At 35.9% G+C, this 72,089-nt stretch overlaps 1 long non-coding RNA gene across 3 annotated transcripts; it reads left to right on the top strand.

Moving 5' to 3' along the window:
- Window positions 1–14,002: 14,002 nt before the first annotated feature.
- LOC105217061 (uncharacterized) lies at window positions 14,003–59,084 on the top strand. Of its 3 annotated transcripts, XR_008470505.1 has the most exons (4): window positions 14,010–14,206; window positions 22,243–22,346; window positions 53,133–53,419; window positions 57,564–59,084. It is a non-coding gene; the product is annotated as an uncharacterized LOC105217061 (long non-coding RNA). The 3 variants fall into 3 exon arrangements; XR_008470506.1 differs by lacking the exons at window positions 53,133–53,419; window positions 57,564–59,084 and adding an exon at window positions 39,069–39,474 and having other exon boundaries at window positions 14,003–14,087; XR_851966.3 differs by lacking the exons at window positions 53,133–53,419; window positions 57,564–59,084 and adding an exon at window positions 39,069–39,474.
- The last annotated feature ends 13,005 nt before the right edge of the window (window positions 59,085–72,089 follow it).

The raw sequence follows: 72,089 nt of genomic DNA, 5'->3' as shown, positions 1-72,089 counted from the left end.
ATAAGAGGGCATTCAACTTTGGAAAGTATGGGAATACAATTTAGTGAACAGCAGAAAACATAATTCATTCTCAAAGTTGGTACACATGTCCCTTGGGACCGTGACAGGGTTGCTATTGAAAATGGCAATCGTAATCGGACCACTGTCAGGGCCACAAAATGATGCAAACCGAAAACACATAAAGTGTCATAACTAAGCCATTAAAAATTTATAACAGAAAAAAAAATATTGTATGAAATACCGCAATAAGAATGGGCAAATTGGTACAATCGAATAATAACCACGCCCACCTTCCGAACAAAGGTTAGGTTGAAAATTACTAAAAGAGCGTTAACTCACTAATGAAAAACATCAGAAACACTAAATTTTACAAAATAAATGGCAGAAAGAAGCTGCCCTAGCTCCCATATAACTTATATTCGGATTATCAAACTGGCTTTATAACACATATATAGGCTAATATGTGAGATATCTTGGCAACATTTAGTGAAAATATAGTTTTGGTTATAGTGTACTTTGGTGTTGAAAAGGAGTGAAATCGATTCAGGGATTATTTTATTTTCATTATTCCGAATATATGGGTCACACTGTATGTTATCTTAATAAAACTATATCTATAAATTGATAGAGTATATAATGTTCGGTTGCTCCCGAACTTAGTCTTTCCTTACTTGTTATAATGATGAGGATATTCGTTATCCTAATGGGCTTTATGCCGAATATTATGTGTGATCTCAATAAAATTCCGTAAAACCGGAGTTTGAGAACAGGAAACATTTTTTAAATCATCGGTTGCGCTTGAACTTAGCTCTTCCTTACTAGTTATTGTTTCTTAAAGTGCTGAACACAAAGACGTCGCTTTGAAGCCAGCGTCTTGAACATTTTGAAGACGGCAGCGAAATATCAAACAGCAATTTCATTGTTGCCGTACTAACATCTTTCATTTCAATAAAATTTACATATTTAGTTTAAAGTGAAATTATTTACGCAAAAAATGTAAAAATAGGTGGATTTATTTGTTTTAAATAATCGATTGTTATTATAAATAATATATCAAAGCTATTTTACGTTTCTACTGGCAAACTTTGAATAATTTTACATTTCACATGTTAGTGGCAGCTCTACAGCGGCCATTGTCGTCGACAAAATTAGAAACATTTCTAATTTGGCGACAACGACAACTACAAGCCTGTTGTCGCGTAGTCGTGCTGTTGTCAAAAAATCTGTGCCTGTAAGAAAGCGTGTATTTTAATATTTGGCAGATGTCGCTTGTCGCTTGTCGTCTTCTATGTGTTCAGCACATAAGTCCGTATCTGTTTGCGTGCAATTGGTTGTTATTGCCGCAAAACTATTTTTCATTAACGTTATTTAGTAATAGCGACCACTTCATTGGGGTTGCATGCCTATCTCTGCTATTTTATCTGACACTGCGCATTTATCATGAAACTTAATTGTCGCGAAACATTAATTTAAGTTTTCCTCTTCGGCAGCATCTGCGGACGTACATCGGTACTTACGAGAACGACAATACTCACTGTTTAACATACGCTTCAACACTTTCATTTCCTAGCGAATTTCATACTTCGTTTCATGTTGTGCTGTGCCTCGGGGTTGTCATTGTGAATGGAATGTTGTCGTTGAGGATGTTATTACAGTGTTTGAAGCTGCGAGTAGGTGGATAGGACCGCGGCCAAACCAAATATTACGCGCGGTAGGTTCTTCTAAAAATTGTTGGATTGCTATCTTATTTGGAGGAACGCGAAGATCGTATGATAATTGATAAATTTTAAATTCACTACAGAATAAAATAATAAATATAATATAAATAAATAGTATTACAGCAACGGACGTTTCAATTCGTGAAGCGGACAGTATTAATTAGTTGGGTTTAGAGCAAATTATACATAGCCCATTATTCCTTCTATATATAATTTTATTTCATTTGTTATACCGTAGCTCTATGGACATTTATGAGTTCTTGTCTGTTTGGAATGTCGGCAATCTATTTTTCGGTTAAAAAGCACCAGCAAAAAAGTAAAAAAAAAAGGGTGTTAAGTATTAAAAGTGCACAAGATGGATGAGACAGAGCCACAAAAGAACACGCAGATATGATCGTGCATGAAATATTGAACATTACAAAAACCACTGACCCAATTGGCAAAAAAGGGATAGAAGAGCCCTTGAGAACGCACCTTCATTATTACCATGATCATATTGGTAGAATTAGAAATCTACATCCTTCAATAACTTTCGTTCCTCTTCGGTAGGCTAAGCACTTATGGGATCACCCTTATACTCTGTTAACACTATTAGAATTTCTGAAAATCCATTCCGTTACAGTAACAAACTGTTCAAATTATATGAAATAAAACACTTATAAATATTCAAAGCACAGTTGAATACGCATTGAACACTTAATCAGCGAATAATCAAATATGAATTGTGGTTTATCTCGATCTCTCGTCTCACACAATAGCGAGAATAGTGGATAAAGACAAAACGATGATTTTATATGGCAGATGTGTCGATGTAGTGTCGCTGTATAACCGTCAATGGAATGCTTTTAATTTTTTTTTATGAAAAATCATCTGAGAATATGATGTGGACGCTCTAGATCTGATGTTGTTGTACGATAATGGCATAGAGCACGAAGCGCAATGTCGCCGTCGTCGCAGTCATTGGTTACGCAACCTACACTCTAACTTGTTAAAAATTTATGTAAATGCATGATATACCAATTTACTCTACCTCCATCCTTCGTATACTTTCCGTGAACTTTTACTGCAGCTGTTAGTTATTTGCATTTTCGAATCCTTTTTGTTATACGCTGTTGATCCTTCTCACTTCATTAATTTTATCGTTCGCTTTTTAAACAATTTAATGTAATTTGTAGCCTGCTCACACCTCCTTGTGATATTTTAGCTACGTTCGGCATAACAAGGAATAAGTTCCATGGTGACAGTTGCCTTTCACCACATCCAACCATTATCTTCATCACCACAATTCTTAACCACATATATAATACATAGCATGCGCTAACTAGAAGTGAGTGAGTAATAGTATATACGATATGTACATACATACATAGGATAATAATATAAACCGTAAATACTTCAGACGAGTTTCTGCGACTGCAATCTTACACTGTGGGTAGTTGCTATATAAATTTTTGCTAAAACGTTTGCTTAAGTTTTCAGAAACGGCATGCATTTACTTCTTCTATTTTGTATCACAGCCGACCATTAACCTCAGAAGAACCAACTAGTTAATAAAGGATATGAGAGTATACTAATACTGTCCAGAGAAATAATCGGTTTCATATCGATATTCGACTACGGTTAAAATTTTTCATAGATCACTAAACATGGCCTTCTTTGTCTATTATTATTTAGAGCGGTGTTACCGTCCTAAAATATAGCTCCAAAGCTTTCCTTAAATACTTAAGTGGAACATAGTTGTTTTATGAGGGTTACCACTTACTTTTTTTCTATAAGGAAGTTTACTAGTTTTATAATAACACTAATACCAAATGATATTTCAGAAATATTTGATCTTGGAAGGTTTTTACACGAACCAGCAATTTATTGGTCGCACATGAGATGCTAAAAGCCTATGGATAATTCCCAAATTGTAAATATCAAAATATGGAATAATGACAACTTTATTTCTTTTCTGATATATACATTTTTTATACTCTCGCAACAAAGTTGCTAAGAGAGTATTATAGTTTTGTTCACATAACGAATGTTTGTAACACCCAAAACTAAACGAGTTAGATATAGGGTTATATATACCAAAGCGATCAGGGTGACGAGACGAGTCAAAATCCGAACGTCTGTCTGTCCGTCCGTCTGTGCAAGCTGTAACTTGAGTAAAAATTAAGATATCTTGATGAAACTTGGCACACTTGTTTCTTCGCGCCATAGGAAGGAAATGGACAAAATCGGACCACTGCTACGCACACAAAATGGCGAAAACCGAAAATAAATAAAGTGCCATAACTAAGCCATAAATAAAGCTATGGAAGTATAATTTGGTATGAAGGATCGCACTATGAAGGGGCATATTTGGATGTAATTTTTTTTGGAGAAAATAGGTTTTTTGTACATATCTCGCAAACCAATAGTGCTATATAAACCAAACTTTCTGCAGCCGTTTTTAGCCGCTTTTTAATCCAAAAATGAAATAAATCGGATAATAACCACGCCCACCTCCCATACAAAGGAAACGAAACACGTCAGAAACACTAAATTTTACAGAATAAATACCAGAAAGAAGCTGCACTCAGATTTTTTTACAAAATGGAAAATGGGCGTGGCATCTCCCACTTATGGGTCAAAAACCATATCTCAGGAACTACTCAACAGAATTCAATGAAATTTGGTATATAATATTCTTGACACGTGTGGAAAATGGATGATATCGGTTCACAACAACGACAACTTCACATATGTATAACTCACTTTTGAATTCCATCTGATTCCTTCACTTTATAAGATATACATCGGGAACCAATGAAGATAGCGAAATAAAAGTTTACATAAATACTGTATATGATCCGTGGCATCATTTGTGAAAAAATTGTCAAAATCGGACTATAACTTTTCAAGGCCCCAGATATCGAATTTGAAGAACTCAGTGCCTTATGGTAATTTTTCACCGAGCCAAATCTCTCAGATAACTTAATTTAATTCAGAGGAAATCTTTTACTTCTAATAGTGTGTCTCTGTATCAGAAATGGTTAAAATCAGGTCATAACTTCCCCTAGCTCTCATATAGCTAATTATAGGATTTTCAAAAATACGATGGGCTTAATAGCTAATAAATCGGGTAATATATGAAATTTCTTAGCCAAATTAAATGAGCATATAATCTTAGATATAATGTATGCTGGTGATGAAAATGAGTTTTAACGGCTCAGGAATTACCTCAGCCTATATACCGTATATGATGATTTTCATTTTTCTATTGGACTTTATACCGAATATATGGGGGATATTGTGCGTTAATAAAAATAACGGGAGTATAAAATGTACGGTTACACTCGAACTTAGCCTTTCCTTACTTGTTTAATAGAGGTTTACTTTTAATTCAAGTACTCATGCATAATCAACCACTGTGCGTAACTGAAGAGAACCTACTCTTCAGCAACTTCACATCAAAATGCTTTTCGCGCTAACGCTGAAGCATCGACTTTGATGCCATTACATCAAAATGACGGGTTTGGATTTGCTGTTACCACGTTTTCCGGCGTTTAAATGGCTTTTGGGTTGGAAGTTGTTCGGTGGTTGAGTGGAAGTTCGTCTTGATGACGCTTGCAAAAGATGTGAATGAGCGCATGAGAAGGGTTGAATCGCGTGTTAGTACTTGATGACGGTGCAAATATTAAACACGCAATTTGTCGCACAAGCCGTAGAACGGTTGGAGTGGTTAAAGAACACACGTGTAATCTCAAACAATAAAGTGGAGAGAAGGAGTCATGAAAGCAAACACAAAAGCAGTGCGCATGCAATTCCGCTGCGCTGATACGGCTACAGCTAAAGAATGGCTCAGCGCACATTTAAACAACAAACACACACAAGTGCAGTGCATATGCACACTTCTTACTTCATTTCTGTTTCCTTTTCGTCTATCGTTTAATGCATACTCGCATGTGACGTGTGTCGCTGCCACTGCTTCTTATGCCGGCACAAAGGACAGCCAACTCAAGCACAAGCAGTGCTTTCAGTGCGGTCTCCGAGGTGTGCATTTGTGTGTATACGCCTTCAAGTGTAATCAATTTCAGCGCTCGATGGGCCATGCAATTTCGTCATCAGCAACCTCATCCTCTTTTGTCTCTGTTGATTTTCTTTGTCTCCATTTTCCCGCAGTCTCTTAACTTCCTTTTATGTCACATATTTTACTCGTATTCAGCCATCGGATGGTGCAAAAATAATCAGAAATTAACTTAACCGTTACTTTGTTCTACACCTTATCTTTTATGCTGGGCTTCGTTCCACAAACTTCTCTTTCCTTTGCACTTGCTTATCGCTGAACCGTAGCACTTATGTCGTTTGCATTTATTTCAATTTGCCTTGCATTTTCAACTCCACCCCCATTGTGGCACAGTAGTCGTACACGTTGCGTCGTCATTATCTGCTTCAGTGTTCTTTAGAAAGCTCCTCTGACGGTTATCGCTGTCCACTGCTTCTCTTCGTTCCCGCCTATTGCTTGTCTTGCGCTTTTGTGCCGCTACGTATCCTTACAGTTGCAACATGATGGCATTGTTTACGTTGAATTTAACTTTGCAATTTCTACTTTGTTTTGCTGGTATTTTGGTACAACTCTTTTATCAGGTCCCACCAAAACACCCGACAGCTCCTGACTGTCGATATTGAAGCTACTGTCATTTAACACCGCAGCAATTTGTTTTCTCAATTGCTTATCCGCTTTTTTTGTTTCTTCTTTTCGTTCTCAATTGAAAATAATTATTAAAATATTTCTTTTGATCGATTCAGGTAATGAGTGGAAATCATTTGTTAAGAATGTGTTAGACATGAAAATTAATAACAAATCACATCAGTTTAGTTAAAGATAAAATAAACCAGATTCTCTCCTAGTGTGGAGAGAGAAAACAAATATTTCTTCATATTTTATAGGTTATCCTCAGATTAAGTACAGTGAAACTCATAAGGGTTCAGTTCATCTTCCACACTGTAACATTCTCCGTTAACAATGGCGGATGAAGATAAGAACATGCTAAGCATGCAAAACAAGTTCGTTACTTCCAGATCTGAAGGAATGGGTGTAAACTTCAAGGAACTCAAATGCCTGTAGAGTAAAAAAAAGCTTTTGTTGTTGTAACTACTTACAGATTCTTATTGGTAGGTAATAAAACCTACATTTTTTAATGTAGCAAAAAACAAGTAAGGAAAGGCTAAATTCGGGTGCAATCAAACATTTTATACTTTCGCAATTTATTGATGTAGTTTTATTAAGATAACACACAAATTGACCCATATATTCCGCATAAAGTCCAATAGAATAACGAAGATCAACATATATAGTGTATGAGGGCTGAGGTAGTTCCTGAACCGGGTTCACTCATTTTCACCACCAAGGTACACTACATATATCCGAGATTATATCAGTTTTTATAGTTTGTAATGGGGTCCGTAAGAAAAATGACTGCAGAAAGTTTGATTGATATACCTTTATTGGTTTGCGAGATATTCACATTAAACTTCCTTTATAGGTTTTCGGTTTTCGCCATTCCTCACCGTCCCAAGGAACATGTGTACCAAGTTTCGTCAAGTTATCTTAATTTTTGCTCAAGTTATCCGTGGCACGGACGGACCGACAGACATCTGGTTTTTGACTCGTCTCGTCATCCTGATAATTTTGATATATAGAACCCTAAATCAAACTCGTTTAGTTATATGACTTACAAACAACCGTTATGTGAAAAAAACTAGAATACTCTCTTAGCAAGTTTTGTTGCGAGAGTATAATAACTTTGTAAATTTTATATTTAATGCGAACTTATGGGCATACTCCTCGCATTAAACGGTCCCCCAACTCAATTTCACTTTTTTATCGTAACTATCGGACTAAATGTATCTATGTTGTGGTTTAATAAGTGTTCTACAGAATTCGTAGAACTATTACAAAGTCGACATCCAGGTGTTGTTGTATTGCGTTCCAGAGTATGCTGGTGTGTAAAAATACAATGTCCTAAACGAAGTCGAGTGAAAATTTTAATTTCCGGTATGCTACAGGAAGTAGGGTATACTGCTTTAGTGCGCTCAGGATTTGTGAGTCGATAATAGTTGTTATATGTAGACCAGGCAACCTTTAGTTGAATATACGTATACTTTTTAATAAACTTTGAAATATCTTTGTTTTCATAAGTTTTAACATAAATACACGGGCAACGTATGGTGTTTTTTGCTTCTTTGTCGGCGAGTTCATTGCCCTTTATTTCACAATGTCCTGCTACCCACATCAGTTTAATCTTTCTTTTACCATCAATCAAATTGTCCCGAATTTCTTTAATTATAGTATTGCTGTTGGTTGGGTTTTGTACAGCAGATATTGTGGAAAGACTATCCGTACAGATTACATATTTACCTTTCGAAGACATGATCCATTGCGTTGCAACTTTTATGGCATATGCTTCAGCGGTAAAAACAGAACATGGAGGTAAAAGTAGACCTTTTGTGATGATTTTTGAGTTCTCGGATACCACTGCGTATGCAGTATTTTGATCGCTTTTGGATCCATCAGTATAAATGAATTTCCATCCTTCTAATTTCAGCTCACTTTCTCGTTGCATAAAGAGTTGTTTAAATACCTCTTTGTTGGTAGAGGTTTTGTCAAAGCTCACTAATTTGTCTTCTATAACAGAAGAGTTTAGAGCCCACGTAGGGGTAAAATGGGTTTAAATTTTTTAATGGGTGTGAACGACTGAGTTCCAATTACTATCGTCAGCGGGAAATGATCACTTCCGTGAAGGTCTCTACAGACTTTCCAAGTACATAATGGTAAACTATTGGAGGAACATGTTGTGACATCTACATGTGTAAACGAATGATGAGTGGAGAAGTGTGTAGGACTGCCGTCATTTAAGATTACAAGGTTAGTGCATAATAAGGCATCCTCAATTTTTGTACCTCTATCATTTGATTGTGGTGAGCCCCAAATTGGGCTCCAAGAATTAAAATCGCCTAACCAGAAGATAGTGTTTTGGGATTTATTTAAAATCTGTAGAATATCTGTAGAGGAGAAGTGCTGTTTAGGTGGGATGTAGGTATTGATTAACGTAAATTTTGGATTTATTAGTATCTCAATGGCAATAGTGAGTAGGGAGTCATCGGTAAACAGGATTTTATGTGGTATGTTTTTGGTTACCAATATTGCAACACCTTGTTTGCTGTATTGGTGTTGTGCGGAATTAAAGAAGTACCCATTGTAGCCATGTGGAGGTGTTGGGTCAAAATTGTGTCGTATATGTGTTTCTTGTAAACATATGACCGAAGGTTTTAGGTCTTTAATTAGTAACTGCAATTCGTGATAATTATTAAAATATCCGTGAATATTCCATTGCAGTATTGTAAACATTTAATTTAGTTTAAGTTAATTTGGATAAATTATGTTAATGTATGTATAGATATGTATTATTATTGTGGATCTTGGGGTTCTATTGTTAATGAATGTATGTTGTTTATATGGAAAGAAGGACTAGTGAGAGCAGAGGTGAATGATTCAATTGGGTTTTGCGTTCTTTCTCTTTCCTCGTGTTCCATTATTGTAGGCAGATCTATTATACGAAATGTTGTTGGTTTCTGTTGGATTGTTGTTTTGCGAAGGAATTTCATTATTTTCTTGCGCAGGTAGAAGATTCTGATATTAGGTGATACGTTGTGAGAAGAATTCAAACAATGCTTTATCACTGTTTGCGTTTTGTGGAGAGGGAATTGTGTTTAAGGTTTGATTTTGTTGCAGACTAGTAGTTTGCTCAAAACTGGTTTTTTGTTTTATGCTTTCTGTTGTTTGTAATGAATTTTAATTTTGGCTACTATTTATGATGGGATTTTTAGTAATTGAAAAGAAAGAAGGACCCCCAACAATTGATGACGTTTGTTGTTTATAGAAGTTTATCGCTTCTTTCATTGAACATCTGTTTTGAACTTGTAATTTTAATATCTCTTTTGATTGTAAAAACTTTGGACAAGATTTGTCATATGATGCGTGCTCTCCTGCACAGTTTGCACACATTGTACGTGTGCATATATCGGGGTTGTGGGGGGGTAGATTGCAGTGTTGACACATTTTCGGGTTTTTACAGCGTTTAGCTGTATGATTAAGTTTACCACAATTTTGCATAGCATGGGGTTGGGGAAATATGGTCTGACCATGAATGAATGCCACGTGATGTCCATGCGATTAGGAAGGGAATATTTGTAAAAAGTAAGGAGGCAGACTCCGGTATGTTTTGGTTTACCATCTATGACCTTTGAAAATTTGTAAACCCCTACAACTCCTTGATCAGATAAGTTTTTAATTATTTCTTCTTCACTAAGGTCGATTAAGCATGGGGCATATATTGTGCTTTGTGTAATTAAGTTTTTCATGGTATTTCGCGTTCACTTCACAGATACCGTGTAAAAATGTAGTACGAATGAATTTTTCCGCGGTTGGTTTGTCTTTTAGAAATAAACATAAACTCCCGTCACGTAATTCAGTGATTTTGATAATTTCTTTGCATACTAATTTTAGTGCAGAATGTAATGCGAAACAGTTATACTTATTTAGAGGTTTATTTGCATCGATTGATGATAACACTACATATTTAGGGTTTTTCAATTCGACTTCTGGAAGTTTGGAGAAAGGTTCAAGACTTTTTTTTAAATTTTTTTCGTTTTGGTTGGGGTTCAGATCCCAGTAAGGCGATTCTGTTATCCCCTAAATTGGGGGGCCCTGGGGCCATATTGTCTTTAATTTAGCACACTCCGAAATTAAATATTTAATATATGCACAAAAAAGATGAATTAGCTAACTAAATTAGCGAAACTAATGAAAATAAATTAAACAAAAGAAGAACCGTAAATTATACTCAGGCGAGAAAATGTACACTATGAACACGTCTGCTCGACACGAGTGATAGTCGGTGACTGCAAATCAACCTTATTTTCCACTTTGTATATGTATTAGAGCCTTATAGTTTCAACATTTTCTATGACTCCGCCTACTGACAACAAGCGTTCAGAATAATTATTTTGTAATCCTATGTTCGTCTTAAGCATAAAAATAGAACTTTACTTCGCTTGACATAAAACAGAAATAAGTTCGCATAAGTATTTGCCATGTGCAACTCTTTTACGACGAAAATATTTTTCGTAACGCTTGAACCGGCGTAAATGATGGAGAAAATTAAATTTGGTACCCTTTTCGACACCCTCTTTAATTTTGGTTACTTATTTCCCCTTTCACATGCCATTTATTCTCATTTGTCTTTTTTAATTGGATAATCCGAGGAATGTACATAAATACATTTAAAATTCAATGTCTTGGAAAAAACAATTGAAACCCTTCCTGTTAAATTTTTAGTTACAATTTTCTTTTGGATCAAGTTTTATTCAGATAGAAATTAACAACCAACGAACAAAATAAAATGAAATAACGCAGAAATAGTAGCTTATACTCTATAGTATCCAAATAAAAAAGTATACGTATTTCATTTCCTTGCCTTCTGACCTTAGTTGTCGAATTGATCCCATTGAACTTTTGAATTAACACGTCACAACCGAGCGGGCGACCAATGCATCTGCAGCTTTGCGTGCTAGACAAGTGATTTAAATGTGAAAAGAGAATATAAAATTAATCGCAAAATTTCTACCTGCTACAATCCCCCAACACTAAAATGGAAAGTGCTGTAATTTGTGTCATCCTTCATACGCGACATAAATTGTACATTGCGATTAAGGACATTACAAATTTGTGTGGTTTATATAATGCAATTTAAAACTTAAACGAAATAATGAAAATTCGACCGTTGAGATTAAAAAAACAAGTAAGGAAGGGTTCACCGGATTATAACCTCCCATACAAAGGTTACGTTGAAAACTACTAAAAATGCTTTAATTCAGTAAGGAAAACCACCAGAAACCTTAAATTTCATTACAAAGATGGTTCTCTGATGACAGGAGATATTTCGTCTTATCCTCGTTCAACACCAGACCCATACGCTTCGCTTCCTTATCCAGCCTGCAAAAAGCAGAACTAACGGCGCGGGTGTTGTGTCCAATGATATCGATACCATCGGCTTACTCCAGCAGCCGTACACTCTTATATAAAATTATACTTTCTCTATTTAGCTCTGCAGCTCGTATTATTTTCTCCAGCATCAGGTTAAAGAAGTCACACGATAGTGTGCCACCTTATCTGAAACCTCGTTTGATAGCGCCTAAAATTATGCTTAAAAGTAGAAAGACTATAAAAAACGGCAGTCAACACAGAAAAGGACAAAAATTTCGAAATTATTTTGCATACACGTGAAATGGTATGTATAGTAAAAAATAATGCCTTGAAAGCAATACAAATACAATAATATTCACATACATAGTCAACCAACGCCGGCACAACGGACATTATTGCAGCAAGCAAAAATTACAACAATTCTAAAATATGCCAAAGATGCTATAGACGGGTCTTAAATTAAGTGTGAATGTGTCAGAAAAAAATTTCCAGGCGAATGTTTCTGTTTTAATGTTGTTGTTGTTTTATCTACTGCGGCTTTTAAAGAATGTTACCTATAAACTCTTTTAATGACTTACAAAAAAAATTCCTTAAACCTCGAAAACGACCGACGGGGACGAACGTGCGTGATACGTTTGAATAAAAAAAAAACCAAACTAAAAACTTTAAATGAAAAAACTTAGCTATTAAATATAAGTATAATGTAATGTTATTGTTCTTCGGGTGTTCCTATAGACTTTATAAAGCTAGTTGATGCAGCGTGAGCATAAGGTTTTGCTGATATGATTGTTTAAGAAGCCAACAAAAGTTCAAATGTCCAATATGCCTTGAAATTGTAACTAAAAGAGACCGATGAAAGCTTAACTGTGACCTTGAGTATGTATATACCGTTAACACTTAGACATATACACTATGCTACATGCGTTTACATTCATAAACTAGTGCCAAATGCACGAAATAATACACATTAGCGGGTATGAGGGGTCGCATTAGATGTTGGCGCACGACCGGCTAGCCGGAAAATATTAGCAGCTTAAGTTCTCTAATACATAGCTAAATATATACTTATATATTTTAATTCAGTACATAAACTTGTTGTTGCAGCAAAAAGCGCGCGCATGCAGACCTTGCCGCTGGCCGTTGCAGAAAACTGAAAGGCCATCTCATAGTAGACTCATGATTATTGAATTGTGTACATTTACATATGTGCTAAAGGTTATTATCGACCAATTATTTCTGAATATTTTTTAAGGAAGAGACAGCTCTCAGTATTCACATTTTATAGTGCGTGAGCCAACAACAGTTACCATACCGTATATTTAACGAATAAATAGGAAAAACTGGAGTTATTAAAGGAGAATGGAACTAAAAGATAGTAAATGAGATAAGCTCAAATACAACTTGCATTTAATAATACTATGGAATTTTACGAAATATACTGGGGATGCAACATTGCACTTTTGTGAAGAACCGTGGAGAGTTTTCTCATTCACTAGTCTGATTTGTGGGTCCACTGAAATTATAATTTGATGGCAACTGTTCCGCAAGTTCGACAGTCAGCAGGGCCTTTATACAATGAGCTAATTTAATTCCATTTAGAACTAATGATTAAGAATCCGATAACTAATGAATATCAGAATAAAAATAATAAAATATCGGGATATGGATAATTTCTCTCTCACTCAGGAATGCGAAAGATTGAAATATGCAATAATGATTTGGTTGCTACTTTCAATAGTCAAGACTTGATTGTGAAATTATGTTCCATCAATTATAGGAAAAGAGAGATTAGGAGCTATGTTACATGGATTAATTGACCATTTTGAATATGAGGAAACAAATGGAAATTGTGGTGTCTTATTTCATAATAGAACTAAAGATAATTGTTGCATAAGTCTAAATAAAAATTTTTGTATAAAAAGAAATGCTTTGTTATGGGCTACATTGTACATATGTACATATACTACTAAATATAAACACAATATATACAAGCAAAGTAAAATAAATATAAAAATTTATATAAATAAGATCCAGGTGGTTTTTTACATGTGAAGCTTTCTTATCACTTAAGGCTGCTCTCTTCATTACTCTCGCTCTCCACATTTCACTATCGGAATTAATGTGCTTTATACTCAGCTGTTTCACAGCATCCTTTGCGCGCTCACGAGTTTTCTCTCAGAGCAATCTCAATAGAAATTCACCACGATTGTGCTCCAATAGCAATGTTTTTGTAGCGCCTAGATAGACCACTGCGTCATTCAGTTACCATCGCGCATTCAACACAACTAGTAACTTTATCGGAATGATATACAAAGGACACATTTTAATACAACAACACCTACTACAGTAGTGTATGTGTCTATAGAGAATTTTTAGAGTGTGTGTGTATACATATATTTCCATAGGATATGCTGTGGTAACCGAATTTGAGGAACTCTTTCAACCTTTTCTGAATGTTGTGGGGAAGCTGGTAAAATAGAAAAACCAAAATTTATAAAAAATACATATTAAACATGTACTACAAATGTGCATTAAAAAATATTTCAAAAGTTTAGTTTATAATATTTATTGCTGTCTTTAATGTTAGCTTGCCAATGCATTGCAATGTGACAAGCGAGTAGGTCGCCAGCCGCTTCACTGTGAGCTAAAGCGATGCTAATTGGTTGTGACATATTTTGCATTGGCTGTGACATTTTCCACTGACAGAAATGTTATTGAAATGACATCAACAACAACAAATATTATTATTGAAATAACTATGTATCGAAAAGTCAATAAAAATAACAAAAACGTAAACTCACACGTCCGTACCCAATGTGCTACTAAAAAATGTCTGCGCCTACCTTTTAGCAGCAATCTGCCGCTTACTTGCATTATAACAGAATATAATATGGTAACCGGAAACTCAGGTGAAACTATGCATGTGATATACTAAAATATATAAAAGAAAAGTAACGAAAAAAGCTAACCGCTAATTGCATGTGTGGATGTGAAAAGGTTTACTTTTGCGCAATTATATTTGTGAATTTTCTCGCGGAAAGTTAATTGGCTGCAAATGTTGTTGACAGCAACGCAGCCATAACTCGGTCAGTCGGTCGTTGTTGCGAAGTCACATGCTACGCATAATTAATGATAAAAACAAATACGACAGACAAGCTAACACACACGCGAATATATTAATACTGCCTGCCGACAGCCGCAGGGCGTTTAAGCGCGTTAAGTGACTGGTAGGAAAGGATGGCTGCAGTGCATTTGACTTTGTGCAACCGTATTATTATTGTGTAAATATGCTCGCATGGGTTTTGTTCTTTTGGTTCAAGTGTTATTTGTTTTGCCGTTTTAATTGAGAGTACTTAACGTTTGAGGAATTTTTTTAAACCGATTCAAATAATTGTAAAACACATTTTTGTACGGCGCATACAATTAATTTAATATTATGGAAAATGTGAAGATTTGTCATTTAATTGTCGTCCAAGAATGTTCAGAAATACAATAACACAGAGTTGTTTAACTTGCTGCTGGAAATATCCAGTTCAAATTCAACCAAAAAGTTAGAAAGCATTATAAAATATGTTCCATACTGTTTTAATTCAATAAGAGCGACGGTAATAATTTTATTAAGTATGGAGAACCAAGCTACTAAGCTACTATGGTTTATGAAAGACGAAATTTTCTTCATAAATTTGGCTAAGGCTACCACCGTTATTTTCATGACCACTTAGACCCCTTGTTATATGTTATTAGTTTATATATTTACTTATAAATAATAAATTTGTTATTATTGTTTTTTGATTTTAAAAGTTTCACCGAAAATATATCATAGTATTCAAAAACTCATTGAACAAAACTACGACTTCTTTTTTCGTAAAATAGCGGTAAAGCAACGGAATGGAGAGGCCGTGAACAACATTATACCGTTATGTACATATAGTACTAATGTACAGAGGTAGTCAAAATTATTTACACATCGGACGTTTTTTTACATGTTTCACAGAAAAAGCTTTCGCTTGTTGTTGTTGTTGTCTCAGGGTAACAAAATGATATGTTGTTGTAAACCTTGATCTTTTACCGAGCGAATGAGGTCGGTTTGGCTAGAATAGCTAGAAATATGGTGGAAAAATAAGCAAATGAACTGAAGACTCGGAGTAGTCAAAAGTATTTACACACATTTTTTTGCGTCGAAAGTATTTACACACGGCGATTTAGCCTTTATCCTGGATTTGGTTTGAGCAAAAGTAGCAATTTGATTCTATTGCATTCTTAACAACCTAACTCAGCCTTAAAATATAAAAATTGGTAAATAAAATATCCAAAACAAAGGAATTATCGATTATAACTAGATTGAAGACTATTACTAAGTTTAAGACTCGGGTTTAGGCTTCGGAGTTAGTTAAAATTGATAGAATTTGATGGAATACTGTTTATAATGTTATTAAAAAGAAGGAAACGAAGTGTTGCAAGGACAGTTTAAAGATAATTGGGCGGAAACCTGTGATAACTCAAAGAGAATGCAGAAGATTAGTAGGAACTGTCTTACAAAATCCCACAATTAGTCCTCTTAATATTGCAGCATCATCGAATCAGCATATTGCATGAACAGCCAATGATGCTACACTGCTAAGGACATTTAAAAATAGTAACATAAATACATACGTTGTGCATAAAGTTGACCACTTCCGAAACCAAAAAAGCGATATGCCTCTCATTTGCCTTAAAATGCATCCTAAAGCCTGTCGTGGACAGATAAGGCTGATTTTTTGTTCCAGGGCTTCTTTAGTAAACGCTTTATGCATTTACCACGTGAGAATAAGAATAATGCAGCTTAGAAGCTAAATAGAGTCGGGAGTGATGATTTGTGACTTTTTTTGATTCTTTGGGGAAATTTTCCTTACTTCTGTTTTGAAGATTTGGTACTAATTTAGTGACCCTAAATCATCCGGATATATCAGAATTCACATGACCATGCCATTGTAGTGGCCCGTCGGCCTTTTCCAACTATTGACTACATTTTACAACAGGATAATGCTCCATTTCATGAAGGATCTTTACCTTCAAAAGTTTTAAATGAAGCAAATCAAGTTGACCTCCGCACAGCCCTGACCAAAACTTTAGTCAAAATGATTGGTCTTTCGTTAAATATCAGAGGACAATTGATATAATAACCGAAATCGCCGAAATTACCGACATTTGGTCTAAATTAACTGTTCACTTAGCGCACAATTGTGTTGAATCAATTCGGACCATAAAGCAGGCTCGTATTGACGCCAATGGTAATGTAACCCATTATGAATTTATCGCCTTAGAATAGGAATTTATACTGAACATTAAAATGTTATATTTATCATTAAATAAGAACAGGATAATAGAGTTTATGTTGTGTGTAAATACTTTTGACTACTCCGAGTCTTCAGTTCATTTGCTTATTTTTCCACCATATTTCTAGCCAAACCGACTTCATTCTCTCGGGAATAGATCAAGGTTTACAACAACATAGCATTTTGTTACCCTGCGACAACAACAACAACAAGCGAAAGCTTTTTCTGTGAAACATGTAAAAAAAAACGTCCGATGTGTAAATAATTTTGACTACCTCTGTATATGCAGCAGCAGTTTTTAAGATAATCTAAAATGGAGATTCGCTCTCCACGACAATTTAAATATATTTAGTGAAATGCGGCCTCACTGATCTCTGCATGTTTTCCGAAGAGATGGATGATAAGCGAGCGATAGATAAAATTTTTAAAAGGCGAAAAACGTTAATTAACATTTTGCGATCAAACGTAGTTATGCCGCCGGTGCAACTACACCGCACTATGTTATCGCGGCTTATCGGTAGTGGCGGCCCTTATCGTCATCGCTCCAATCAGCTCAGGTGTTTATATATGTATTTGCGGTTGCAGCGGCACACGGATCAATATTTAGCATGTGGTAGCAACTATGGAAACACAACATTAGTGTGGTACACAATTAGCAAATAAATTGGAAATAGTTTTCTAAAGCACCTCATTTTAACTAGGAAATTCGATTTGAATTTAGGTTGTGTCGATCATTATTCGGAGCAATTTGTCTGGAAACAAATTCATAGATTTTGTTCATTGTATTACTCGATGTCATCTTACTGTCAGGTATTATAAGTTCATCATTTCCCACAAATCGCTGAAATACTTTCTAAGATCAAGAACTTTTAGGACATTAGTTTTAAATAGGTAAAAATTGGTTACTGATCATTAGTTAAAATTATTAGAACAATTTCTTTCTAAAGCAATCATATATGTAGTTCAGTGCTTTTGTTATTAATACATCGAGTAGTAGGACCACATTAAGATTGACACGAACATTTGGAGACTAAACATATGAATACTGGTATACGCATTACGTATTGTTAACAAAACTGTTTTAAAGTTTAATTATTATTAATTAGTACTATTGGGTAATAATCCAAAATGCCATTTCTATCGTTTTTAATTTTCAAAATGGATGAACCACCCTAGTATGCCCCTACCAATACAACAACTCGCAAATTACATGTTTATGTAACGGTGTAATCATTTTAAGCATTGGTTAATCGGTATTATTTTATTAATGAATGATGCCACAAGTTTATTTTAAAATATCTTAATTTTAATAGTAATTCATACAAATTATGTGTGTATAAAAAAATAATGAATAAATAATGATTATTACAAGCTGCTAATTAGGTTAACATTGCATTATTGCAATTGAAAAATATTATACAACCAATAAATATTGTTCATAGTATACTCAATCAACTGTAGCTTAATTTTGTACATGAATACTTGATATTCAAATGGTTGGATTGGAAATATCTGCTGATACCTAATTATAATATAATACATTTTTGAATTCCACCTGAGTCCTTCACTTTACAATATATAAAGGAAGCATCAGTGAAAACATCGGAATCGAGCTTTGCACAAATACTGCATTGAAGTATTGCTCAATGGAAATCGGACTATAACTTTTCAAAACTCCATATATGTAACATGAGGACTTCAGTGGCTAATTTCTTTTTTTTCCACAAATCGATAAATCTTTAATATATTTTATAGAAAGTCAAACACAATCATTTCCTTATAATAATTCCTTATAATTTGTGCCAAAACTAAGGTAATTACTCTCTCTAGCTCCCATATATCTAATATTATTTATATCTTATATTTATACTCTTGCAACATGTTACACGGAGTATAATGGTTAGATAGAGGGCTATACATAATACCAACGTGATCCGGGTGTCTGCCTGTACGTCCGTCTGTGCAAGCTGTAACTTTAGTAAAAATTTAGATATCTCAATGAAACTTGGTACACGTGTCAAGGTACCAGATATGGAATATAAGGACATCAAAGTCTGTGGCTAAGATTTTACTGAAAATATCGGTATATCTCTTAGGTTTTCTAAAGAAATTCAGAGGGTATGTTTTCCCTGTACAGTGTGTCTCTGTGCCGAAAATGGGCAAAATCGGATCAATACTTTCGCTAGCTCCCATATACTTCACATAATGAACTTCCAGTGGACTTCATACCATGTATATCGCTTAATATGTAAGATATCTTAGAACACGTAAGGAAAGGCTAACTTTGAGTGCAACCGAACATTTTATACTCTCGCATTTTATTAAGATATCGCATAATTTCACCCTCATAAGACGTAAAGTCAAATATAATAACGAAAATCATCATATATAGTATATGAGGGCTGAGGTAATTCCTGAACCGATTTCACTCATTTTCAACACCAAGGTACACTATATCGAATACACTCTTACTTTCTTGCTAAGCAAATTTGTTACGAGAGTACACAAATTAAGTGAACGTAACATCTTTAATATAGTGCAGCTTTGTGGGTAATATGGTTGAAATCGGCCCAGGAATTATACCAGATTTCTTTTACTATATATAAGTCGGAAGCAACAACCGCGCCGTTAATTCTGCTTTTTCCAGATTGGATAAGGAAGCGAATGGGCTTGGTGGTGAATGAGGATGAGACGAAATATCTCCTGCTATCAAACAAACAGTCAGCGCATTCGCGTCTTGGCTCATCCGTCACTGTTGGCGGTCATAGATAGTTTAGAAGTCGTAGATAATTTCCTCTATTTAGGAACCAGCATAAACAACAACAACAACAACAATGTCATCCTCGAAATTCAACACAGAATAACTCCTGCCAACAGGTGCTACTTTGGACTGAGTAGGTAATAAAGTAATAAATAAAATAAAAAGTAAAGTCTTCTCTTGACGAACGAAAATCAAACTCTACAAGTCGCTCATTATTCCCGTCCTGATGTATGGCGCTGAAGCGTGACGATGCCAACATCCGATGAGACGACGCGTGGAGTTTTCGAGAGAAAGGTTTTGCGAAAGACTTATGGTCCTACTTACATTGGCAACAGCGAATACCGCAGACGATGGAACGATGAACTGTACGAGTTATTCGACGACATAAACATAACAAAATTTATTTTTCTCATCGCTCTTCAATTCGTTCTAATCTTCATTGAACGAATGAACTTTTCAAAATGGTCATAATCTCAGTTCGTAAAGAAAGAGGGAATGTTACTTAGGAGAAACAAGAGTTGTTGTGAAGAATTATAAATATACGACTGTCCTTAAACATAAGTGATCAATGTAGTATTTAAGAGTATACCCACGATCTAGTAAAGGAGGTAAAGAATTGTGCGAATCATTATTTTGGAATCGCAAAATATTTATTCTTATATCTACGCTACCATTACGAGTGAAATACTTTATAATAAAAAATTCTTTGCTTAAATTATATAGCCAGACATCTTGTTTGGTGGCATTTATAATATGCAGTTTTTAAATATTTCTTACAATTGTATTACCATTACCGCAGTACTAATTACATATATATGTGTATAGTAAGTAAAACAACTACACATACTCGATCTGCAAGTGTTACCTGCATCTATGTTCCTACATTCCAGTCTTCATGGTATCAACATTCGATAAGTGTAACAAACTTAAACTCAATGGTCTGTGCATCATTGCATTTCCATCCGTGTTGTCACACTTGACTTCCGCACAATATTTTCTTCTCTATTTTTATTTGATTCAAAGCAACTTCCCCATTAACATCTTCATCACCATCACCAACGTCGATGTCCATGCAATCTGCCAACCCCTACACTTGCAACGAACCGAATAAAGAGTAGGGAACAAATGTGTAATAGGAAGAAAGATGACGTTGGAACGGGAAAGCACATGAAGCGCGCTGAGCAGAGTTTTTACTGTTTCTTATGCCCCGAAAGTTTCTCAAGCGCAGCAATTCTTCTTGGTTTCAGTTTAATTTCCCCTTCATCTTACTTTTGTTTTTCAAAATTCTTTTTTTTTTTTTTTTGTTTTCCGACTAGGGTTTACATGCAGATAAAGAATTATGTCAGTAACCATACTGTTTAGCCCTGATTTACCCATTCAATACGCTGCATAATGTATAACGGCTTAGTTGAGATATCTCACCAAAAGACGGCTCGCTGAAATGGCAGTGAAAAATTACGTGATAGACTGATACCAAAAATGTTCTTACTCAATACGTGACCACGTGTACACTTCATACAATCAATTATATATTTTTTCACTGCTGTAGATTCCTTTCAGATTAATGTACCGCCAGTGTAAAATATACATACATTAATCGTTGGAATACTTGAATTTATAATAATTTGTTGAATAGGAGTTAGGGTTACAGATGCATCCGACTTCTTTTATGTGTTTGGATGGGTGTGTTGGCATAGGCTTACGGCTTATACTGGAATTGCACTTCAGATTTGTAAAGGATGTGTATGAATCCATTTCGGTTTGTAGCAAATGTCTTCAGCAATTATGTGTGCCGAGTCTACATATCAAGTTTCTGTCACCAACCATTCTCACACGCCGGCACACCATAGCAGTTAACAATCCAACAAACAAGTAACCTAAGCGACTTCAGGAGAGATTTCTAAAGCAACTGCAATGACGCTAGCGTCTACAGAGTTATAAAGTGAGCTTACCAGTAGCAGGAGGATTTTCAAGAGCCAAAATAAACTGCCTGAGACGTCGCGAAGCGCTACAGCTATGCTTATAACCAGAGCGATAGTAATGCAAAGCAAATGTAAATGGGTTATAAGCAAGCAGTTGAAAGTAACTAGCGAAAAACCAGTAAAAATATGATAACGGAAAAAAGACTGAAAAAAAGAACGCGAAAATATAGGTGGTTTGAGTATAATTGCTTTCTGGTTTCTAAGCATTTAACCACAGCATTACCGTCCGGTTTCTTCCGTTATCTAGATTTAGCATCAGCAATCATCTCATTCAACGTTAATATCTTTCACCTTCAAATAAAATCTTTGAGTGCTACAAATGTAATCTATAACTTGCCATCTTGTAACTGTAAATGATCACACACTCGCAGTGCAAGAAATTGATACAGTACACAACGCTTTCCATTTATCTCATGTTATTATAATATTTTCTGTATTATTTTTGCAGATACATCCAATTAGTTTGACACTCAAGGGTCTAATGAACCCCAATGCGCACCAAATTCGGCAGGCGCCGAAAGCATAATGGCTGTATAAGGACAATAATCAAAGGTAAGTCTTTCTCTCTCCTAAACTTCGTTATGCATGATTATATAAACTTTGTTATTTGTTAACTTTCTTACGTTTTACTCCCGTATTCCGGCTATAAAAGTCTTTGTTTGTTTTTGTGAACTTCGAACTTTTATGGGCTGGAAGTATTTGAGGTGACCGAGGGGCACAAAGTATAATTTTTCAATTGCTATTTAAGTTTGAAGTACCAAATTACTGACCAAACCGATTAAGCAATGCCTAGCTTTCATTTTTACTGACATTTCATAAGTTTATTTTAACTTAAATCGACAAGTATACAAACAAAAAGGAATGACAAAGACACAATCTAGCTGGAAAGTTCGGAGCACTTCCATGAGATGACGTCACTAGCAAACAATCCATTTCATTTGTTGTAAGAAAACGTTTCCATTTTGACACCAACAAGTAGCTGGATCAAAGTTATACGTGCATTTTGTATGGCGAAACTATGATATGAATTAAAATGAAATGAAATGGTGAAAATGTTCTGAGATTCTATGAATGCAATTAATGTCAAAAGGAAACTATTACGGATAACTACAAAGAGGGGTCAGTGTTGGTAATATCTTAATGATTATGTTTATGCGAATTGTTAATCGACCAAAAAATAACGAGGTAAAGATTCTTTTAAACTACCTTGGAAAGAGAAAACATATCCAGTTTCCGTGACATTTGAATAAGAAATTATAAAAAATACCCATTTGATGAAAAACAATGTGCTGTTTCATGAAGGCTATGTACTCCAATGAAGTGTCAGTACAAAGGTTTGTTCCGATGTCTTCATTATAAAGCGAACGACTGCAAGAGAATTTCAAATTGTGGAATATGGGAAGTATGCGTGGTTGTACACCGATTTTTTCCTTTCCTATTCGTAGCATGGGAGCGTCAAGAAAGATTCCATACCAAATGTCATTGAAATTGGTGAAATAGTTTATGAGCTATGGTTTTTTAATAAAAAGTGGGCAACGTCACGTCCATTTTAAATTTTTTTGTACCAATCTGAGTGCAACTCTTGCATACCATATTTTCCATTAAATTTAGGGTTTCTGGTTTTTCCTTACTGAATTACAGCATTTTAGTAGTTTCAAGCAACCTTTGTATGACAAGTAAGCGTGATCGATTTCACACATTATCCAATATTATATTATCCGACGTCCCTGCCTACTGCCTCTGTATCAAACTTCATAGCTTTATTTATGGCACTTTATAGCTTTTCGGTTAACAATGTATGAATACACATGTATGAATAAACAATAGAATATCTTCTAGACCAGGACAACGAGCACACACACATACATGGCCATAACGCACAACTCATTCATACTACTGCAAAAACAAACGCACAAGATATAAAAAGCATATATAGAGGCGCTTTAGCCTAATCCTACATCTTAACACATTTTTAACGGCTCAAGTGCTATTTGTTGTTGTTGTTGTTATTTCAGTTTATGATCCGCATTCCAACGTTAACTTTCAGTTCTTTTTCTTATTGTTTATTTACTATTTGCTATTTTTGCTTTACCAGCTGCTAAATATTTAGCTTTATTGGCCAAACTACGTACCAGGTTCTAGCTCGCCTTCCTTAAATAATGTTGCTGAGGAGCTGCCCAATAGCCCAATCTCAAACCATTCAAATGCCTAACTGGATTTTTAACTATGAAACTTTTTCAATGGCCTCAGGCCAGAGGCTGAGCTGAGCTAAATTTTTAATTTTATGCAATGATCTCCTGCCTTAGTTGCAGGTGTTCCAATAAGTAATGTCGAATTAGAAACATGCTGCTACTTGCTTCTGAACTCCTTCGTAATCAAAAGCAAGATGCAGAAACAGATATTTTGTCTCCAACCATCTTGGAGAATTAGCTTGTATTAAAATTATTTCCTAGATAGGTTTATGATGGGCTCAAACATTGCGAGTATAAAGGCAAATATTTAGAATTTGAAGGCTAACTTAGAAAAACGGAGAATATACTGTTTTTCATATGACTCAATCTCCTGAATTAACTACTTTTTTCAGTTACAGTGTTATGGTAAAATATCTATTTCTATGGAACCTTCAACACAAAGGGCACAGTCCTAAAAACTAAATAGGGTTTCTCTAAACCAAATGCTATAACTATCGATAACAGCAGTTCTAAATCGCATGTCTAATTTATTAAGTAAAAGTATATGATATATATATAAATGGTGAATGTCAGAGTTTTTAAAACAAAAATATGTTAACTGCAGTTTAATTATACTGTCCAACAAATGAAGACAGAATAGCGACCCCATAATTCTGAAAGGGTATGTTGAGTAGATAATTTTTGTAGAACAAACTAATGGTCCAGCACGTCTGAGTTTTTCTTTACAGTGGGTCAAAGTTTTCATTTTTTGGTCGAAGGGAGCATTATACTATATGAAAAAAATGTTGTTAGTTAATGTCTGAGAGAATTCTTATGGCCAGAATTGTATTGTGGAATTGTATGAGAATTATTTTTGTGGAAGATTTGACACTTTTTTCGAAAAAAATCAAAAAATATCCTTTAAAAAAGGACATTTGAGGATTAAAATATTCTACGAAAATGTTTGACGGAAAATTTCAGTTGGGGTCACCAAAGACACCATTGTTGAAAATAAAGCTCTTTACGATTAATTGGCAAAATTACACGCCAACATATACAAAGTAGGTGAAAACGTCGTCAAGTTCGGCCGGGACAAACACTGAGTTCTCGCGTCTAGTCAGCTGTGACTTACAAATCGGGTGTGATAAAATTAAGCATAATTGACTTACTAAGCAGTACATATCGGGTGTGATTTTTACTAAAATTAATATAAAAAAAGAACAATTAAAGCTGAAATAAGCATGGCGGATTCTGTTTGCAAATTAAGAGATTGGTTTTGTTTTATTTGTGGACATTTTACGCACCTTTAAAGCAGAAGAAAGATATTCCTTACAATTGAAGAACCATATTTTCTTTTCTTTGGAATACGATGTTTATGTGAAACTTGGATACTGTATGTACTACTTGCGAAAGTGGTCTTTTGACCTGGTACAAAGGCGGTACTAAGGCGCTGCCATTTTCTGCGCCTATTTTATGGATTCAACCTAAAAATCACAAATCAGATACATGCTATTTCTGCGTAAATTACAAATTTGGTAGAAGCCAAAGGCATGTCTGAGAGAATTCTTATGGTCGCACGTCGTAACCAAATATTACATACACCCCGTAATGAAATTATAGATATCACAGACCACATTACAAAACCCGGTATACTTAAAAATACTGCAGTACAAGGGAGCTATGCCAATGTTGTAAAAGGCAACACGGTACAAATGCAACTACCGCAAAATCCACCAACAGGAGGTATTGAAACCATGATTATAAATCTTACGCAATGTATGACACAATTTATGTATACTATGCAAAGCATGATCCAAGATTTAATAAAATCACAAAACCAAATGCTGCAAACTTTATTAAGTAAAAAATGAGCGTACTAAATATCTGTATATGGAATGCTAATGGTATTAACCAACATAAATTAGAGATTATTAAATTTCTGTCTGAAAAAATATAGATGTAATGCTAATATCAGAGACTCATCTGACAAACAAAAACAATTTTAAAATACCGGGATTTAGACTGTATGTTACAAATCACCCGGATGGAAAAGCACACGGTGGAACGGCAGTGTTGGTTAGAAATCCGTTAAACCACTATGCTCGGGAATCTCATGCTACAGCCCACTTACAAGCTACAACAATATCGTTAAAAAATCGGAATTGTGATTTAAATCTAACGGCTATATACTGCCCACCTCGTTTTAAAATTACAGATAGAGAATTTAAAGACTTTTTTGGTACGCTAGGTCATAGATTTCTAGCAGGTGGAGATTATAATGCAAAACACATGTACTGGGGTTCACGTCTTATTAATCCGAAAGGACGCCAGCTGTACAACACTATTATGAATAAGTATAATAATCTTGATATAATATCTCCTGGCAAGCCAACATACTGGCCCAGTGATCGTAACAAAATACCAGATCTAATTGATTTCGCTGTAATCAAAAATATAGATAGATCGCTTATGACAGCTGATACATGTACTGATCTATCTTCTGATCATTCGCCTGTACTAATAAAGTTATGTGAACAACCCATATTTGTTGAAACGAAAGTGGGCCTAACATCTCATAAAACGAACTGGCTAAAATACAAAAAATACGTAAGTAGCCACATTAATATTGATCTAAAAACAAACACAGAATGTGACATTGACGAAGGCATAAGAGAACTCAATGATATAATAACTAATGCAGCAGTCTTAGCAACACCAAATAAGAATTATAAGCCTCTTGGTCGCCGAAAAATCACTAATAGCGAAATTGAAAAGCTTGTAAATGAAAAAGGCGAGCTAGACGTGAATGGCAAATAAATCGTTCCCCTTCTACTCAGCTCCAACTGAAATCTGCTGTGCGTAAACTAAAAAAAGCACTTAAAAGCGAGGAAGAATATAACACTCAAAATTATATAACGAAACTGTGTCCAAATTCAAGTAAACGAAACTCCCTTTGGAAAGCCCAAAAGTCTACGAAGCCTCCAGTCGACTCCAACATGCCTTTAAGAGGCTTGGGTGGAAAATGGGAACGAAGTGACGAAGATAAGGCAAATTGTTTTGCAAATCACCTAGGAAAGGTATTTCAATCAAATTGCCCAAAGAACAATTTTAAGTTGCCAATCATCCACAATACCGCAAACGAGTCGCTTGGGTCTATTAAGACTTCAACTACTGAAATTGTTAGTATCATAAAAGAGCTTAACCCAAAAAAATCGTCAGGCCACGATAATATTACTCCAAAAATGCTAATTGAGTTACCAAATATTGCTTTAACAGTGCTCTCCTTGCTCTTTAATGCAATTTTTAATTTCGGATACTATCCTATTTCATGAAAAAAGTCGCAGATAATCATGATAGATAAACCGGGGAAAGACCTGACACAGCCGTCTTCATACAGACCAATCAGTCTCCTACCCTGTCTTTCTAAAATATTTGAAAAAGTGTTACTATCAAAGATGTCTCCTTTCCTTCATGAAAATAATGTTATACCAACGCACCAATTCGGTTTTCGTGCAAAACATGGCACTGTAGAGCAAGTAAATAGAATTACTAACGAAATTAGGACGGCATTCGAACATAGAGAGTACTGTTCTGCTATATTTCTAGATGTGGCTCAGGCGTTTGATAAAGTGTGGCATGAAGGACTTTTGTATAAGATTAAAAAAAGTTTACCTTTCCAATTGCATAAAACCTTGGAGTCCTATTTAAAAAATAGAAAATTTGCTGTAAAAGTAGGTGATTTTATATCTGATGAACGTTCAATAAGGGCTGGAGTACCACAGGGCAGTGTTTTAGGCCCAACTCTTTACATCATATATACAGCTGATCTTCCAACTGCTAATAATGTTTTGACATCAACTTTTGCGGATGACACAGCTTTAGTGAGTCGTAACAAATGTCCCATTATAGCATCAAGAATATTAGCAAAGCACTTAAGTTCTGTCGAAGAATGGCTAGCAAACTGGCGTATAAATGTAAATGAACAAAAGTGCAAGCATGTTACATTTTCCCTAAGACCAAAAACGTGCCCGGCAGTAAAAATGAACAATATTCTAGTGCCTCAAGCGAATGAAGTTACCTATCTTGGTATTCACCTAGATAGAAGGCTTACGTGGAGAAAACATATATCTAGTAAAATAACGTGCATGAAGATAAGAGCTGCAAATTTAAATTGGCTTCTAAATAAAAACTCTAAACTTAGCTTAGACAACAAAGTGCTTTTATACAATGCGGTCATAAAGCCAATTTGGATGTATGGCAGTCAACTGTGAGGTACGTCCTGTGCAACTAATATTGATATAATACAAAGGTTCCAATCGAAGTTGCTTAGATCAATCACGTGCTCACCATGGTACATGCGCAATGAAAATATCCATAAAGATCTTGGTATCCCTATGGTAAAGAAAGAAGTAGAGGACAGCAGATTGAAATATTTATCTAAACTCCGTGATCACCCAAACCCATTGGCTAATGCTTTAGTACATTCCTGCGATCAAACACGCCTAAAAAGAAGGGATATGCCTGCGAACTAAAGAGCAACGTTTCACCAATACAGCTCAATCACTTGGTTGAGCTTGTCTAGTTTTTAAATAGATTTAAGATTTTATAACTTGTTGTTAGGCTTAAAGTAAAACCAGATTCAATAAATAAGGAAATATTGAAAAAAAAGAGTTGTATTGTGGAATTGTATGAGGATTATTTTTGTGGAAGATCTTAACCCTCTAACCGGTTTCTATATGGGTCAATTTGACCCTTTTTTCGAGAAAATCAAAAAATATCCTTTAAAAAAGGACATTTAAGGATTAAAATATTGTACGAAAATGTTTGGCGGAAAATTTCAGTGGGAGTCACCAAAGACACCATTGTTGTAAATAAAGCTCTTTACGATTAATTGGCAAAATTACACGTCAACATATACAAAGTAGGTGAAAACGTCGTCAAGTTCGGCCGGGCCAAACACTGAGTTCTCACGCCTAGTCTGCTGTGACTTACAAATCGGGTGTGATAAAATTAAGCATAATTGACTTACTAAGCAGTACATATCGGGTGTGATTTTTACTAAAATTAATATAAAAAAAGAACAATTAAAGCTGAAATAAGCATGGCGGATTCTGTTTGCAAATTAAGAGATTGGTTTTGTTTTATTTGTGGACATTTTACGCACCTTTAAAGCAGAAGAAAGATATTCCTTACAATTGAAGAACCATATTTTCTTTTCTTTGGAATACGATTTTTATGTGAAGCTTGGATACTAAAAACTGTATGTACTACTTGCGAAAGTGGTCTTTTGACCTGGTACAAAGGCGGTACTAAGGCGCTGCCATTTTCTGCGCCTATTATATGGATTGAACCTGAAAATCACAACTCAGACATGCTACATGCTATTTCTGCGTAAATTACAAATTTGGTAGAAGCCAAAGGCACTACGCGATAATGACATACGAAGCAACAAATAATGTCATTTTACCAGAAGTGCGCTGTGAAGGTGTTCCTCAACCGCCTACACATACATTTTCGGCCAATATGGCATACGCCAATACAGAAATAACTGCGACCGTTGAAAACTTATCAGATATAAGTTATTTGCCTCCTGGTAGTTTAAACATATGTCCTAATTTGATAGACCAAGCTTATTTTGAAGATCTTATAAGAGATTTAGGACTAACAAAAGAGAAAGCTGAAATATTATGTTCCAGACTGAAAAACAGGAATTTGATAAAAGCCGATGTAAAAGTTACATAATAAAGACACGCCGATTTGGAAAGTTATTTTAAAAAATCAGAAGAACTTGTATACTGTTGCAGTATTGAAGAGGTTCTAAAATATCTAAAGCTTCCACTGGACTCTTCCGCTTGGCGACTATTTATAGATAGTTCAAAACACAGCTTAAAAGCAGTTTTACTGCACAATGGAAATCAGTATCCATCAATACCGGTTGCGTATTCCACAAAAAGAAGGAAACATACGCAAATATTTCAAATCTCTTAAATAAAATTGAATACTATAAATATAAATGGGAAGTATGCGCAGACTTCAACATGATTGCAATATTGACTGGAATGCAAACAGGATACACAAAATATATGTGCTTTATTTGTAAATGGGATTCACGTGCTATCAGCAGCCATTATCATATTAAATATTTCGAAGAACGTAAAGAAAATATTATTGGTGACTTAAATGTAATCCATGAATCTCTTGTCCCAAAAAATAAGGTCATACTTCCACCGCTGCATATTAAGTTGGTGGTGAAAAATTTTATTAAAAGCTTAAATACACAAGGATATGCTTTCAAACGCATTCAAACAATTTTCCCCAGATTATCTGCAGCAAAATTAAAAGAAGATAAAATACGGTTTTAAGAAATAATTTATTTGATTTAATGTAAACTACCTTTTCTAGGAATGCTCGTTGGACCCGATATAAGCAAATTATTACAAGATGAAGAATTTTATGGTCATCTGTCGGATATGCAAAAGACAGCATTTGACTTTATTTAAGTTGGGCGTGGTGAAAAATTTTATTAAAAGCTGAAATACACAAGGATATGCTTTCAAACGCATTCAAACAATTTTCCCCAGATTATCTGCAGCAAAATTAAAAGAAGATAAAATACGGTTTTAAGAAATAATTTATTTGATTTAATGTAAACTACCTTTTCTAGGAATGCTCGTTGGACCCGATATAAGCAAATTATTACAAGATGAAGAATTTTATGGTCATCTGTCGGATATGCAAAAGACAGCATTTGATTTTATGCAGCTGGTTATATCAGAATTCCTTGGAAACTCAAAAGCACAAAACTATGCAGAAAATATTGGAAGCATGCTAATCGGTTAACAATATTGGCGTTAAGATGTCACTAAAGCTGCATTTTTTGCACTCTCATATCAATTTTGTTAAAGAAAACTTTGGAGCGGTTTCAGATGAACACGGTGAAAGGTTTCATCAGGATATAAAGGTATTGGAAGAAAGATTCAAAGGGAAATCCCAAACTGTAATGCTTGCTGAATACGTATGGGGCTTGTACAGAAACCTTGATACATCGGAACATTCAAGTCAACCTAAATACAGGAAAGCATATTAAGTTTAATCTTTAATCCATTGTCCTACTACTGCTGAAGCAAAAAAAAAATATGTACATACTATAATAAACCACTCTTAAAACAAAATTATAATTCTTTTATCAATCGTAAAGAGCTTTATTTACAACAATGGTGTCTTTGGTGACCCCCACTGAAATTTTCCGCCAAACATTTTCGTAGAATGTTTTAATCCTTAAATGTCCTTTTTTAAAGGATATTTTTTGAATTTCTCGAAAAAAGGGTCAAATTGACCAAAAAATGAAAACTTTGACCCACTGTAAAAAAAAACTCAGACGTGCTGGACCATAAGTTTGTTCTACAAAAATGATCTACTTAACATACCCTTTCAGAATTATAGGTATTCTGTTCCAAAAATGCTGTTGGACAGTGTTATATAATTAACTCCCTTAAAAAACTATAACAATACTAAGTCTACAAAAAAGGAGTAACCTTAATATATTTACATATAAATTCACACATATTATATTTGCTACACACATACATAGACATTCGTTTATGAGAGTGCTGATATTTAGGTTGCTCTTTGTTATTTTGCTTGCGCTTAAAACTTTTCCAGTTTTTCGTGTGCATAAATAAAAAGAATTTCACAACTTTGACAGAGGACATAATCATATAATCTTAATGTGATTTCATTGTGCATTTCAATGCTGGCTAGCTAAATTTGGGTAGATTTGGAATACTTTAAAAATGTATCTAAAACGATAGCGCGCATAATTAAAAGGCGCTTCTGATGGACTCAAAGAGATGTGAGAAATGTACATGTTTTCAATGATAACTGTCACGGTTAGTGTCAATTCATATTATAATAGTTTTGTTCATTTGAATTCTAGATGCCTGTCCGGCTATGAGAAAAATAACGATTTTTTCCCTTCCTTATGCCCTAGGGATGAAGATTAAAATTTAATAAAATACCTAATAAATGGATTTTAACAAAATGAAGTGGCCTTGAACGGTCCAGAACCGCCTTGTCGCATGTACCCAATATTTTGATTTCCGCCCCTCTGGCTATCTTTAATAAGATAATGGCTGTCCCATGTGTTAGAGGGGTTATGAATATGTGAATAACTATTTTAAAAAGATCATTATTTGGTAAATATATTATACACTCTTTTATAAAGCTTCTTGTTAACGAAACGATAACGGAAAGAAAGTCATTAAATTGGTATAAAACTTCCATATATACAATTCGAAAGCCTCCATAAAAATAATTAACATGTGTTGGCCCGTTTGTTTGAAATAATAATTCACACCATGAACAATTAGAGAGATATTAAATTAAAATTTAATTAAATAGGCCTACGTCGTCCCTTTAAGGAAGTTTGCAGTTTTTATCTCAATTGGTTTACACTTATATGTACAAATATTCGGAATAATAAGTGAGATACCTTAGTTTGTCCCTTCTTTTAACAATATAACAAAGCTTATTGAAAAAAAAATATTGTGACATAAAAATTCTTCCCTTTGTGATTGCATTCCCAAAACAAATAAACACCATGAACAAGCAAATAAACAAACATCTGTAAACGGTAATTAGAAGCTTGGAAATTACACAAATCGTTGTGCACTTCCTATACACAAACACATACATATATACCTCGCATGTTGATGAAGTTATGTCGAAAAGTCTGTAAGCCATTGCGTATACGCAACTTCCAATGTGAATGCTGTAAACAGTGTAAAACATCAATTACGCACTGTGGGCTGATAACGATAAATACCAAGCTTAAAATTGAGCTGGCGTAGGCTGGAAAAACTGAAAATTTGTGCCACACTATAATTGCGTCAAAGTGAAACTTTACTGTTGCAGCTTTATCCACACACATACACGGAAGCATGGAAGCTTTCATGAAACATTTCAATCACTCGATGCAAATGAAAATGGGAAAGCTGACAGCACTGTATTTAAATGCACGCATACACTCACTCAGTATATACCCACATACAGTTACATACATAAATGCTAATGTTTGCAGTTACATATTTTGTTGCTGTTTTGGTTTGGTAGCATGTATACTGCTCTTCGATTTTATTAATTTCGCGTAACGCCAGTTGCAACAGCAATATCGATGCGAATAGTTTTACAGATCTATTGGTCGCAAAATACAATTGCATACATTCTTGTGTTTTGCTCATGCCATGGAGCGTATTGGTTTGCCAGACCACCTATTTGAGCCACATTGTATTGCCTGGGCTTACAGCGTTGGCTTAGCAAAATTTCCACCTGTTTATTTATTTGGGCGATTTCAGTTAGAGACCAGTGCAGTCCGAGAAGTACTTAGCATACAAATCAAAATCGAAAATGTTTGGAACCTTAGCTCGATACAATTGAACGAGCGAAGCTTCAACTTCCTTGATACAGTTTTTAAAAGTCTGCAAATTCGCATTTTGCTTTTTGTACGCTTATCCACAACCTTGCTGCGATGTGCTTGCTGTGGCGGCGGTGCTGGTGGTCAAGCGGGCGGTTGACAGAATGCAATGCACCAGGCGTTGTCGGTGCGTCCTTTTTATTGCTTTTCGAGGTTGTCGTTCCCGTTGTGTTCTTGTTTTCCATTTTTTGCAGTTTTACATCTTGCTGTTTGTTGTTTTAGTTGTGCGTGCGCAGTTTTTAGTGCCTGCAATGCTGCAGATGGCGAGTCAAAAATTCAAATTACGAGCGAGAAATGAAAGTTTGCCTGCCATATCGTTTGGTTGATCGGTTGGCCGCCTCAAAACGTGCAGGTATGCAATAGATTCGAATATGATTGTGTTCATATGCTCACATGTGCACATATTTACATGCATACGTATGTATGTATACAAACATGCAATTATGTATGTATATGTATTTGTGTGGATAAGGAAGCGAAGCGTATGGGTCTGGTGGTGAACGAGGACAAGACGAAATATCTCCTGTCATCAAACAAACAGTCAGCGCACTCGCGTCTTGGCTCCCACGTCACTGTTGACAGTCATAACTTTGAAGTTGTACATAATTTCGTCTACCTGGGAACCAGCATTAACAGCAATAACAATGTCAGCCTGAAAATCCAACGCAGTAAAATAAAGTCCTCTCTCGACGAACAAAAACCAAACTCTACAAGTCCCTCATCATTCCCGTCCCACTTTACGTTGCAGAAGCGTGGACGATGTCAACATCCGATGAGACGGCACTAGGAGTTTTCGAGAGAAAGGTTTTGCGGAAGATTTATGGTCCCTTAAACATTGGCAATGGCGAATACCGCAGACGATGGAACGATGAGCTGTATGTGTTATTCGACGACATAGACGTAGTCCAGCGAATAAAAAAACAGCGGCTACGCTGGCTAGGTCATGTTGTTCGAATAGATGAAAGTGCTCCAGCTCTGAAAGTATTTGATACAGTACCCGCTGGTGGAAGCCGAGGAAGAGGGAGACCTCCACTCCGATGGAAGGACCAGGTGGAGAGGGACCTGGCTTCGCTTGAAATAACCAATTGGCGCCAAACTGCCAGAAGGAGGGATACGTGGCGCGCTGTTTTGGACTCGGCTATAACCGCGTAAGCGGTGTCTACGCCAGTCAAGAAGAAGAATGTATTTGCGTGGCTTTGTATTTGTATTAATTCTAACAGGACAGCAAGACTTGCTGGGCTTGTTTGTTATTCCAAACAGCAGCCCGAATGTACTAACTGATTGCTGCCAAAGTTGATGCCGCTGCTGTTGTTGAATTTACTGTCTTGCTACATGGTTTTCCAAAGCTGCATGCCATCAGCATTGTAGACTGTAGGGGACCGATGGAAAGAAAACAAGTTGGGAATAACTAAAGTAAGGGTTTCTGAAAGCCTCAATTAAGTTCATAATTGGTTTGTTTACGTAATTACGGAGTAAAGACGTTCCACGATCCATTGCCATAGCAAGCATATGGTATATTAATCATTTTACGTGAACTGTGATGTTAGTATTCACTATATACACACGCATATTAAGAAATACACAAATAAATTCCGCGCCTTAGTATATCTGAGATAGAATATCAAGGGAATGCCGCGCATATTTGTGTACAAGTTTGACAACACATCAAGTCAAACCTAGCTGGGACAAAGCGAAATGGATCAGCATTAGAAGCGATTGGCGGATACGGTAGCGAAGAGTGAGGCCAACAATGTCAGCAGTAAGCAGGGAAATAATTTCACGCTCATTACAGCTGTCACTATACACGCCACATTCCACGACCGAAAATGGCAAACGCACCTCAAAGAAATTTTTTTAAAGAACAGAAAATTAAGAAGAAGAAAAAGAAAAAAATGGATTTAGGAAATGTGAGAAGTTGTGAGGGCATTTACGAGTGAGTTTGGAAACGCAGACGGTAGTGGATTGGTCTGCCGCCATGCAGTGTTTAATTCGGGAAGACAAATGTGGTATGCTGCAGCATTGTGGCGGTAAGGGGCGCGCTGGCATATGTAATAAACCGATATGTTGTGAGTGTTAACAAAGTGTCAACCCAAGAAAATTCCTAGAGCGTCTAAATCAGAATAAGCGACACGTTACTGGAAAAACGTCTGTCTCCAAGTTAAGAGTAGCTTAACTAATCACCTTACAGTACACAAACATGTACAGGGTGACTGGTGATCAACGACAAAGCTGAAAAAAAAGATTATAAAAAATTAAAATAAGAGCAATTAATTAACTCCCCAACTTTTGTAACTGCGGGTAGAGAGGAGGTCCTCGATCTCACCTTAGTCTCTAACTCGATTGCACATTTGATCTCAGACTGGAAGGTCCTAGAGGACCACTCCTTTTCTGATCATAGGTGCAACGGGTTTAGTCTGGACGAAACACGTCCATCCAACAAATATTATAGGAACTTTAGGAAAACAAACTGGAACCTTTACTTCAAAAGGCTCCGTTTTGCTCTCCAAGACCGGAGGAGAAATCCTTGCTTACAACTAAAGCGGTGGAGAATTATGTAGAAATCTTCATCTCCGCGTGCAACTATGCCCTGGAGAGCTCGTGTCCATTAACGAAGCCGAAGGGCAGAGGGAGACCGATCTGGTGGACTTTGGAGCTCTCTGAAATAAGGGCATCTGTCAGAAGACTTTTTAACAATGCTCGTAGAAGCGGGTCAGCTAATGACTGGACGTTGTACAGGGTGGGACTCGCCGTGTACAAGTCCGAGATAAGGAGGGCTAAGAGGTCGTCCTGGAAAACTTTCTGCGAAAAAGTAGAGGGATGTCAAGAAGCGTCTAGATTTAGGCACATTCTCGCAAAGAGACCCACGTCCTCCGTATACCTCAAGGACGTGAATGGAAATTGGACACTGAGTAGTGAGGAAACCCTCTAATTGCTCCTGGACACTCACTTTCCGAGCAATCCTTCCCCTGGAGGAGTGCAACTTGGAGCACTTCAGACAGACTATGTGGCCTTCCCGGACCTTCTGAACTAGAGACTTCTGGTATGGACGATCAATTCATTCAAACCGTTCAAGTCCCCTGGACCGGATGGTATCATACCGGCGCAGCTGCAGCGGGCCCTCAGCCTTTCGTGTAGTTGGTTGTTACCAATATATGCAAACTGCATCATACTTGGTCACATTCCGGGGGCTTGGAAGCAGGTCAGAGTGACGTTTATACCCAAGGCCGGAAAGAGCTCGCACATCGCGGCCAAAAACTTCAGGCCTATCAGTCTCTCCTCTTTTCTCCGCCGACAGTGTAAAGTACCTAGGTGTTGTCTTGGACAGAAAGCTTTCTTGGAAAGCCAACATTGCGGAAAGAGCAAAAAAGGCATCGGTTGCCCTGTATTGTTGTAGGGGAGCCATTGGTAGTAGATGGGGCCTCTCACCAAAAGTAGTTCATTGGCTATATGAAACCATAGTCAAGCCTATAATGTTTTACGGGGTTCACGTATGGTGGGAGGCGCTTGAAAAGACTTCACTAGCTAAAAAGTTAGTGAGTGTGCAACGGGCGGCTCTCATAGCCATGTGCGGTGCGCTACGGACCACACCGACTTTGGCACTGAATTCCTTACTTCATATAGCATCCGTGAACATAGCCGGAAGGTGTATGGCCGCGAAAACCGCTATCAGGCTGAGGGAGGCTGGGTACTTAACAGAGTGCGCGCCTGGGCACTCTAGTATCCTCAGGCGCTTCGACTTCATTCCGAGGTTACTGGACTACTTCATGTCGATGAGCCCTTCCCTGGCGGCATATTCTCTGCTCTTATACCTTCAAGAGAGGGTTGAGTGGGTAGAAGTCGCTGGAGGAGAGACGGTAAGCTTCTTTACGGATGGGTCGGAGTTAGCGGGGAAAGTTGGAGGAGGAGTTTATAGTCCGGAACTTCTCATTAATTACAGCTTTAGGCTTCCGGACCATTGCAGCGTGTTCCAAGCGGAAGTGGCGGCCATGCAGCAGCTTTCAAAAAGGTAACGATCCACTCTGATAGTAGGGCGGCAATATTAGCCTTAAGCTCAATGCCTGTGCGCTCCAGGCTGATTAAGGATTGCCAGTCCTCGCTATCAGTTGCATCGGAGCACTTTGCTATCATACTAGTTTGGGTGCCTGGCCACAGCGGAATCGCAGGAAACTGCAAGGCTGATGAGCTTGCTAGGACAGGTACTTCTGTTGCACTTACAGTGGAATGGGAACAAACAGGAGCACCGCTGTCCTCTTGCAACTTGCTTCTGGATGAATGGGTCGAACTGAGCAGGCGTTGGACAGTCACTAGCACCTGTTCTGTCGCAAGATCATTCTGGCCCAAAGTAAATCGCAAGAGGTCAAGGGAACTCTTTGCACTAAACAAGATCAATCTTTCCCAAGTTATAGGTGTTCTAACTGGCCATTGTCCCATTGGGACTCACGCGGTCAAATAGAGAATTTTTTTCGGATGCTAGCTGCAAAAGCTGCCTAGAAGAAGGTGAGGTAGAATCCTCCCAGCATTTCCTTTTGGAATGTCACGCCTTTGCGAGATCTAGACAAAAAATCCTTGGATTTCACTTTTTTGGGCACCCCAGCGAACTAGCGGACACAGAAGTTAAAAACCTCTGCAGATTTGTGGTAGGGTCCAAGCGCTTTGTCGATTCATAAATAATTGAGGGGGTTGAATTTTTACGGCATCACAAAGGACTGCTCTCGATAGTCTAAGTGGGTTTCCCCCTATAGGGAAACAGCCTTCGTACCTAACCTAATTAATAAAAAACAGAATTTGCACGTAGTTCATACTAACTATTATACTATTTTTCAATTGAACTGGTAAAAAATATTTTCGAATTTAAACATCACGCTTTTTCTATTAACTATAAAAGGTCTGCGAAGAGGTTACATTTTGCAAACACACACAAGCACTTGATAGAATTTCCATTTCCACTCACTACACTGTTCTCCCTCTATGTGCTGTTATTGTTTTTACTTAAATTTCTTCTTTATTTGACCAAATTTTTTGAAAATATTTCTCAGACACATATACATTTAAACCCACATCCAATAACAAAGCTAATATAGCACTATATTTTCGAAACTACAAAACGTTCGCACTGGAGAGAAACTGATGAAATGTTAAAATGCAATGATAAATGTTAATTAAAATTTTACACGCACACATTTATATGTTTCGGATCGAATGAAATTCACAAATAACTTTCGTACAAAAAATCTCTGTACAAAGAAATTAAGTTTAAAAATATCGCATCAACATGAATCTATAAAAATAACGGAATTTTTACTGCATATCAAAAAGCAATAAAATTCCTGTAGTCAGCAGCTAATGGTTATATAAGTACATACACATACATATACACTACAACATGCTATATGAATTCGTTAGGTAACACGTAACATATACCTACATACGTACATATTGGGACTGTTTTCACCAGCTCCCACTTTTTTGGTCCTTAAACTGCAACGAGTACGAGAGGTGGTTGATAATTTTCCACCTTTAATTGTTCATGTTACAAAATTAGGCTGTGTGGTTTCACTTTTGCAAATTAATCATAATTACAATGAACTCCTTTTGGAGTTTTCGTACATTAATTTATTATTTTCTTTCCAGCACTAATGTGAGAAGTTCAAAAAGGATTGTGATACCAGTGAGCAATTTATAGAAGAACACAAGCTGTCGCTCCAAATCGAGCAGTAGCTAGCTACATTGCCAATAAATGTAGTCGATAACATACCAATAACACTGCGTTTACTACTTTAAAACTGAATATTTGGATTCTGACTCCAAAGCTGTATTGTATAAATGCACTCTATAGATCTTGACGACATGGTGCGTGATATCACCTACAATTCGCATTTGGATTCAGCATCACAATTCACAATGCAACTCAATGCACTTAACGCAAGATAGCCCGATGGGAGAACGCAATTTGTAACAGTTACGGAATTGTCTTTGAAAATAAAATAAAATTTAAAAAATGTTAAAAAATAGTTTTATATACTAGAGAATCGTAATGTTTATACCATAATAAAGATTCATTAAATCATTCAATATGAACCCATTAAGTTATTGTAATTTAATTTCTCTGTGTTATATATCTCAAATTAAACAACTTAATTGAGGTAACAGTGAGAATAATTAAGAGCAAGAATATTAGCTCAGTGAGTGCCGAATCTTGAGCCGGTTGAATTGAGTTGTCTTCCATGGATTTCAATGTGGTACCTTAGATTAAAAACGAATTAACCAAATTCAATGAGTTTAAAATGATGTACCAAAATACCAAAGTTTTGATGAAATGTAATTCTTTTTGACTTACAAACTATTTTCACCCATTGATGATAATATTCCATTCAGGATAATATTGGTTTATTTGAGAAGACTTTGAATTCAGTTTCTGTGATAGCGGATACTGCTGGCATATCTTTAATATCTTGCTTGATGTATCGCTTAATAAATATTTAGCATTAGACATGAAATATTGGTTTCGAAGTGAACATCCTCGTTACACTCTGCGATTATGTATGTCGTGTAGTTTGTTAAACAAAAAATCATTTATTATGAGAATAAAGCATTTACCGTTGACCAAAATCAATATAATTCAAAACTGAGAAAATGAAAAAAGTCAAGTAAACTGTCATTATTTGTAATCTTGACAAAATCAACCAGCTAAATTAATGAATAACTTGTTTTCCACATAATTTTGAAACATACGGAAAACCTGGGTCACCCTAATGCGGATACTCACAATATTATTTCGAAAATATATTTAAATAATTAAAATAATGTTTTTAATTTCAAAGCTGCATCCCTTTATGTGCAACTGCTGTCATCGACATTTCCTGTGATAAATAGATACCACAGAACCAAAAACAAATGCTAAATAACAGCATTAACCATCTCCGTAAAAAAAAATGTAAGCCGACAATTTGCCAACCTTTCATTCAAATTTATTGGTGTTGTTATTGATAACTTTATCTGGCTGGTTTGCCGGTCACTCGGACGGCTGGCAGTTGACGTATGCTCGTGCCATCAATTAGGACTAAAGTATAAAAAAAGCAGAAACGATGATAGAACTATAAAACCACAGTGCAACTCGACCCAAGTTACAATAATAATAACTTTATTTATATTAATGACCCGCTCCAGATTGAACTCATAATGTTTTTTTGAAAATTCAAAGTTTAATTAAATCTTTAGCACCGGAAGGAATGCGTGTATCTAATAAAGCTGGCGTAATTTTGTACATTTACCAGATTATTGTTTAATTAACTTACTTTTTATACCCTGAACAGGGTATTTTAAGTTTGTCACGATGTTTGTAACACCCGGAAGGAAGCGTAGGGGTCCCTATAAAGTATATATATAAATGATCAGTATGTTGAACTGAGTCGATTTAGCCATGTCCGTCCGTCCGTCTGTCTGTATATATACGAACTAGTCCCTCAGTTTTTATGATATCGTTTTGAAATTTTACAGATTTTATTTTCTCTTCAAGAAGCTGCTCATTTGTCCAAACTGCCGATAACGGAGCACTATATCATATAGCTGCCATACAAACTGAACGATCGGAATCAATGGCTTGTATGGAAAACTTCCCCATTTTACTACATATTTTCACGAAATTTGGTGTGAGTTATTGTTCATAGAAATAATTTAATATCCGAAAAATTTGTTCAGATCGGTTCACTGTAGCATATAGCTGCCACACAAACCGAACGATCGGAATCAATGGCTTGTATGGAAAATTTTCGCATTTGACGTGGTATCTTAACGAAATTTGACATGGATTACTACTTAAAGTAATAATATCATCTCCGAAGAAATTGTTCAGATCGGTTACCTATATAACCCTAATGTTTCTAGCAAACAACCCGGCTAAAAATAATTAGTTAGCGTGATTCTTTAATCTTAAATTCTGGTCTCATTATTGCTGATGCTGCATGCATACAGATATGTTTGTAATTGCATTAGCCAAAATGTAATTATAAATGTTTTCATATATGTAATGTGATTGCGGAAAGTGCGAAAAACTCATTCATGCTCAAAATCGCAATACATTTTGCGAAGTCATAAAAACAACTGGGTTTTCAGCTTTATATCTGGTAAGCCACTAAAGCCTATGAAAAACGTCGTGCGAAAAACACCCAAAACTAAAAGAGTTAGATATAGGATTATATATATCAAAGTGATCAGGGCGAAGAGGCGAGTCAAAATCCGAATATCTGTCTGCCCGTCCATCCGTCCCTCCGTCTGTGCAAGCTGTAACATGAGTAAAAATTAAGATATCTTAATGAAATTTGGCACACTTATTTCTTGGCACCATAGGAAGGTTGCTTGAAAATGGGAAAAATCGGCCCACTTCCACGCCCACAAAATGGCAAAAACCGAAAACACATAAAGTGCCATAACTAAGCCATAAATAAAGCTATGGAAATAAAATTTGATATGAAGGATCGCACTATGAAGGGGCATATTTGGATGTAATTTTTGGGAGAAGTGGGCGTGGACCGGCCCCCAAATAGGTTTTTTGTACATATCTCGCAAACCAATAGAGCTATATAAACCAAACTTTATGCAGTCGTTTTTTTTAGCCACTTCCTAATATAGTCTAAAAATGAAAGAAATCTGTTAATAACAACACCCACCTCCCATACAAAGGTTAGGTTGAAAATTACGAAAAGTGAGTTAACTCACTAATGAAAAACGTCAGAAACACTAAATTTTACATAGGAAATACCAGAAAGACGCTTCACTCAGATTTTTTTACAAAATGGAAAATGTGGGTGGCATCGCCCACTTATGGGTCAAAAACCATATCTCAGCAACTACTTGACCTATTTCAATGAAATTCGGTATATAATATTTTCTTGACATCCTGATGACACGAGTGGAATATGGGCGAAATCGGTTCACAACTGCGACAACTTTCCATATAACTCAAATTTGAACTCCATCTGATTCCTTCACTTTATAAGATATACATAAGGAACCAATGAAGATAGCGAAATAAAAGTTTACACAAATACTGTATATGATCCGTGGCATCACTTGTGAAAATTGTCGAAATCTGACTATAACTTTTCAAGGCACCGGATATAGAATTTGAAGAAGTCAGTGCCTTATGGCAATTTTTCACCGAAAACATCGGTAAATTTTTCTTCTAATAGTGTGTCTGTGTATCAGAAATGGTTAAAATCATGTCGTAACTTCTTCTAGTTCTCATATAGCTAATTATAGGATTTTCAAAAATACGATGGGCCTAATAGGTTATAAATCCGGTAATATATGAAATATCTGAGCCAAATTAAATAAGCATATATATATCTTAGATATAATGTATGTTGGTGATGAAAATGAGTTTAATCGGTGTATGTATATATGCAGATGCGGGAAGTAATATCTTCAGCGGTACAATTGAAGTATGAGTATATATTATTTCTCGCAGTATATACAAGAATAACATGTTCTTTTTTTGTAGTTGTAAGGAAAAAGACACGAAGAATGTGTAAATTAGTAGAGAGAGGAAGAGGGGGATCATGCGCATATAAAATGTTGCACCTGGATTTACAATCAACTTAATATGCAAACACATACATGTTCTCGCTTGTCCTAACACAAAGCAGAACAAATACGCAAATCTCTAAGTACACATACACAATTCACAGGAATGATTTTTGTGTAAAATGCTTTTCGCATATTTTCAATTCACCTGCCGTTTACATACAAACGTGCTACCTACGTAGCACTCTTATGTGGATATTTCAAATGAAGAAACCTACTGTGCTTGGCTTTATGTAAGGCAATTTTAAAATGTGGTTGGAGCTTTGAATGCGTTTGTTGTAAGACTTTTTTCGTTTTTTTAGTGCTTCTGTGCAAGGCAAATACTAGTGTGTAAATGATTCTGGTGGGTGTTGGTGGTTGAAAGTGTATGAGAGTGCTGAAATATGGTTTATGTACTCGTATGCGGCAAATGGGTTATAAAAAGAGAGCATTTATTGCTTATTTGGTGCAATAATTTTACAATATTCTTTTTTCATTACTTCAACGTGCACGTGTTTGATTTTTCAGTTTCGCACCTTGAACATTTCGCACTACAAGTCCTTCATGTGCGCACTTTATTCATTTTTTTGCTGTAAAGATTATTATTATTTTAATTTACAATTATGGGATCATTTTTATTTGTAGCTGCTTTGTGCTTTCAAATCCAAAAATATTCATACGATAAGTGTCATTAACTCGGTTAAAATTAGGTTACGGGACAACATCCCTTACAGCCGGTTTCACGAAACAAAATTAAGTGAAAAATAATTATAATAATAATAATGGAATTTAATTTTCAATTAAAAAATTTTGTGAAACCGACTGTTAGACTTCAAAAGAATCCTAACATTGGGATAGCACTATTTCGATATTTATTCGTCGAATGTGGACTCTCAAATGCTAGAATTTACTATATCTCTAATGAAAACAATCTCATTTAAAACAATAAATAATAAAAAAACTTTTGCTTGCACTTTTGTTAAGGACTATTTGTAAAAGATATTTCTACAAATAATCAGTTATCTTTATGAATGATCAAATAGGTCACTGATCCCTAATATTATAGTAATACTCAAGTCAGACCGCAATACATTTTATTGTGTTGGATAAATGTGTGTGGGGACTTTGTCTGAAAAGTCTGAAAATTCAAGCAAATTCTAATGGTTTCTAACAAAAAGTTCCAATATCAGATTGTATATCGAGAACTTATTTAATATATTATATGTGATCTTGTTTATGATATACTTCACCTCTCCTGTAATATAAATTTGGCAGTCAGCTTGTGACAGAATTCCAGGAAATGTATGGATATTAAGTTTTGGCTATCAGGAAGTAATATTAACGGAAATATTGCATCACGAACATCCCCAATCAACGTAAGCATTATTTAGGACAAAACCTAGAAAATGTTTTCAGACTTTACTAGTGACTGCGTCTCAAAACTACATCGTTTCAATACATAAACAGCAAATTATTTTTTACGGAAATAAGTCAGCAGAACTCGAAAGTTAGTGGACGTTGTTAAAAGCAAGAAAAGCCATCCCCAAATAAAGAGTAAAATTTGTAAACGATGCTCCCAAATAAATTCAGCTACGCAACGACACTTACGTGGTTGGGATCATTAACTTGTACGAGTATTTTGATATTGTCCGGTAGAAGGAAGCATCAGATCATCTTCCATTTCCAAAGAAAATTTTTCATGGATAAAGCAATATTCAATTGGCGTAGACCACTGGTAGTGTCCCCTAGTAAGCACTACTTCGAATTACTATATTAATCTTGGTAAGTCTAATAGGGGATAAACAGATAAAACCACTGATCTAATTTCCTGAAGGTAATCTTTTGACGTTCTGCTAAGCTTTCCAGGTGAACTGGCCCTCAATGCAATATAATTTTGAAATTATCATACATAGTAGTCGCAATGTAGATACATTAACCAAGCTATATTTTTTGTGCTATAATTGATTGTAAATAAAAAGTAAAGCGTTTAAATGTAAACATGTTTGCATAGATATATTAACACATATTATAATTCCCACTTTATTAATACATATTAACATTTCCTTTCCTCGGTCTATTGCATTTTAACATTGACCTCGCACTGCAATGAGTCGGCGATTTAATTGATACTCTCATTGATAATGTCAATAGCAGACATCCAACGCTAATTATCTAGACACACTTTTAGGTGGCTAAACTTAAAGTAAATTACAACAAAGCCAATATATCACCAAACCAGCATACGAAACGGCTATTGTAAAAATAAATCAAATAAATGAATTATTTTTGTATTCTTTACACAGTATGGCGGCATTGTGTTTGTGGTATTGTTTGGATATACGCATTGTTTTGCAAATGGGTCTCACAGTTGTTATTCATATAATTTTAATATAAACGTGCATCTGTATTCATACGTTTCGCAGCATGTCACGTATACGCCATGGACGCTCGAAAAATGCTAAACGTTATAGCAGTGGAAATTCAGCTGCCATTTCATTTCACTGCTTGGGTGAATATGTATACAATATACATCTATATATACTTTTGCTATATCCTTTTTTTTTATTTTCGCCGTTCTGTTTTTTAGTTTTTCTCCTCTTTAATTTTGTGAAAAACCCCTTAATTTAAGTGGATGAAGCTGATACAAGCCATATGGGTTTAATTCACTCTTGCTCTTCACTTTCCGAACATTGCCGCTCCCTTCAGTGTTTGATATGGGTCAGCAAAGTTTGTTTTTGTTGTTTTGTAGAAGTGTAGATTCCTTCGTATATGTAGTGAAAAGCCTGAGAAGAGCGGCGGTAGTTGAAGGTGGTGAAACACTTGCTGCCTGATGTGACTCAAGCTGAGACTCTGACTTTCTCTGAGACCGTCACGCTTGTGATATTCTGTCTTTAGTACAACTTTTGTATCCATTTGCCTTTAACTTTTTAAAATTTTAATACAACTTAAGAATATAGTTTGTGCATCTACAAAGCATGGAAGGAGTCGAATGGGAACAAGTAAGGAAGGGCTAAGTTCGGGTGTAACCGAACATTTTATACTCTCGCAATTTATTTATTTAACTTAATTAATATTATATAATACACAAACCATAATATTAGGTTAGAAGCACCGAGGTCCTCGTGTTCGATATATGGGGCCTTAAAAACCTATATTTCGATTTCGGCTATTTTTAGAATGGGGCTGCCACACTATAAGCGTAGTACTTCAGCAAAGTTCTGCACCGATATCTTCACTAGTGCTTACTTTATATATTGTTAAGTAAACGATTCAGATCGTCTTCAAAGTTCATTGGGATGTAAGGAAACTATTACAAACCAAGTTTCATTGAAATCGGTCGAGTAGTTCCTGAGATATGGTTTTTGATCCATAAGTGGGCGACGCCACGCCCATTTTCCATTTTGTAAAAAAATATCAGTGCAGCTTCCTTCTGCCATTTCTTATGTGAAATTTAGTGTATATGACGTTTTTCGTTAGTGAGTTAACGCACTTTTAGTAATTTTCACCTAACCTTTGTATGGGAGGTGGGCGTGGTTATTATCCGATTTCTTTCATTTTTGGACTGTATTAAGAAGTTGCTAAAGAAAACGACTGCAGAAAGTTTAGTTTATATAGCTCTATTAGTTTGCGAGATATATACAAAAAACCTATTAAAGGGCGGGGCCAACCCCACCTTTCCAAAAAATTACATCCAAATATGCCCCTTCATAGTGCGATCCTTTGTACCAAATTTTATTTCCATAGCTTTATTTATGGCTTAGTTATGGCACTTTATGTGTTTTCGGCAGGGACCGGAAATAAGAGTAATTTTACAATTTTTTATAAAAAAAATCATACATAAAGGAACATCGTAGAAAAGTTTTGATTACACCATCATGGTTTTTAGGTGAACTATATGCGAAATATTGTATGATTATGACTAAGGTGTACGGTTATAATAACAACAAAATGTTATGCCCCTGAACTTGAAATAACGCTATTACTTGTTGTTTCATTTTTGTTCTTGTTATTATAAGCGTACATCTTAGTTTTACTTTAAACCTTAACAGAGATTAAGAAACATATTATGTCACAAATTTTGAATTGATTTTTATTATTGATTTAAAAATATAAATATCAAAAATAATCCTTATTTTTTTATCTAAAAAATAAAAATCAAAAATAACTGTTATTTTTGATCTAAATATATAAAAATCAAAAATAATTTTTATTTTTGATCTAAATATATAAAAATCAAAAATTACTCTAATTTTTTGATTTTTTTGATAAAAGTCATAAGAGTTACGAGAGAGAGCACAAAAACATAGTTAGTGTAGCTCTTTTAAAAAATGCAAATTTTGTTAAGTTTTTTCTAATGGTTAGTTTGCTCAGAACGTTGTCTTTGCTTAAGTTTTTTACTATTACAAGATGTCACTTAATGTATAATTATCAAAGGGTAAATTAAAATATTGACGAAACGTGAGGGAAAAAACATAAAAAAAGGATTAAATTTCAGTTTTTTCGATATATTGACTATAAGGACACAAAAAACATTGATTTTGGGGTTTACAGTCATATAAGAACTTAACGACGGACTTATTCTGAGAAGCTTTGCCAAAGAAAGTTTACCAAAAAAGTCAACATTAAAAAAGTTGGAGACCGAAGAAAAAAGTGCCTTTCTCTTACAATGGGCCACTTTAATGAAAAACTTCAACAAAAATTTTTGTATGAAACCATGATTGTAACTCAAAAAAGTAATGATACAGTTCGATTCGTAGGACCCGAAAGAGGGGGAAACCGTCGAATTTGGTCTTGTCTTTTTTTTTTTTTTGAAAAAAAAACTATCACAGTGTTATTACCCCATATACCAACTATTGTAATGATTTCCATTATTCTATTGGACTTTATGCCGAATATTGGGTTTGATATTATTAAAAATCCGTGGAAACAAGAATTCGGTTGCAACATTTTTTTTAATGTTCGGTTACACCTGGACTAATTCCTTTCCGATTCAGTATTGTTATCTTGCCTGTTTACGTACATTTCTTTGTTATTGCCGCAAAAGTAATTGTCATTATGTAACGTTATTTATTAGTAGCGACCACATCATTGGGGTTGCATGCCCGCGAAGCATGCCCTATCTACGCTATTTTATCAGGCGCTGTGCATTTAATTGTCGCGACACATTAATTCATGTTTCCTCAAAGGCAGCATCTGTGGGCGAACATCGGCACTTACGAAAACGCCAATATGAAGCATACGCTTCAACACTTTCGTTTCCTAGTGAATTTCACAGCTCGTTTCATGTTGTGCTGTGCCTCGAGGTCGACATTGCAATGTCATCGTCAAACATGTTGTTACAGCGTTTGCAGATTTGCGATAGGTATATGTTTCGCGCTGGCAGGGTGCAGGAAAGGTTTTGGCGAGATAGGATTGTAAGAGATTGTATTGCGTTTTTTGATCGTAAATTTGTTTGTCCGAATGCCTATTTATCTTTAAAAAATTATAACATAATTGATTTATAAAAAAAATAATGACAAAAGCCTCAATTCAGTTCATTTGACTGAAACCTATTCGATTTAGTGTCTGTTGAGTTGCTTCGCTTTCGCTAAACTTAATATAAACATAAATGATGGATTTTTCTTCATTGCTTTTTATGATTATTTCCCAATTCAATTGTTCGCCGTTACAGTAACAAACTGTTAAAATCTAATGAAATAATCAACTTACAAATATTTAAGTACATTGGAAAACGTATTGAACACTTTATCAGCGAGTAATCAGATACGGATTGCAGTTTATCTCGTTTTCTCGCCTAACACAGTAGCAAAAAATGACGATCTATGTGGCAGACGTGTCGCAAATGTATATCGTGTTTCAATACTTTTTTCCTTTTTTTCAATAACACCAACTTTATAATTTATCTGAGTATATACGTCTGAACGTGAGTGCGTCAATTGTTCGGGAGTGCAAGTATTCGTTAATTGATTTGTATCTTCCAAGCACATATTTAACTGCATGCTTTGTCACTGCAAAATTTTGCTTATTGCCAAATAAGGTTCTCCACAAAAAATTAACCGTGCGACCTTGAAAACAAAAAATCAACGCGTAATACGATTGCACGATAATGGCATGTCGTCGCTTCAGCTATTGCTTTTGCTACCTACCCTCTAGATTTTTAAAATTTAGATGCAAATACATGATATACCAATTTACTCTACCCCATCCTCGTACCATCGTATAATTTGCACTTTGCTGCAGCAGTTGTTGTTTTGCATTTTCAAATGCTTTTTGTTGTGCGCTGTTGTTCCTTCTCACTTCATTAATTTTAACGCTCGCTTTTTAAACAATTTAATGTAGATTGTAGCCTCTTCATATCGCGGTGCTTCGCACACCTGCTTACTGCCGCTACGTTCGGCATGACAAATAATATATTACATGTTAACAGTTAACTTTCACTACAAGCAACCACATAGCACCTGTTTACTAGTAGTGAGACGGTAGAATTTAGCTATGAGTACATAAATATATACTTACGTATGGTAAGAATATCAAACAGTAAACCATTCAGTCAGGTTTCTGTAACTGAAACTTACACTGTGGGTAGTTGCTACATAAATTATTGCCAAAAATGTTGCTTAAGTTGTCTGGAACGACTGGCGGTCCGAAGGATTATTCTCAGAAAAACGAACGAGACTATAATAATACTGGCCAGAGAAATTACCAGTTCGATATCAACATTATACTGGAACATTATACTGGAAGTTCGTCTTGATAACGCTTGCAAAAGATGTGAGTGAGCGCATGAGAAGGGTTGAAGCGCGTGTTGGTACTTTATGACGGTGCAAATATTAAACACGCAATTTGTCGCACAAGGCGTAGAACGGTTAGAGTGGTTCAAGAACACACGCGTAATCTCAAACAAAAAAGTGGAGAGAAGGAGTCATGAAAGCAAACACAAAAGCAGTGCGCATGCAATACAGCTACAGAATGGCTCAGCGCACATTTAAACAACAAACACTCTCAAGTAACAGTGTATACGCGCACTCCTTACTTCATTTCTGTTTCCTTTTTGTCTTTCGTTTAATGCATACTCGTATGTGGTGTGTGTCGCTGCCACTGCTTCTTATGCCGGCGTAAAGGATAGCCAACTCAAGCACAATCGTCTTTCTGTGCGGTCTTCGAGGTGTGCATTTGTGTGTATGCGCCTACAAGTGTAATCAATTTCAACGCTCGATTGGCCATGCAATTTTGTCATCAGCCACCTCAACCTATATATTTGTATATGACAACAGCTGGAAAATCAGTCGCATCTGTTTGTAAATAAAAGTACATGCAAATTGTTGCTTCCTTTACCTTTATAAACCTTAAGTAAATATTTTTTCTAACATTCGCGCGCCTATCATTTTAGAGATTTTTCTTCAAAATCCGCTTAGCAGCTCTAAAATCATATGTGGGGCTAACGTCCGTAATTAGCAGGGTTCTTAATTTCTACAACGTACGTAAATTTATTTATTTTTAAGTTTTCTCAAATGTGGGAAAAATTTAATTTCTCACACTTTTCGCCAACGCTTTATTTGTTAATTATATTATTGTTCTTTTCAAACACCATTTATACACTTTTTATCTTTTTTAATTAAAAAATTCGAGAAACTTGAATATATTTCAATTTTAGTGCCCAACGTCTCTGTTATCCTGGAGGGAATGGAATATTTTATGAAATTAATTGTAAATAATTGTTTCGATTGAATCCCTTTGATAGTGACTCATCTCTGATAGGGAGTTAAATAAACCTTCATATGCTCAGTCGACCAAGTCCACTGAATGGTTAAATAAGTTAACGCAAAGGAGATTATTGTATAAAGTATTCAAAACATAAATATTTAAAACCAGTGGTCGGCACGAGTGGAATTGTGACTGTATAGGTGAGCACCAAATAATGAATACCCAGTGAGAACTCTGTAGCCTAACATTTTAAGAATGTTTTTAATTTTTTCATAAAACATGAATTTTGGTGCTCATTGTAGTTATTTTATTATTTAAACAAATATATTAGAACACAAAAGCATTAACTTTTCTGTCTTTAAATAGCTTAAAACCATAAATATAATACATAACACAAAACGACATTCATAAAAGTAGGTATTTCGCGCAGGGCACTTATGCAAAGTGCCATAGCAATGCGCGATTTTTACTCGTTGCTGGTTCGACAACGACTGAATGATAGAGCGTAAGCGTACGTGTGACTTGAGTCGGCTGTGTAAAACTGAGTTTAAATATGGGGCATTCTCTGGAAAAAAGCCACTTGAAAACTAACTACTATCTTATAGTACATGTAAAACCTAAAATAAAACATATGGTTTTAGGTCTGTGTAACGCGGGGTTGACATATTATAAGGGGCCAAAGTTTTTTGTAAAAAAATTTTCGAACCGCCATAACTTTAAAACTAATGAACAGATTTTAAAACACCATGTGACTTTTTTGTGCAGATTTTCTCAAACTTTAAAACTGTATATCGTAAAAATTTTTAAAATTAATATTTCATAGCAAAAAATTAAAATTTTTTTTTTTGAATTGTTAACCCTTTGCCCCCTTCGATTTTTTTCGAAAATATCTTAAAATGTTCCTTATTTCATCACCTTTTTCCCCCCCAAAGGGAATTTTGGGAAAGCAATATTTGTATGAGCTACAAATAAAAAACCATCTCAGAACATTGTGAAAAATTATTAAAATGAACTGGAGACTGCAGTAGTCAAAAGTATTTACACAATTTTTTTTTGCGTCAAAAGTACGAGTATTTACATACAACATGAACTCTATTATCCTGTTCTTATTTAATGATAACTATAAAATTGTAATGTTTTGTCAAAGTTAATAAATTAGTCTAAGTTAAGGCGATAAATTCAAAATTGGTTACATCGTTACATGGTCCGAATTGATTCAACACAATTGTACGCTAGGTTAACTGTTAAACCCCAAATCGTTTCAATAAAGTTTAGGTCGGGGCACTGCGAAGGTCAACTTGATTTTCTTCATTTAAAAAATTGTTAGTAACGATCCTTTCTGAAATGGAGCATTGTCCTATTGTAAAATGTAGTCAATAGTTGGAAAAGGCCGACTAACCACTACAATGGCATGGCCTTGTGAATTCTGATAAATCCGGATGATTTAGGGTCCCTAAATTAGTACCAAATCTCCAAAACTTAAGTAAGTAAAACTTCCCCAAAAAATCATAATGTCACCTCCGACTCTGTTCAGCGACTGTCCTGCATATTTCTTATCCTCATGTGGTAAATGCATAACGCGTTCACTAAAGAAGTCCTGGAACTAATGTTTTTTAATGACCTGAACAGTGTGGCATCATTGACTGTTCATGCGGTATGCTAATTCGCTGGTGCTGCAATATTAAGAGTACTTATTGTGGGATTTTGTATAACAGTTCCTACTAATCTTCTACATTATCTTGGAGTTATCACAGGTTTCTGCCCAGTTCTCTTGCAATTGTTTATCATTATAAACAGTATTCCATCAAATTCTATAAATTTTTAATAACTCCGAAGCCGAAACACCAGTCTTGAACTTAGTAACAGGCTCCAATCTAGTTATAATCCATAATTCCTTTGGTTTCGGCATTTTATTTACCAAGTTGTATATTTTAAGGCTGAGTTAGTTTATTATGAATGCAATAGAATCCAATTATTACTATTGCTCAAGCCAAACCCAAGGATGAAGGCTAAATCGCGGTGTGTAAATACTTTTGACTACTGCGAGTCTTCAGTTCATTTGCGTATTTCTCCGCCATATTTCCAGCTATTCTTGCCAAACCGACTTCATTCGCTCAGGAATAGATCAAGGTTTACAACAACATAACATTTTGTTACCCTGCGACAACAACAACAACAAGAGAAAGCTTTTTGTGTGAAACTTGATAAAAAAACGTTCGATGTGTAAATAATTTTGAAAACCTCTGTATATATGTATTCTTTAAGTGTATATCAAAGATTTATTTATAATATACCTATGTGTGGTCTATGTTCATTTTAGCTAATCTAATGTGGATACCCGCTCTTTACAACTATCTATACATATTTATTAAAACTCGATCTTTCTGACATTATATAGATATGTTCTCTTTCTTCTCTTAAATTTCGCAGGTTTTGTTTGAGCTTTTAACTAATAAATCTCGTCCTCCGTGGACCCACCAAAGCTGTTCACTTGTTATACAAACGTTCGGCGCTTAACATATTTATGCATGCCTTCCGAAGAGATGGATAATAAGCGAGCGATTGGAAAAACGAGTAAACGGCGGAAAACTTCATATAATTACCCAGCAACCAATAGTCGGTAGGAAACGGTACACAGTCTACCAGTCGCCGGTGTAACGACAGCGTAGAATGCTGTCATATAATTTTTACTGTCTATTCTTGCCGTAATCGTACAGGTGAGTCGAGTCGAGATATATGTGTTATCCAATTATACATACATACAAAATATATTGTACATGTGTATGAATGTGAAAAATTACCACGATGGCAATTAACATTGAAGTTGATAATTGAAATGGGAGTATTTGCGGTTCCAACGACGCACAATTCGGTGTAAAGCATGTGGTAGCAGATAAGGAAACACAGCATTAGGCTCGTACACAATCGATAAATCAAAAATAGTATATGCTTTTTTCGAATATTTTTTGGTTTGAATACCGATTGTTGATTCGAATAAAATTATTTTCGTTTGGCATGTACGGTCTTATAAATGTAAAATATGAGAGCTGGAAACTACTTCTAGAAGGTTTCAACATAACCTGTTTAGGGTGAACGTGGTTATATATATATATATATATATATATATATATATATATATATATATATGGCGTAGAAACCGCTTAAGCGATTATAGCCGAATCCACCAGAGCGCGCCACTCGTTCCTCCTTTTTGCTTTTTGGCACCAACTGGAAACACCAAGTGAAGCCAGGTCACTTTGCACTTGGTCTTTCCACCGGAGTGGAGGTCGTCCTCTTCAGCGGCTTCCTCCAGCGGGTACTGCATCGAACACTTTCAGAGCTGGAGTGTTTTCATCCATTCGTACAACATGACCTAGACAGCGTAGCCGCTGTCTTTTTATTCGCTGAACTATGTCAATGTCGTCGTATAAATCGTACAGCTCATCGTTCCATCGTCTGCGGTATTCGCCGTTGCCAATGTTCAGAGGACCATAAATCTTACGCAAAACCTTTCTGTCGAAAACCCCAAGAGTCGTCTCATCGGATGTTGTCATCGTCCACGCTTCAGCGCCATACATCAGGACGGGAGTAATGAGCGACTTGTAGAGTTTGATTTTTGTTCGTCGAGAGAGGACTTTACTTTGCAATTGCCTACTCAGTCCAAAGTAACACCTGTTGGCAAGAGTGATTCTGCGTTGGATTTCAAGGCTGACATTGTTGGTGTTGTTAACGTTGTGTTATTCCCAAGTAGACGAAGCTATCTACTACTTCAAAGGTATGACTGTCCACAGTGACGTGGGAGCCAAGACGCAAGTGCGCTGACTGTTTGTTTGATGACAGGAGATATTTCGTCTTGTCTTCATTCACCACCAGACCCATACGCTTCGCTTCTTTATCTAGTCTGGAAAAAGCAGAACAAACGGCGCGGTTGTTACTACCGATAATATCAATATCATCGGCATACGCCAGCAGCTATACACGTGGTTATTTATCCCATTTTCATTGTTTATGATGCGGTTCTAAAGTGAAATATGTCTAGTAAGTGTTGTCTTTATAGCTTTAGTATCCTGCGAGATATGTGCAAAAAATATAGAAGGGGCGGAGTTAAGGTTCCCATAACAATTCCAGCCAAATATGTCCCATAATGTGGTGATCTACTGTACCGAATTTCACTTTCCCAGCTTAATTTTTGGATTAGTTATAACATTTTATAATTTTTACTTAACGGCATTTTGAGAGCGTGTTAATGATTTCACCCATCTGCTGTCAATCGAAAACTAATTTTTATACTCTCGCAACAAAGTTGCTAAAGAGAGTATTCTAGTTTTGTTCACATAACGGTTGTTTGTAACACCCAAAACTAAACGAGTTAGATATAGGGTTATATATATATAAATGATCAGGGTGAAGAGTGGAGTTCAAATCCGTATGTCCGTCCGTCCATCTGTGCAAGCTGTAACTTGAGTAAAAATTAAGATATCTTGATGAAACTTGGCACACTTATTTCTTGGCACCATAGGAAGGTTGCTTTCGAAAATGAGCAAAATAGCAAAATCACCCACTGCTACGCCCACAAAATGGCGAAAACCGAAAACACATAAAGTGCCATAACTAAGCCATAAATAAAGTTATGGAAATAAAATTTGGTATGAAGGATCGCACTATGAAGGGGCATATTTGGATGTAATTTTTTTGGGGAAGTGGGCGTGGCCCCGCCACCAAATAGGTTTTTTGTACATATCTCGCAAACCAATAGAGCTATATAAACCAAACTTTCTGCAGTCGTTTTTTAGCCACTTCTTCATACAGTCCAGAAAGAAATCGGATAATAACCACGCCCACCTCCCATACAAAGGTTAGGTTGAAAATTACTAAAAGTGGGTTAACTCATTAACGAAAAACGTCAGAAATACTAAATTTCACATAAGAAATGACAGATGGAAGCTGCACTCCGATTTTTTTTTACAAAATGGAAAATGGGCGTGGAGTCGCCCACTTATGGGTCATAAACCATATCTCAGGAACTACTATACCGATTTCAATGAAACTTGGTTTATAATAGTTTCCTTACATCCCAATGATATTTTGTAAAAATAGGCCAAATCGCTTCACAACCACGCCTACTTCCTATATACCAGAACTTTGAAGACAATCTGAATCGTTTACTTTACAATATATAAAGTAAGCACTCGTGAAGATATCGGTGCAGAACTTTGCACAAATACTATGTTAATAGTGTGGCAGCCCCATTCTAAAAATCGCCGAAATCCGACCATAGGTTTTTTTCTAACTTAATAGTATGTTTTCCAACTTCCAATGAACTTGATACAATATATATGACGAATAATTATTATATTATAGTATTATATAATATTAATTAAGTTAAATAAATAAATTGCGAGAGTATAAAATGTTCGGTTACACCCGAACATAGCCCTTCTTTACTTGTTATCGATGTATTTTATTGTGATTTTAAACATATTAACGTTTGACATAAAATAACTTTTCTAACTGACAATGCCAATGTCGTTTGGAGCGATATTCATACCATGGTGATTGCACTTAGCTCAGCAAAATGTCACCAAACATTTTATACTCTCCCAATTTACTTATTTAATTTTATTAATATAACAAACAATTTGACTCACATATTCGGCATATATGTATATGGTTTAAAATCCATTGAAATCCATTCCCTCCGAATTTCTTCAAAATATCTGAGAGACTTACCTATATTTTCGGTAAAAAAATTTGTTAGAAGCGCTGAAGTCCTTTTAGCACAACAGCCTACTTTCACAACATATCATTGAGATGCAATGAAAATATTAGAAACCGAGTTTCATTGAAATTCGTTGAGTAGTTTCGGAGATATGGTTTTTGTCCCAAAAGTGGGCGGAACCACACCCATTTAAAATTTTGTATACCATTTTTAGTGCCATCTTTATAATGAAATTTAAGGTTTCTGGTGGTTGCATTTACAAATATTACATTTATAGTGTGGCATCGCCCTTTTAAAAGTCGTCGATATCGGACCATACATTTTCAAGGCTCTATGTATCAAACATGGGGACCTCATGGCTTCTAATTATTTTTTTACCGAAAATATAGGCAAGTCTCTCAGATATTTTTAAGAAATTCGGAGGGAATATCTTTCTTTTAATAATATGTCTCCGTGCCTAAAATACATGAAATCGGGCCATAACTTCACCTAACTCCCATATACCTAATATTAGGGTTTCCAACATTCAATGGACTGTATACCATATATATGCCGAATATGTGGGTCAAATTATTTATTATATTAATAATATTAAATAAATAAATTGCGAGAGTAAAAAATGTTCAGTTATTCCTTACTTGTTTTATTTAACTTTTTTGCCTCTGACACACAACCCTCAATGCGTCGCCGCCAATAAACACTCATCCGAGCATTTTTACAATGGGAAAATTTATAGTTATAATCTAAATAAAACTTTCAAATATGGATCAAACTATGCTTTATAAGGTGGACAGAAGAATTCATATTTTAAGCTTCAAAAAAAATCAAAAAAGTAAAAGACAAAACCTGATTAAAGTGTATATTTCTAATTTATTCTATATAAACTATATATAAAATCTGTGGCTACCCTAAATTTATTCAAAGAAGTGTTCTGTAACAAAAGCTAATCTATAATATTCACCAAAGTAAAGTTAAAAGCTCTCGTATACAAAACCGTTTTTCATTAATTAAATTTACAAACAAAACGTATATATACTTTAGTATATCCATTACGTCTGCGAAATATAAATATTGAATGCACTTTAATCTTGTCTTATTTTGTAAATATTTAATAGTGGTTTTGTTTTAAATTTTATTCACAGTCTAACGCCAGAAGAATGAGAATCCAATCCATTAACATGGCTTGAACAAAGCACTGAAGGGGTCCTGAACCGATGTAACCAATTCTAAACTGTAAACCTGAGTCGCAATCCGAACAATGCATATTTAAATAACAAAAACCGTAACTACTGCCACCAACATAGAACATTAAATACAAAAACAGCAGTAGCAAAATGACAATAAAAGCAACAATGACTTATAGTTGACCAGAAAGGAAAGCGCCGAATCGAGGTGCACGGCCAGAGTCAGTTTCGAACAAATTCAATCAACAAACACTTGAACCAAACATCCGACAATGGTAGTTAGCCCGGGTTATTTCGATATGGCAACAGCGAGATAGCCAGTCGACGGAAGAACGAACGTGGGTGGAGTCAAGCTAGTATCGTTAAACATACGTACAAGGCAAAGAGACAGTCGGCCTCATTCGGAAGCAGACAAATATTGTGAAAACGGGTGCTGTCAGTTAGGAGGATTACTGGGCGGTCAGAAAATGTAGCAACAGTCAGAGAATGTAGCAAGTTTTCAGAATCAGAAACTTGTAGTGACAACAGCCGACAATTTTCTCAATTTTTTTAGTTCCATAACAGCGCACTGTTCACCGCTTTCAGAAAAAACTCGGGGTGTAAATTTTTCAAGGCGGAAGAATTCCGACGATATATGTCCATTTTTTGATGTATCATTGTGTAGCCAGCAATCATGTCCGCACAAAATTCAGATAAGGATCTCCAAGGCCAGCAGATATGTATATTCAGTGATTCCTTGTGCTTTTCCCAATTTTCAAACTGACTCAGAAATGAGTCAACTAGACAAAGATGAATACATAAATACAGCCAGATGACGTTAATTGTAAGGATTGAAAACAGTTCCTACAGCAATATTGGCGAGTAGATTACTTGCTTATTTTATGACTTTTTTGGAAAATAAGCGGCTCATGTATTTTGCAAGATATTTAAATTTTGAGCAGCGATTTCTCGATTATTTTGTAAATTTATTGCACCCCATAGAAACCCAACTTTTTCGTAGTCGGAAAAACTTGCAGTTGTGCACCCGATTACTGTAACTTTATCTAAGTGATTGGGCTCAACCTTAAAGAAATGGGATGGCCTAAATCAATCTCTAATAAGTGGAGTAAATATTTTTTTATCTAATTTAAAGTGGAAAGTTGGTCTTAATTAACTTTGATCGTAGGATTTTTCCGTTATATAATAAATAGTCTCCTAATTAAAGAAATACACATATTTTACAGCCTGTATTCTTGTATATGTACTTATATAATAATATATATTAAGATTGAAGTTAACCGACAATTGGAAAGTTTTACACGCATTACCCAATTCCGAACGTCTTTTATGTATACCAAGTATATACTTATATATTTAGGTCAAACAGTTTAAAACGAATTTTGAGAAGTCATATTTAGAAACACAGAAAGTAGAAACTACAATTTTATATATGCGCAAACATATCTACCTTCTTCAAATGAACTTAGCTTTCAAATTATCTCACACAATCAAATTTCATTCAATAAAAATTAAATTAAAGCTTAAAAATATAAATACTCACACATCACACTCACATAGAAGTAAAATAAGCATATAAGCCGGCGCTTTAGCCGAGTGCTACATTTTAACCTAATTTAAATGGTTGAAATGATATTTGTGGTTGTTATTGTTGTTAATTTTCTGTCTCTTGAATTTCAACGTCTACTTTTTTGTTGTTGCTTATTTGCTATTTTAAAGTTTTTTCTTTGCAGATTTTTTTGGTTATAATTCCAAACAATAATGAGTTGATAGTAATAGTTCCAAGTGTTGTTGGAATTTGAGTAATTAATGCATTTACAATGTTTTTCTTTTATTTTCATTTTATTTGTAGTTGTTAATCAACGTTATGAGTCGGAAGTGCAAAATCCAGTAGGTTTCATTGGTAGCAATGTATCAATTAAAAGGAATATGCTCTCGTTCGTTAATTAGTATGTAACGGTAATATCATGGTTACATGAACCGAATTTTAATATACATACATCCTTTGCTGGATTCTACATTTACGTAATTAGAAATACAGTAGTGTCGTCATAAGTTGTTCTTCCTTCGGGGACAGTTGGGTAACCCTCATCGTCCGATTAAGTAATATTATATTAAAATTATTCTTCACAGTCATGCCGAATTGCAGAAAAAATAGCCTATTTAGCGAAATACTGTCCACCATGACAGCGCATCGGCTCGCACCACTGCCGTCACCATGGCAAAATCTATCTTATTAGGCTACGAAACGTCCCATTATGAAGAAGTTATTGTCGCAACCGAAAACTATTTTGCGGACCTTCTGAAAACGTATAACGTTTTTTAGCAAAGTTAATAAAGTTGTAGTGTCGCTAGGTCAAGTGTATCGAGCGATAAGAAGACTATTCCGTGCTTTGGAGTGCTATTCGTTCGTAATATCAGCTGAGAACATCACCATGGTTACGCCGCAATAAATTTTGGACCCACATATTAATTGGTGGATACCAATGGCCTTGTCTATTGCACACCATAACACAAAGGTTCTAAAATTTCCAAAATTTCGGATTTCCCAAAAAAGACACTCAACAACAGTAAAATTTACTTCTACGCAACTATTTGCTTTTCATTAGTCTATAAAAGTGTAAATTGAGTGATATAACAACTGGAAGTGAAAAACGCCGAACCAAAAATGCCATCCATCATCAAACTACATCGAGCGAAAGACAGTCAACTGCCGGTTCGTTAACCAAACAATACTTCCTGTGACATTACCGGTGCTACGAGCTTAAAGAGTTCAGTGTATCATGGGAACACCCGCACCAACCTGGTGCTTACTCGGCCATCCACCTTCGCACGGTGTACATATCCGTTTATTATTATTATTTTCCACAACCGGCCAAAGCTATTTAAATACCGGGCACATGTCTGAGCACCAGATTAGGTGGCGTGAATTCATGAGTGTCCGCGGTTGTAGTTAAGTATCTAGTGGAAAAAAGTTAGACAACGAAACAACGACAAAATGCTGAACTGAAATAAAACAAGCAAGTAAATTACATATGGCGTTTGCGCTGAGGCGTAACGAGTTTGCCAATTTTGTTTTATCGCTTTTTGTATTCGATTTTTTTACATGTACTTCATTTTGTTTGTGCGCATCGGTGCGAGTTGTACACCAGATGTACTTCTCTCCTGTACGTTTTTAGATGGTAAAAACCACAATCTGCTGACCGGCAAATTCCTGTTGTACAACATCACTCCCACCGATGCGCACGAAGTTTATCGCTGCCGCCCTCACGACAAGTTAATGCAGGACTCAGTTATGTGCAGCAATATGGGCGGGGAAACTTTAGTATACTATCCCAGGCTTTCGGTAATAAAATGGGTATCGTTGGAAAGAGGAGGTTCTCCAGATTAAGAATATATAGAGCTGCAGCTGACTTATAGTTTTCGAGATATTCGCACTTAAAGTTGAAAAAAGTGCTACTTTTATCTTGAATTTTCACAATATATACTGAATATTTTATTAATATTATGCACTTATTTTACACTTACACTTCACCACATTGTTTCTGCGTATTTATTTTATAAAATTTATCACCTAAATAGCTGTAAATAAGTATTTAACATTTAATACAAATCTCTTAATTTCAACAATAACAAAAAGGGTTGCAGCTTGACAAGTAATAAGTGTTGCCATATCAGATATTTTGCAAACGAATGAGAAGAACCAAAATAAATAAATACCCCAAATGCAGAAAACAAATGCCCTATAACAAGATTATATAAAGATAATATAAGAAAGTTTATGATATTCACTCTATGTACTATAAGTAAGGGAAATGAAAAGTTCTTTCGTGTAGAAATACTTTCCGCATTGGCGGCCTTCGGCCGCGCTTCAAAAAAATAACCCTGGTCGGGCAATCACCGGGGGTTATCAAAGGAAAGGTAATACCGAAAGACTTTGCATTAGTCATAACACCATTATGGTTTGGTTTGGGGTATAATCCTTCTTTTTTCTGTTTATTTTTATTCTTTTGATTTTTTCGAAATATTTGATGTGGCAACACTGATTACTTGTCAACCTGCAACCCTTTTTGCTTTTTAAACGAAGATTTGTGTAAAATGTTAAATATTTATTTACAGCCATTTTCGTCATAATTTTTATAAAATGAATATGCAGAAACAATGTGGTGAAGTGTAAGTGTAAAATAAGTGCAGAATATTAATAAAATATTCAGTATATATTGTGAAAATTCAAGATAAAAAAGCACTTTTTTCAATTTTAAGTGCGAATATCTCGAAAACTATAAGTCAGCTGCAGCTATATGTATATATATTCTTAATCTGGAGAACCTCCTCTTTCCAACGATACCCATTTTATTACCGAAAGCCTGGGATACTAAAGCCGACCCATATGGGCAAAATTCAATAGACAGGTAAGTAAACTACAAGAAAAACACTAACATTACATAGTGACTATGTAGCATTGCAAAAGTTTTGTATGCCTGACCTAACACACGGCGTTTGCCACAAGAAAGGCACAAGTAAGGAAAGGCTAAGTTCGGGTGCAACCGAACATTTTATTCTATCGCAATTTATTGATGTATTTTTATTAAGATAATACATCTATCTTTTTGGTTCCTTGTGTACATATTATACAGTGAAGGAATGAGATGTAATTCAAAATTGAGTTATATTGAAAGTAGTACTGGTTGTGAACCGACCACGGATGAAGGTCAATGTGTCAACAGGGTGTCAAGAAAATATTATATACCGAATTTCATTAAAATCGGTCAAATAGTTCCTGAGATATGGTTTTTGACCCACAAGTGGGTGATGCCACGCCAATCTGAGTGCAGCTTCTTTCTGCTATTTCTTCTGTAAAATTTATTGTTTCTGATGTTTTTCGTTGGTGAATTAACTCACTTTTAGTAATTTTCAACCTAACCGTTATATGGGTGGTGGGCGTGGTTATTATCCGCTTTCTTTAATTTTTGGACTATATTAAGAAGTGGCTAAGAAACGACTGCAAAAAGTTTGGTTTATATAGCTTTATTGCGAGATATATACAAATAACCGATTTGGGGGCGGAGCCACGCCCACTAATCCAAAAAAATATCCTCCAAATATGCCCCTTACTAGTGCGATCCTTTATTCCTAATTTTACTTCTGTAACTTTATTTATGGCTTAGTTATAACACTTTATGGGCTTTATGTTTTCGTCATTTTGTGGGCGTGGCAGTGGTCCGATTTTGTCCATCTTCGAAAGCCACCCTCTCACCGTCCCAAGGAACATGTGTACCAAGTTTCATCAAGATATCTCAATTTTTACTCAAGTTATCCGTTGCAGGGACAAACGGACGGACAGACAGACATTCGGATTTTGACTCGTCACCCTGATCATTTTGAAAAATATAACCCTAAATCAAACCGGTTAGTTTTTATGCCTTACAAACAACCGTTATGTGAACAAAACTATAATACTCTTTTTAGCAACTTTGTTGCGAGAGTATGAAAAATATACAGTTTTAGATATGTTTTGTTTTTTAAATGACATATTAACAAATAAAATCTTCGCCTTATAACTACGTTTTAAAAAGATACTGCTTAAATTTAAAATCGCCTACTATTTTTTACAAGAATAATTGAGAATGATAAACAGAAGTAATATTGTCCATAAGAATTTTAGATTACTTAATCAGAAATTTGTTGAGCACTGTAGTACGAGTATTGGTTCTTGATAATTCGTCCGCCACCTGAGGGTATGACATCCGAAATGTTTCAACCTTCGTCGTACAAAGCTGTCGAAGAGAAGGTGTTATATATCTCACCTGTTTTATGTGCGACAATTAGTATTCATCAAGTTAATTTTCGTCTTATTAGACGATTTGCAAGAGACTAGAACATTAGATTAGCGATATAATATTGAAATGGAAATAATTTGAGTCCTTCACGTATATAATCATCAAAGGAATTGAAAAGGTCCTCGGACGCACAATCGAGACCAAAACTACTGTATGGAATGTTGAGGGAGCGAGTGTGATGTGAAGTTGTTGGTACTTTGTGTCACCGATATGACCGAGAAAATGAGGTAAAAATTCAAAATGTCTTACAGAGTGACTGGGTATATAAATGTGTAGATATTTAGATGCTTAGAAATTTAATTAAACACAGAACCGAAAAAATGCAAACAAGAAAGCAAATACCACTTTTTATGCGCAACAATTTTGCAAGTTCAATACCTGGAATATTTTCGAATTTTCGATCATTGGTAAACAATTGCCCTGCAGAGCGGCTTAGGGATGCGATAGAATCATAACGTGCATGTATAAATTTGTGTGTGTATAGTATCAGCATATAGCATATTACTTCTTTTTAATGCATTTTTCAAATTCGCTTGACGAAAATTCTATCAATTGGTGATATGCCATAGCTATGTAACATATACACACATAGCGCAAAAATATATATAAAATTGCCAGAAAAATGGTGGCAACAGTAAAAATGCAATCTCATTGTTTACTTTAAGCTGGCTAGGCCTTTCACCGCGCCGAACGAGCTCTAGCAACAACGAGCTAGTTGAAATGTGCACAAAGGACTTTTCCTTGCGCATATTTGTTCAAATGCTTCCCCAGGTTAATCAACATATACACGCTCATGTAAATATTTATACGCCTTTGATTGGTGTATTGGCCACGAGTGAGTTAAAGGCCTTAGAATTTACATATAAATGAGTTTACATTTAATACACGTCTGTATCTACATTTGTATATATATATGTTGTATGTAGAATAATCTGCCATCGGGCATAATAATCTACTGTTTTCCGGGATTCGATTAAAGGAAAGAGACTCGTCCTTTCCGAAACATTGACTTAACGTTAATAATAAAGTTAAAGGACTTATGAAATACTTATAAACGACTGTATGTTACCGCGCACGCGGTATAAAAGCGAGTGATCGACTCTCTTCTATGTACATATGTAACTCATCTTAAAAACTATGATAGTGTAATATAAACTTCGTATATGTCTGTAAATGAAAATTAAATTTTTCCTGAGTTTTTGTGGTTTTGAAATAGATTTCCAGTTTATAAGCAGCTGATCCTTTATAGTTTGAAAAAAGAATATCTTTTAGAATGAGGAATATATTTTTTATAGTTGATAACTTTTCTACAAACTCTTCGTATTGATACTAATTTTGTAATATTGGTTTGAGTTTTAGTTTTATCGTATAATATTTTTAGACAGGGTGTATCCTTACTGGAAAAATATTTTCAAATGCAAGCTTTTTTAAATGTATTTAGTTTGTACGAGAAACTTTTTAGCACACAGCCTTAGTCTTTTATATAGCGTCTTTGTTTGTTCACTACTCCTCCCGTTTGTTGAATCATGGAAGCTTTTTGTGAACGAATCGTGCTTTGAATGGTCAGCACTGCAATCGAATCATGGAGAGATAGAAAAATGCATACGCATATACATATGTATGTGGATGAACATAGAGTGGCGAGCAAAACCGTTCGGATGTTCGCCACTTCTGCACTTCCAGTTCTCTAACTTAATCGTTTCCAATCAGATGATAACCCATACTATTGGTGTTGCCCTTCAACGATATCATATACGATATACTGCATAACATGATGGAGGCAGTATCATGGTATAGAGGTGCTTCACTTTGGTCGATTAGTCAAAATCTCTGGAATTATGAAAAAAGAAGACTACTAGCATATTTTACTGTCAAATTTTTCAGATTTTATGGATAATTGTCTTATCCAAAGGAAGATATCATTTTCCAACAGGGTACCGATTCGAAGGACACTGCCATAATTGTTACTCGCTGCCTCCACAACGATTTCAACTCATCCAATACTCAGCATAAGGTCCTGACCCAAATCCGATTGAGAATTTGTAGGAAGTAAAGAGGAGTTTGTGCAATTACCGAACAGAGCAGAGCAATAATTTACTCTTTTTTTTGTTTTAGCGTGGCATCGCCCACTTATATCTCTACTCGACCGATTCGAATGAAATTCGGTATATAATATTTTCTTGACACCCTGATGACAGGTGTGGAAAATGGATGAAATCGGTTCACAACCACGTCAACTTCCCATTTTGAACTTCATCTTATTCCTTCACTTTATAATATATACATAAGCAACAAATGCAAATAGCGAAATAAAACTTTACACAAATACTGTATATGACCTGTGGCATCACTTCTGAAAAAATTGTCGAAATCGAACTATAACTTTTCACAGACCCGAATATCGAATATGAAGAACTCAGTGCCCCATGGTAATTTTTCACCGAAAATTAAATTGCGAGAGTATAAAATGTTCGGTTGCACCCGAACTGAGCCTTCCTTACTTGTTTTATTAAGATAACACACAATTTGACCCATATACTCGGTCATAAAGTCCAGTAGAAAAACGAAAATCATCATATATAGTATATAGGCTGAGGTAATACCTGAACCGATTTCATGCATTTTCACCATCAAGGTACATTATATCCTCACTCACTCACTTAATTTTGTTAAGATATCTCAAATATTAACCGATATATGCGGAATAAAGCCCACCGTATTTTTGAAAAACCTATAATTAGGTATATGGGAGCTAGAAGATGTTATGACCCGATTTTAATAATTTTTGGAATAGAGATACACTATTAGAAGAAAACAATTGCCTCTGAATTACATTAAATTATCTGAGAGATTTACCAAAATTTTCGATTAAAATTTACCCTTAGGCGCTGAGTTCAACATATTCGATATCTTGGGCATTGAAAAGTTATAGTCCGTTTGCGACAATTTTTTCACAAGGAAAGCCATAAAGTTTTATTCCGCTATCTTCATTGGATCCTTATGTTTACATTATAAAGGAATCGTCTTCGCCCATTTTTTCCGTGTTATCAGGGTGTCAAGAAGATGTTATATACCGAATTTCATTCCATCTATTCCATCTATTCCATCGCGATTCCACGCCCGTTTTCAATTTAGTAAAGAAATCTGAGTGCAGCTTCCTTCTGCTATTTCGTCTGTAAAATTTAGTGTTTCTGACGTTTTTCGTTAGTGAGTTAACCCACTTTTAGTAATATTCGACCTAATCATTGTATGGAAGGTGGGTGTTGTTATTATCCAATTTCAACTATTTTCATCGTGTGTGGTAGGCTACATAAGAGAACCGATTGCAGAAAGTTTGGTTTATATAGCTTTATTGGTTTGCGAGTTATATACAAATAACCGATTTGTGGGCGGGGCCACGCTCACTTTACCAAAACGATTACACCCAAATATGCCCCTTCGTAATGCCTTTATTCCAAATTAGTTATGACACTTATAGGTTTTTGCTTTTCGCCATTTTTTGGGCCTGGCAATGTTCCGATTTCGCCCATTTTCGAAAGCAACCCTATCACAGTGCCAAGGAATATTTGTGCCAAGTTTCGTCAAGATATCTTAATTTTTACTCAAGTTACACCTTGCACAGGCGGACAGACGGATGGACGAACAGACATCCGGATTTCAAATCTACTCGTCACCTGATCCCTTTGGTATATATGACTCTATATCAAACTCTTTTAGTTTTTGGTGTTACAAGCAACCGTTATGTGAAAAAACTGTAATACTCTCTTAGCAACTTTTGCTGCGAGAGTATAAAAAAATTCAACACAATTAGTTAACAAGAAAAGCAGGACCGGTACAGAAAACATACCTTAATGCTGGGTCCAGCTTTGGCCTGAAAAGTAGTGCGTTACCTCTAACATCCAGAAATTTGGAGAGAGGACGCAACGGTTACCAGGAATGGCGAAGTATACATCAACAAGTAAGGAAAGGCTAAGTTCGGGTGCAACCGATAATTTTATACTCACACGATTTATTGATATATTTTTATTAAGACAACACACAATTTGACTCAATTTGAAAATCCTATAAATAGGTATATGAGAGCTAGGGGAAGTTATGACCCGATTTAAACCATTTCAGCTACAGAGACCCACTATTAGAAGAAAATTATTTTCCTCTAAATAAAATTATTGGATTTCAACCATTTTCCACTTGTGTCATTTGGGTGTCAAGCAAATATTATATAACGAATTTCATTCGAATCGGTCGAGTAGTTCCTGAGATATGGTTTTTGACCCATGAGTTAGCGATGCCACGCCCATTTTCCATTTTGTAAAAAAATATGAGTGCAGCTTCGCTCTGAAATTATTTCTGTAAACTTTAGTGTTCCTGACGTTTTTCTCTAATGAGTTAACCCACGTTTAGTAATTTTCAACCAAACCTTTGTATGGGAGGTGGGCGATCCTTTATTCCAAATTTTACTTTTCTAATTTTATTTATGGCTTAGTTATGACACTTTATGTGTTTTCGGCTGTCGCTATTTTTTCATTTTGATATACATATATAACCCTATACCTAACTCGTTTAGTTTTATGACTTAGAAACAATCGTTATGTGAACAAAACTACAGCTGCTGGCCATCGAATTACAAACGAATTTTTTTGACAATGTTTTTAATTTATGGTGAAAGTTACAAAATTACAACCTGGGTGGCATCCTTTGCCTATATTTCTACTGTATAATTAACGGTATAATATTCGAATAAGCTTGCCTACTTAATAGTTATCGGCTGACAATTATTGTAACCATAGTTTTTTTTTGTAATTCGTAATTGTTCGTAATTCGATGGCCAGGTACTGTATAATACTCTCTAAGCAACTTTTGTTGCGAGAGTATAAAAATACTCTCAGTCCCATCTTTTCGCTCAAAAGGACAATAGACATTTGATCTCAAATTTTCTCATTTGCTGAAGATGTTGATGTGACGTCAGCAACGAAAACGCTAACAAAAACACCAAGTTCATATCAAAGACTTTCACGCGCTGTCGCACCGATAGGGATGGCAAAAAATTTTTTTTAATCGATTAAATAATCAAATGATTAATTGCAAGATATAAAAAAATAATTGCAATTAATTGCAATTCATGTAAATAAATCGATTAATTCCAATGTTTGCAACTTTGCGTAAAAATAAAACCAATAAAATATAGGAGACTATATTCTTATTTCAGACATTCAAATTGTGTTCGTATATACACAAAAACCAAAACGGAAATAAAATTAAAATATCGTATTAAAAATTCATTTGTCTTAGCATAAAGGAAAATATATTCATTGAAGTCGAGAAAATTTAGAAGTCTGTTCAACCAAGTTTGAAGAAAAAGCAATTTCGATAAACGTTTTGTTGTCAAACGATTGCGGTTTTCGGTCGCAGTTGCACCCGCTTTTGAGAAAAGCCGCTCAGCTGGTACTGAGCAGAGAACGGCATTTGCTGAATGAAAAACATTCGTACGCGCTCAACAGCCGAATAATCACACTGTTCGGATCAGCCGATCAAACTTGCCTGAGCTCACATTTTCGTTGTTGATTTTAAATTCACTCGTGTGTGTGCGATTTTTTGTTTCACTCCGAGTTTGTTCGGCTCGTGTTCAATATAATGATTTCGGGCGCTTGCTCATTCGGTTCAACAATCATTGTTTTGAACAAGAATAACACTCAACTCGCAAAAATCAACTCGTATGATTTTACTCATGCGCGCAGCAAGCGGCACTTTTTCTGCACAGATGAAATGTGAGAAGAAGAACAAGACAAGCTACAACAACAAACTGCATAGAAATTGTTACGGTACATGCAGTCGTAACGCTCACATCGTGCCGTCTTGTCGCCAATCGTTTACTCATAATCGATCAACTCAAATTGAACAGAATGATGCTTTCGTCAACATATGTTCATTTTATTGAACGCTGACTTTTGTTCAGTGAGTTGAATTGAGTGAGAAATTTTGAACCGAGGACTCAAAATCTTCGGAATGATGTGTACGGCAAAATGAGTTGATTTTTACTCATCACTCTGTTTTTTTCAGTGAGTTGAAGTGAATGAAGAATTTCGCGTATGAGTAAATCAAGAAAATAGTGATTTTTGCAGTTCTCTGGTACTGAGGTACCAAGTAGATGACAATACTTGTTTGAAAATCCGTACAGTTTGGGTAAACGGTTTTCATTTCTTCCCAAGCCTAAATAGTGTTTCGACTTAGTTCTAATACCTGACAATTCAAATAAAAGCTCAATTCATCTTGTGGAGATGTAAAATCGTTGTCCTTTCTCCTTCTTTTGTGCACTAGAGTGCACAAAATGGTGTCAGTGTCATCATCACTTAGGGAAACATTGTCTTTACTCCTAGATTGCAGAGTCTAATTTATACACATATATTTATATATGGATGGGATCATGTGTAGAAGTTCACGCAAGTGAGGAAAGTTTTTGATTGTCATTCACTTGGGAGTGGCCAGAAACGATTCTTCTCCACATGGTTCAAGCAGCTCACGACTTCCGGTTTTAGACCAAGTATCCTCTGGGTAGCCAATAGACATCCGTTTGAAGGCGAGCTAAAGTGAGAAGGCGAAGCCCGCTTATGCGGTTGTGCGTAGGGCTTGGGACCCACCACCCCTTTTGATGACGACCCCTGCAAACGTTTTAAGGATAATGATATAAGGGCATGCACCTGGAATGTCCGGACCCTTAATTGGGAAGATGCCTCTGCCCAGCTGTTGATGTCCTCATACGACTCAAGGCTGACATCACCGCCATCCAAGAAGTGCGATGGACGGAACAAGGACGGAAGAAGGTGGGTCCTTGTGACATCTAGTACAGCGGCCATATAAAGGAGCGCAAATTTGGTGTTGGATTTGTGGTGGGAGAGAGACTCCGTCGCAGAGTCCTGGCATTCACCACGGTGGATGAACGTCTTGCCACAATCCGCATCAAAGCGAGGTTCTTCAACATATCGCTGATTTGCGCCCACGCCCCAACGGAAGAGAAGGACGATGTGACCAAAGATGCTTTCTATGAGCGCCTAGAACGCACCTATGAGCGCTGCCCCCGCCACGATGTAAAAGTCGTGCTTGGCGATTTTAACGCCAGGGTGGGTAAAGAAGGTGTCTTTGGCACAACAGTCGGAAAATTCAGCCTCCATGACGAAACATCGCCAAACGGCCTGAGGCTGATCGACTTCGCTGGGGCCCGAAATATGGTCGTCTGTAGTACCAGATTCCAGCATAAGAAAATACATCAAGCTACTTGGCTGTCTCCTGATCGAAACACGCGGAACCAAATCGATCACGTTGTGATAGACGGAAGATATGTCTCCACGAAATACTCTACTCGACTTGCACTCCTGCTCTCTGAGAGCACTCATCAGCATCTCGGTATAAGGGAACTGTGGGACGGCATCTCAAACTCACTGCGTACCGCTGCAGCCGAAACAATTGGTTTTCGGCAACGACAAAAAACAAGGTGGTACGATGAGGAGTGCCGTCTCGCAGCGGAGAGAAAACAGACTGCCTACCTCGCAACGTTGCAAACGACCACAACACGTGCGGGATGGGATAGATACCGTGAGCTGAAGAGGGAAGCGAGACGCATCTGCAGACAAAAAAAGAAAGAGGCCGAAATGCGTGAGTACGAAGAGCTTGAGAAGCTGGCAGAATGAGGGAATGCTCGAAAATTTTATGAAAAAATGAAGCGACTTAACGAAGGTTTCAAGACCGGAGCATCCTCATGTAGAGACCAAGGTGGTAATCTGGTAACCGATGTCCAGGGCATACTGGGATTATGGAGGGAACACTTTTCCGACCTGCTGAATGGCAGTGAGAGTACAACACCAGGAGATGGCGAACCCGATCCCCCAATCGATGACGATGGAACAGATGTTCCATTACCCGACCATGAAGAAATTCGAATAGCAATTACCCGCTTGAAGAACAACAAAGCAGCGGGGGCCGATAGATTGCCGGCAGAACTATTCAAATACGGCGGCGAAGAACTGATAAGGTGCATGCATCAGCTTCTTTGCAGAATATGGTCGGAAGAAAGCATGCCTGACGATTGGAATCTTAGTGTGCTCTGCCCAATCCATAAAAAGGGAGATCCCACAATCTGCGCCAATTACCGTGGGATCAGCCTCCTAAATATCGCATACAAGGTTCTATCGAGCGTACTGTGTAAAAGACTAAAGCCCACCGTCAACGAACTGATTGGACCTTATCAGTGTGGCTTTAGACCTGGAAAATCGACAACTGACCAGATATTCACCATGCGCCAAATCTTGGAGAAGACCCGTGAAAAGAGGATCGACACACACCACCTTTTTGTCGATTTTAAAGCTGCTTTCGACAGCACGAAAAGGAGTTGCCTTTACGCCGCGATGTCTGAATTTGGTATCCCCGCAAAACTAATACGGCTGTGTAAATTGACGTTGAGCAACACCTGGCGTACGCCGATGATATTGATATCATCGGAAGCAACAACCGCGCCGTTTGTTCTGCTTTTTCCCGCATGGATAAGGAGGCGAAGCGAATGGGTCTGGAGGTGAATGAGGACAAGACGAAATATATCCTGTCATCAAACAAACAGTCGGCGCATTCGCGTCTAGGCTCCCACGTCACTGTTGAC

This window comes from Zeugodacus cucurbitae, chromosome 3, assembly GCF_028554725.1.
Source record: "Zeugodacus cucurbitae isolate PBARC_wt_2022May chromosome 3, idZeuCucr1.2, whole genome shotgun sequence".
Classification (NCBI taxonomy): Eukaryota; Metazoa; Arthropoda; class Insecta; order Diptera; family Tephritidae; genus Zeugodacus; species Zeugodacus cucurbitae.
This window is presented reverse-complemented; position numbering and strand designations above follow the sequence as displayed.